At 41.2% G+C, this 72,089-nt stretch overlaps 1 protein-coding gene across 1 annotated transcript; it reads right to left on the reverse strand.

The window, feature by feature from the left end:
* Positions 1–3,340: 3,340 nt before the first annotated feature.
* LOC118795793 (BMP/retinoic acid-inducible neural-specific protein 3-like) lies at positions 3,341–23,146 on the reverse strand. The gene is made up of 8 exons (XM_036554525.1): positions 23,077–23,146; positions 22,495–22,767; positions 19,709–19,899; positions 15,841–16,025; positions 10,787–10,892; positions 8,497–8,733; positions 6,386–6,608; positions 3,341–4,630 (listed from the first exon to the last, which is right to left on the reverse strand). The coding sequence occupies exons 2-8, from the start codon at positions 22,722–22,724 to the stop codon at positions 3,514–3,516; spliced, it is 2,289 nt and encodes a 762-aa protein (XP_036410418.1). The 5' UTR covers positions 22,725–22,767; positions 23,077–23,146; the 3' UTR covers positions 3,341–3,513.
* Positions 23,147–72,089: the final 48,943 nt, after the last annotated feature.

The raw sequence follows: 72,089 nt of genomic DNA on the forward strand, positions 1-72,089 counted from the left end.
CACGGCACCAAAGTCCAGATACCACATTTGATGTTCAGGTATATAGGGGGAAAACTGGCATAGTTCGGGGAGACTTGTTAACACAACCTCCTGCGCACTTTTGCATATAGCCCATTCATTATTCTTTGCCTCTCCGTTGTACTGTTTTTCTATCACATTGCCTACTGTTCATTATTTCGGATGATCATACACTGTAACAAATAAATTCATTTATCATAACTCGATGCTCATCGTCTGTCTTACTCACTGCAGCTGCATCACTATACCGTAAGATAATTGCTATTTACACGCTCATAGAATCATTATGCTATTGGTATACTCTGTAGTCCCTCGCCTATACAAATAGTGCCATTTTAGGTTGAGCTCAGGCCACAGGCATGTATGCATCTCTATGAGAGACTGCAACCTGTATGGAACAACACTAGGCCAGACCAGAGGCTACAGTCCCTTGGCCCTTGGTTCACTAAGCATTCTGTCTTAGTGATTAGCAGAGAGGCATTTGAGTGATTTGGTTACTAAATTAGAATGCGTTAACAATTACAAAATTTGGAGTCAGATGCATTAAAAACAGTTATATTTAATCGATTTTGTTCCCGAACCGCCAAAGGTAAGACGGCACGCCATCCTTCGCCACTCGGATACTTCCATCATTGGTGTGTTCGAGTGAGAGCTCTACGGGCAGCTCTACATCGTTCTTTATTTTTAAATGTATTTTAAAATTGTAATCCTGCTAATAATTCCCATTTTTACTAAATATATCGGTTATCTGATTATGTCTTTTTTCTGTAACTGTAATGGAATACAGTTACCTTTTTTTGTATCCTAATCACGTAACGCCTTTTCATGTATTCCGTTACTCCCCAAGCCTGTTTGTGGGGCACACAATGAGACCTGGTGCTGACTAGAAACTGTCTGGTATCAGCTGTCTGGTATCAAATCTAAGGAAAAAAGAAACACAAATCAGTGGCACTGCCTCTTTGGAATGGCAATGAGACTCCATTAAAATGTTCATTATAAATAATTACCAAATAAATTGGAGCGCATTATACCGTGTTAGTTATGTCACTGGGAGGTAAATCTCTTAACGAACTGACCCTGTGGACTGTGTCTTTCTCTTTAATTGAAGGTATACCTGTGAGGCTGTCGGGCAGACTGTGCTTCTAACCATGGAGACTGTGATCTCCATCCACAGCAAAAAAGTGCCAGTATTGGAAAAGACAATCAACTTCTCCCCTCATGTTTGATCCACCTTTATGTAAAACAAATATTTTATCTACATAATCAGTTTATTAACTTACACACCATCATGATATGACACAATTGTCATTCCAGAATGTTTTGCTCCCTTTGGTTCCTGCTCGGACAGGCATGTTAGCTAATCTTATGATTGTGGACATTGCCTTCTTCAAGACTTCATGACATAATTTGGATATTTCAAAATTCTATAAATACCCCTAGCTTTTTGTTTTCATGAGAAATAATATCTGGTCTGCATGTACAAGTCTACACAATGTACAGTCTAGTACATTTTTTTTACTATCATTTTGCCACATACTCTATATAGTATATGGACCAGACACATCCAACATCCAGCACATCACATTGAAAATTCTCTGTCTGCTATTGAAGATTCTGCTGTTGTCACTTGCTTGCTCACAAGTTCTTGAAGGGGGCGTGGTTTGAAACAGCATCATAGACAGCACAGGCATGCAGACGGAAGTGGTACCTCCTGATACCAACCAGTTACTGTGATTTTCCAAATATGTATAGCCAGCACTGAAAATAACTTTTACTGAGTGTAGGAAATTGAAAATACAGATTCATTTTATGTGGTCATCCTTCATTTTCACTATACACATGTGCATGTATAAAAGAGGGCAACTTCAAATACAGAGCAGACATTATTTCCTGAAAACTACAGGTTGTTTCCTTTTCACACCACAATTACTCTTTAAATTATTTGTTTACAAATATTTGCCAATAGCAAACAACAATCAAAGAAAAAAAGGTTCTGGTAATATTGATATTTGTGAATATGAAATCACAGAAAGTCAAGGACAACAAAGCTGGCTGGGACCCTCTGAACAGGTGGGAGGGTCTTGCTTACTGAAGACTCAAAAACTGGAGTAGAATCTGCTGTAATTACACGGTGGTGAATGAGAAGCAGCTTGCTAGACATTGAGGCTGAAACAAAAGTGATCGTTTCAGAAGCTCTATGTCCCAAAACACTAATCATTTTGTGTCCCCACTGTCTGTGGAAGGTCTAGTGCAGTGTTTCTCAAACCTCTCCTAGCGGCCCACTCTCCTGTGTATCTTCTATCTATCCTTGCTGCTTGGTTAAATCAGGTGCGCTCAGCTAATCAAAAGTGCCACTAATGAGTTCAGTCAGGTAGGTAGAGCAAGGATAGACAGAAGATATGCAGGACAGTGGGACACCAGGAGTAGGATTGAGAAACACTGGTCTATCCTGACACTGAGGAGACTGTCCAGCTGGAATCTGATTTTATAGGATGCCTCGTGCTTGCAGGCTTGGAATTCCAGCAACTGCTTGTTCTTTTTTTTTAGAAGCAAAAGCAGTGGGCCCTCTTTGGTACTTCAATGCTCTCTAAATTGAGGTGATTTGTGCATTTGTGATTCATACAGTTCTTCCACATATAGCTCCAAAGTTAAATTTGGCCAGTTGTATGTGTGGTAACTTAATTAAAAAGCACCCCCGATGACAGCAAAGGCTGATTCATGCTTCTTGCAGTCAGCACAGCTGTAACTGTTGCATGAGCAAAATTATGTAATTGTGACCATAATGGCTGTTTTCAAAGAGGGTTGCACTGCCTGTCACGCATCCCCTGGATTTTGTTACAACGTGAAGGGCTATGCAGACAACCAGAAGATCACTGCATTCGATGATTGATTGAAGATGAATACTGGATCACAAATCTACCAAGACGAACAATGGGTTGGAACTAACCGTTCTGGCGGTTGGTGCATATACCGTCCTGTGAAAATGCATTGAGCTTGCAGGGTCTTCACCTGTTGGAGGGCACTACTATGTCTGTGTACGCATTCACATGTGCATGCAAATTTGAAGCATATATCAGCCTTAAGCCCCAGGGAATGGGTTTGAGTGCATGAACCAGGCCTTTTTGAATGAGCCTTGAAATGACATTGAATTGAATTTGGACATGGTAATGTAATTACTCCTAATAATACTGAATTGAGTTGGTTAATGGTAATGAATTACTTGTAATGGTATTCAACTGAATTTAGTAGTGATAATGCAATTACTTGTAATGTCAACTGAATTGGTGCAGAGGCATTACTCTACATATTACTCTTTCCCTGGGCTTTACCTTCAAATTATTCACTTTGTAGAAAACGTATTTCAAACTCCAATGAACAGTTTTAAGACTGCAGTCTGTTGAGAGTACCAATAAGTTTGTTAAAGGAATAGCTTTGAATGCTCCTTTAAAGATTAAATGGATTCTGTTCTAGCGCTACTAGCCTATGCCATGCTTGTTAGCTACACAGCTTGGTTGTCTCATATTCTATGGAGTTGGGCTGCCTAGCACTGAAGGCCTGCAGGGCAGAGAGTATGCGAACCACCTCAGTGGCAGACAGCTTTAGCCGGTGCCTGAGGAGGCAGGAGAACAGGTCCAGAGGCTGGGGCCCCGGGGGCGACAGTCTGTTGATGCGATCCCGGATCTCCACAAGCTGCAGCAGGGCTGAGTCCTGGGATCCCTGAGTGTAGGGGTAGTCCAGCTGCAGGATCAGGTCCTGTATGGCCTCAGGGTCAAAGTGCATGCTGTAGCCGAACAGCTGCATGCTGTTGATCTTCATGTAGCCCAGGTTCTGGGCGGGCTCAGCCAGCTCCAATGGCTCTAGGTAGACAGCACCTGTCCCATTGGCTGCTGAGGCCCTGACCCGGCTCCTCAAGTAGAAGTGGACCGTCTCAAAAAAGCTCTTCCACTTGTTGCCCAGAGTCAGCGTCCAGTTGTAGCAGTCCAGTGGAATGTCCAGCTTAGTCCTCTCCCAGTCAGGGTAACTGTTCTGGCTGATGGGCATGATCCAGCTCTCTGAGTGGCTGCCACCGAAGGGGTTGATGTAAACGGAGATCACAGGCTCCAGGGTGCTGTTTTTGGTAAGGCAGATCTGCAGGGTCATGCCCAGCAGCATGTGCACGTGGTTGGACTTGTACTTGTTGCTCTTGAGCGTGAGCAGCATGCGCTTCCTCCAGGAGGGGTCGAACCACGTGTTGAGCCTCATGTCATTGCTGATGAAGATGGCATGCACCACGATGCGGCTGTCACGATTCTGCAACAAGTAGCGCATCTCCAGGTCCTGCAAGTCCATCTCAAAGCCTATGTAGTGGTCGGTGGAGTCAGGCACTGCGTGACGGCAGGTGCCCTGACTGAGCATGTAGCCTGGGTTGCAGTCGGCGCAGCGTGAGCGATTTTCCACCGAGCAGGAGGCACAGAGGACGCCCTCTCCCACGGTGCATGGGATGGCCCCGTGGCAGCTGGGGTGTTCGTACGGGCAGGAGCAGCTCCGCGTCTCCTCTGCATAAATCCCAATGTGATTGTTCTCACTGCAGTACATGATTGACAGGATGTAATTCAGCCAGTAGTTGAAAGACCTAATAACACACACACACATAAAAAAACACACAGACACACATACACAAAAGGCAGATGTTTGCCCCAGGTTAATTATGAGCACAACATCGACACATTTTACTACATCAAATCTCATCATTTGTTTAATTTTTGTCTTTATTATATCAACAGTAATGTTACATATTCTACCTCTCTATTCTAATGCGCTCTATAGCTGTTACAAGCAGAATCTGAGTGAGGTGTCTCCACTGCAAATATCTCTATGATGTCAGATGCAACAGAACACCGTAAACTGTTGACAAATGCCATTAACCCCCAGCCAGCCCCCCCCCAGCCAGTCAAAACTGGGATGTTGCCTTCCTCCAGGTAAATGTTGTGTGTGTTCTTTTTAAACTTAAAATGGCTGCTGACTTTAGTTAAAGTCTGCGTTCTGTGTCTTCACTGGGGGGTGACACATTTTCATGTGCATGTTGCCTCATGAGACATAAAGAGTGACAAGGAGTGCAAATATGTATGCCTATCCAAAGGCAATGAATATAACTAACTGTCAAATAAAAACATTATGCTGAATAAAAAGATGCCAGTCCAAGTTATGTAATTCTTTGTTAAAATAAGAAAAAAAGGAGCAAATAAGCTGGCGAATTAATATTCAACAGCAAGAACTCGAACATATTCAATATGATTAAAAAAAGATAACTGATGACATCACATAACTGCAGGATCACCCCCACCTCCTCCCACAATGAACACCCAAACATATTTTTATCACCACAAGGATTGTCAATCATGCTAGTATGCAGAGATGGTGCTCCTCTGTGTTGAGCTCCTCACTCGGTGAGGGAGCCCCTCTCCCCCTGCCTTCCAACATAAGCTATGCCAGTGGAATGCCTAAATATTCATGTGGGGAGGCTCCCAGGAGGATGGGTGGAAAGGGATGAGGCCTCTACTATCTGTCAGCACTCCTCACACAGATGGGGAGAGGTGTTACTGTAGCAGAGGGACCCCAATATACTCATTTGTGGAGGGAGGGGAAACATAATTTCATAAATTACAGGTCTGGAGCAATCATAAGAAAGAGAAACCCCACATGGGATGTAACACAAAGAGCTAGAAACACTGAGTGAGCCCTGTACAAGTGAAATAAAACCTACAAAGAAAAACCGACTCGATTTTATTTTGCTCTTTTTCAACCTCTATTCAAATCTCTCAAGGAGCTGGGCAACAATGAAGGTTGTGTAATTGGATTCTAGAGGTTTGGGTACAGCGTATTGTATCTGACAGGGTGTTTATATGAATCTGATGCAAGGTGCCTTTAGATTCATTTCCAACATTAAAATGACAATGAAAAGCAGGGGCTGGTGAAAAGAAAGGATTGATCAGAAAATAAAATCAAACAAAATAACCAGAGCTTATCCAATTCTCCTGAACAAAGCAGAACTTTTACAGTGTGCAGTTTGCCCTCTGCTGCTGTGAAGTAAATATATAATAGAGCACAGCTTATTATTGTTATTATTGCAGTGTTGTGTGTTATGTTTTGTTTCTAATGGCCTTCCATAGGACTACTGTAGCTACATTAAATGATGTCAATACACCTTCAGTTATGTTATTGTGACTAATTTCTCCAAACAGAGCAAAATGCTAAATTTAGTTTATGCTTCTCTCACAATGGAAACACTGTTACAGTCTCTGGTTTGCATTGCATACATTACAAGCAGGTATACTGGCAAAGTGCTGGAAGCTCAGGTTAATATGGGGACCGTAAAAAAGGTTGGTACCTCTCCTTCTGGATGACGATTTTGGGCTGTGTGAGGCACCGCTTGCTGAGGGCAAAGAGCTTGTTGATGATCCCGTGAGCCTTGGTGAGGAGCAGGCTGGTGGTGGTCTCCAGCTGTTGGTACCGTTGCTGGACTCCCGGGTCCAGCTTCCAGAAGTACTGAACAGCAGACATGTTTAAAGCATAGAATGTTGGCAGCCTGCCCACAAAGATCTGGAACTCCTCTGATGGAAAAAAAAACAGATGACAGGTGCAGGTAGAGTTAACGGCTCCTGTAATTGTCCATAATTTATCCAGTAATGCTCCTCTGATAGAAATCACCTCCATTTTTTTATTCTTCACAAGTGCAGGATTCCAAACACATGGATAAATTGAACATTTTTTCTCTTTCTATTACTTAAGTGAAAATGTCACAAGCTAAAGTCATATAAAATGGAGTAAAATGTATTTCAAACACAGCATCCGTTAATAAATAAATATATGACCTACATTCACAATTTTGTATTCCATCACTGTAGATAATGTTGGAACATGATCTGACAGTTGATATCGTACAAACGGTCAATGTTTTTAGGTTATGTGTTAGTGGCTATCAGATCTGTTTCGCTGTATGAGAATTGGCATATTTGTTTTCACAGTCCTATATTTTTAGCATAGGACAAGGTAAACTTCCCCTCTGGGAGTAATAAAATATTCCATTTTATTCTATTACGTACTGTTCTATTCACTGCTTGTATGCTGTGGGCTTTCTTGTGCCAGCTTTGGTATATGACCAACCACACTGTATTGTCTTTGTTAGCCACTGAAATGAGATTGGGGTAATAGATGGACCCACAATTTTATAAAACAACATAACCCTCTTAGTCAGAACTGGACTTTGTTGGTATAATAAGCAGAGATGTCACAGATAATCCGTTACACAGGAATGCTTGACAATAGAGTCTGTGTAACTGAAGAGGGCATACATATGGTAAATGCACTCCACCCCACCCCACTTGCTGTGACGATCTTGACTCATAGATTCATGTTTAAAGCAGTCTACTTGTCCTGTTAGTCAGGAGTGATGTCATCAGTATAAAACATACAGAGAGGTTATAGAAATATCAGCAGCAAAAACCGGTCAGCAGTAGAGCAGGCAGTGAATACTTCCTTTTGCATCAGCCTCCCACCATAAAGCCTGCATCCTGAAACATGTAGTGACCCAGGTAGTGACACATGCTAACAGTTTATGTCCAAATAAATATCTGATGTAACACCAACACTACATATCTACCTAGGTCCACATGTCCACATGCATCTCATGTACCTCCACAATGCTTCATAACAGGGCCATCTGCAATGGTTTCATGAATAGTTATAAATCATTACAACAGATGTTGTCATGTTTATGACAGTGTTATGCATATTTTGTGGCTTAAGTGTTAAGGTTAGAGTTAAGTCAAGGTTAAGAGTAAGGTTAAGTGGTACACCATCTGTTAAATGTTCTTTAATGGGGGGGCACTCCTGCACAGTGCCTCTCTACATTAGACCTACTTCTTCAGACTGCATTCTGGCTCCCCTGTGTAGTTACAAGCTTAACCTAAATCCTGCTTTTTCTTGTACATTACCATAGGCCTGGGTATTTGCGAATTCTGAAGCACTTCTGTGCTCAGCTGGGCAATGATTACTAGAGTGCTGTGACAGATTGTCATAAATTCAGATGTAGTCTGTCATTTTCCACATGCTCTTTTCATCATGTGGCCTTACTATGTACTTTGCAAGTCACACAAATGACCAATTGTGGTGTAAATGCATTTATAATTGAGAAGATGCTCATGATTGGCTTTGTTCCATCGGGATCAGGTGTGACAAGTCGACAAAGTCGCCTCAAGCACTTGAAAGATGCTTGAATAATGTCAGCGGAGAAGCACCTACCCTCCAATCTGTGCCCACTGTGGTGCATTATGGGACCTGTAGTGTGGAAAATAGCCATTGGCTGTGTATGAGTGTTTTGGGGAATATTATTTCACTGCACCCTGTGCTCCTGTATGAAAATGGCAGTGAGACACGCCTGTGCATGAAGGTTGAACAGGGGGAGGGTTTTTAAATATAGCTTTCTACATGGTGCCTCACCAGATTCTTCGAACTCCTGGTTGGCAAGCGCCCAAGCCTCTCGGATGTGCTGCAGGTTGTTCTCCATGGCACGGAGGTCCACCTCGGGGCAGTTGCACTGGGGGAAGGCGGCATTGCAGCGGCACCAGCAGTCACTGTCCCTACACACAAGTTCACCCTTGGTGTTACAGCCGATGTAGCTGAGGGCAGCCTGCACAAAACGACTCCTCAAGTAGTCGGGAAGAATCACTTGCAGTCCTGGGGAAAGGAGGGACGAGGGTTACCACATCTGATTAGACTGTCACAATGGAACACATCAAACAAGTGTTTGTCATTTATGCCACAACTGCTGAAGTTCCTGTTTTAGCCTTTTTTAATGGTTAAGCAAGCAGGTAGACCCAACTTCATGATGCAACCTTTATATATGTGTCATATCTCACTTGAATTCCTATTCTTTATTATAGTGGTAAGGACTAAGCTTTCTAAATCAAAAGTTACTGGTTTGATACCCAAGCAGGCCACTGCTGTACCCTTGAGGAGAGGCCCTGAATTGCTCTTGTAAATATCCAGCTGTATAAATGGATGATTTGTAAACTATGTATGCTGTTGCTTTAAAAAGAACAACTACAAATGTATGGAATGGTTATTGTAGAACTGTGTGATGTATTGAAATAGGTTTAGTTGCTCTCCAGTGCTGTGTCTGATAAATGTATCACCCAGTATTCTCCCTTGGTAACACAGAGGCTTTTAGTTCAGAACAGGGGGTTAAGCCATTGTTAAACAGCTACAATGAATGACACAATCAATGTGAATGCCAAAGTCATTTGTACACATTGACACTGCAGCACACCTGCCTCCACTGCCATTATGTCATAATTGAACAAGAATATACCTTAAATAACAACAGGCACGTAGTCATTTGGTGTTGCCATTAATCACTTAGAATGTAACCATAAAACGTACAGCTCATTGCTCATTGTGGGGGCTGTGAACCTATGTATGCATGTTTTTTTTTAGGGTTGGAGGTGTGGTAACTGAGGGTCAGCACAGTGGGGTTGGTGTTAGATAGGCAGGGGGTGGGAGGATAGTTTTACTCACATTGGGGGCAAATAAGTCATAGCCTGAGGTGGGGGGGGTGGTTGGGGGTGAGGTGAGGAACATAGCTTATATTTGACCTTGCTGTGAGTGGAGGCAGGTCTGACTTTTAATTTAGAGGGCTTACTAGTGTGTCCTAGTGTGAAGGACTGCTCCTGGCAGAGAAGTTCAGTGATTTAACAAGGGTGTGTTGTGTGACACAAGATGCCCAGGCACAGTAAACTCCATCATTTTCTCCCCAGGAGTCCCCTTGCACGCTTAAAGTAAAGTCCATTAATATAGTGGCTATTGGGGCTTATTTGAAACTAAAAGTGCAACTGTAATCTCGTTCTGTGGTGCTCCCACATCAGTGTCAGTGCTCCCGCCCCCTAGCTGTTGTGTTTTCGTTGTCTCCGGTCCATGTGCTTTTGTTTTTCCTTGTGTTCTAGCCCTGCCCTGCTCCCTGCCCTGTCTCCACCCGCCTTTTGCCTTCACCTTCCTGCCCGCACACCTGTTTCCCATCCCCTCATCAGTCCAGCCCTATATCTGCCCTGCCCTGTTTTGTTTGCTAGTTCGTTACAGCGTGTTCTTGCCTGTTTCGTCCCCGCCGTTATCTTCTGCCTGTTGTCTTGCTTGCCTGTGCTTCGATCTTGCCTGTGCTCTGACCTCATTCCTGCCTGCCGCCTGGACTTGTCTGCCTGATCGCTTGCCTGCCCAGTTCCAGACCCTGCCTGCTCCGATCCCTGACCCTGGTTTCATCCCTGGACTGCCTTTCTGTTTTTGAACCCTGCCTGCTTCTGATTCGCGAGTTTGCCTGCCATTTCCAATAAACCACTTGGAACCTGAAAACCCTGTGGTCCAACAGTGGTTTGTGTCCCAGCCTTCACCGTGACAATCAGAGGCTTCGAGGAGTACTCAGTGAGAAAAGGCAGCCCAGGGAAAGTTTCAGTCTGGTCGATCAGTCTGGTAATGGCCACTTATTTCAACCTTGGTTCATTTTCAAACAAACATTTGACCTTTTCGAGAAAATCTAAAATTAAGTTTTAGTCTCCAGTCAGATACATGTGTAAGTTAAAAATTCATTTGATTTTCAGTTAAACTCCAGCATCCATTTACATTGGTATTTCATAAGAGTACCCTCCCTTTTTCATCTTGCTGTGCAAAAAAACAAAAAAAAAAACAAAACTGGATTAATTTCTTCAGAGATTGCATCTATGTTCATTTAAACATGATCTACCTTGTAATTGAATCTTGTTTTCAGGACTCTGAACTAGGACCGAGCTGACGGAATCGAGGTTGTCATAGTTACTGCATCCAAGAGGGCCTGTCCTTGTTTCAGTCACCTAAAGAGAAAAGAGAGAAAGACCATGGCACCGACTTAATCCACTGCTGAGAATGCATCCCAAGTCATTAAATATGAAGAGCTCGCTTGCTGCATGTCTTTTGAAAATAAAATTAATTTTTAGTAATTGTTTGGACATTCATGGAAAGTAAAAAAGATCCTGTGACCGAGGTATTGAACACTAAACTGAATTTCACTTAAGCACATATTTCTTCATATAGTGGTGCACAGGCCTCTTTACATGCAGGCTGCAGTAATTTCTTATTAAACCTAATGAGTTGGGACGGGGTCTATAGTGCCTTTCTCTTCTCCCTTGGCCATGCCGCAAGCTAGTCAAGAGGCCACATCTCTTCGTAAGTCAGTCCATTTCTGTGGATGGGCTTTATGAAGAGAGCAACCGCACTGATTGATAGGATCATTTTCTGCTGTCATGTTATTCTGCTTGGAGAATGCATATTACACACTGGGCTTCAGCAGTGAAAAGATACGTCCATGACCGTCCATGATACTGGGTGAGCAGAAAGCTCAGGTGTATGGTTTTCATGGAGGCAAAAATGACACTGAGAGAAACCTCGGGTCTTCCAATGCATATTGCTACACAGGTCCAATCATGACAGCTTTGGACTGGCAAACTGATCTGAACTGGAACATTTTGTCCTGTTTTAACATTCCAGTGCATGGTTCTGCCACTTTCTATAAAGCCCTGATTGAAAGTTACAGCAAATCAGGATCCCTCTAGCACATCGTAAGACAAACTGCAAGGTTCTATGCAAATGCATCTCTCCTTGTCACTTAGAAATGGTCTGTATTGCTCGAGTGGCTTCCCCTGATATATCCCTAATAGCATAATAAAAGCTACCATATTGCTATCATAGATTAATGGCGACCTTTGGTTTTAGCAATGAAAAGGGAGCGTTTGCCACTTTGTGTCTGCACTTTTTCCCCAGCTTACAGCTTTCCCTTCTTTAGCTTCACCTTTAGGGACACCATGAGAAAGCACTGCAAATTCAAAAATGTAAAACCAAGTGAAAAAGAACTCTTATGAGCCAAAGTGATTTCTTCTCCCATCAGAAATGCACCTGCAGGCCAAGGTAGGAAGCTGGCATCTTGGAAAATTTTATTTAAAGCCATGCAAGCCACCAGTTTGTTATCTGAAAATGCGATCCATTTCATTTTTCAGCATGGTAGTAGGGATGAAGCAACTTCCTGTTGAGATGTTTGGCTGAGAGTGGGGGAAAATCACTACTTCAGCACTCCCAGTACAGGCATTTACATTCCTTTTTATTGGCGCTTCCACACAATTAATTAAAATTCAAGAGGCCTCCACAGGGATTGGCAGATTAATTCCTAGCAGAAACAGATGTTAGACTTAAAGGGAAAATTCCCCGAATGCAAATATGAATATCGACCTGTTTCTTATTTTTCTTCTATGCACAGCAATGAGGCTATATCAGCAGCATGAGCAGTGGCGTCATTAGGTCTGATCATTCGCAGCTATAGCCCCGAATATTTTAAGCCTAGCCCCGAATATTTTTGCCCTGAAGGTGGGAAGTCAGAGGTTTTGTTTTCAGACATAAAAGAACATATATGGCTTTTCATGTCATAAAAGGCATATATAGCTTTCAACTGAATAAAGCATGAGGGTATAAATACAAAGCACTGACATTTGTTCAAGGTGCATTTTGGTTGCTTTGCTTAAGACTTTCATTCACTTTTAAACAGAAAGCATCAGCCCATGCAGCATAAACGGAAACAAGCCTCTCTTTCCACTTTGAAATATTAGCAGAAATGAACACAGCACAGCCCAAAGGATGGTGTCCAATCCAAGCAGTCGAGTCAACCAGACTTCCTCTGAACAGGTTCCCCTTGATAGATTTCGGCTTGACTTACAAGCCGAAATCCGTGTCCCGTTTTCGGGAGAGACAACAGGATTGAGCTCTTGCTCTTGCTGATTGCTCTGCTCTTGCTTGATTGCTCTTGCTCGATTGCTCTAGCTTGGACGAGTTCCTGCTGTGTTTGTGCTGTGTTTGTTGGTGTTGTGTTTGTGGAGTGGTTTCTGTGCTATTACATTCAATTGGATAAAAATAAAAATTGGTGCTATTTACCTAGCTATTACATAAGGTAGGTCTGATCTGCTCTTAAAGTTGAATCTTTTGTTGCCATTAGGGGACAGAGAGGGAATTTTCCACTTTTTTTCCTCCGTCGCAGCTAATTCGGGTAGCTATCCGGGTAGTTTAGCTAGCTAGCCAGTTCGCTTCTGCAAGAAAAATTTATTGAACACGTGGCTACAAACCTGGTGTAGGAAAGAGGGGTACAGGTTTATGGGGCACTGGGACTCCTTTTGGAACAGGGGTGACCTGTACAAGCGGGATGGGTTGCACCTGAACCGGAGGGGTCCTGGACCAGCGTATGCTTAGGGTAGCAGAGGGTTATTTAAACTAGGGTCTGGGGGGGAAGGGAGTTTATACAGTCAGATGGGTAGGGATAGACAGACTGCCGGAATAGAACACACCATGGCTAAATATCTTATTAGTAGAGAGGAAACGATGCTTGTAAATCAGTCAGAGCAGCACTGTAATAGAGGTGGTTCTGGGCAGTTGAGGGCGGGGGTGGAGGGCGGGAGAGGCACACGTGGTACCCTGAAATTCCTCTGTTTAAATGCTAGAAGCATAAAAAATAAAATTCTCGATCTGGAAACCGTTATGAGTAATAGTAACTTTGATGTTGTTGGGATTACAGAGACGTGGTTTGGTGAGGGGATGGGGATGAGTACAACGTAGAGGGATACAAGCTGCTAAGAAAAGATAGAATCAATAGAAGAGGAGGAGGCGTAGCTCTCTATGTAAAGGATAATCTTAATACTCAGGAAATACCAGGAATGGAGCCCCTTGGTGTTAGTGAAGACATATGGATTAAGATATTGGGGGAAAATGAAAAAGGCCTGAATGTTGGAGTATGCTACAGGCCACCAGCCTCAGACAGCAATGTCAGGAGTATGCTCTTTGATAACATTAAAAAAGCATGTCAGGAGGGTGAGGAATCAATAAGGTTAACTATAATAGATTCTTTAGGGCGAGTTCAGTCTCTAAAACAAGAAGACATAAATGTTAAGAGTAAGTTCCGCACTGATATAAGGAAATATTATTTTACACAAAGAGTTATCAGTACATGGAATAGGTTGCCAGGTCATGTAGTTGAGGCAGAGACCCTTGCTGTGTTCAAGTCTAGACTTGATGCAGTTTTGGATACTCTTTAATTAAGAAATGGCGAGCTTAGTTGGGCCGACTGGCCTGTTCTCGTCATCATATGTTCTAAAAAAAAAAAAAAAACAAGTGTATTAAACCTCAACATAAGAGAAAGGATGGCGTAATGGTGGAGTCGTAAATCATATTTAAACGGTCCTGATTTACGTCTCCTCTCCCTCCCACATTTCCTCCTCATACACTCGCTGTTACACGATGTGTTGACTAATCATTTATTATTTGCCGTGCAGGAGACCATCCTCATAATTCTCTCATTCATTACTCTGACTTCTTACTCATATTAGTAAAAGCTGACAAATGGGGTTAGCTATCTCAGAAATTATTGACACAGTACTGCAATGGCATAGTCCTGCATGAGAATTATTAGGAATATATACTTTTCAGGAGGTAGTTATGTTAGCATTCAAATACACTCTTCCGTTTTTTTGTGATGTCTCATTTTTAAACTGAGGAACCGCTGACCATTTATTGGGGTTTTCTTCTTCCATATTAGCCTTGATCAATACAACATAAAAAAGGATACCTTGAATTAAAGCTTTTTATGATACAGACATTGTACAGCACATCTGTCACATGACAAACACAAGCATTACACACATTACATATCTCAATTATCTGAGGTACTGCTGAGGTGGTAATGTATCCTACATCCAAAAGCTGAAATCTTTTTCTTAGTGGACACATGAATTTGTGAAGGAGGCTTCATTTGTGCTGCATAGTGTCTCCCCCTAAAATTGTACAGAGTTAAAATTCTGTTTAACTGTGATTGTTTAAAAGTATTTGTCCATTTAATGTAAATTTTATTTGTAAATATTAATGGAGGATCCTCGTCAAATCACCATTTTAGATCTTGCCAATAGCTACTCCAATTCTGCCAGCTTCATTTCAAACAAATTCATTGTAATTGTGTGCAATAACTGTGTCTAGTAGCCAGCCATCGGCTAATGAGCTCCACACGCTTAATCAGAGGCTCATTAAAAAGAGTTGTTTGGCTGTAGAGCAGGGTCACTTTCAGCTGTTGCTCTGACTGTGTGTCTGCTCAGGCTGGTCCTTGTGTTTTGTGTCAAAGGTTTCAAAAAATGATTTGATTTTTATACTTTTCTGCCTCTGCCTCTGTTTGTTTTATGTGTGGTGCATCAGTGGACTTTAGATAGTGGCTTCTGCTGTTGAAGTGAAATAAGCATTGCCAGGCCTCTGCCTGATCCTGCACAGCAGTGACTTATTCTCGGCAGATCCTAACTGCAGGTGGTAAAGCACTGACCCACAGAAGGCCATTTTTTCCTGGCAGTCCACCTGTATCAATCTGTGTCAGGTGAATCGGTGCCCATTGATACATGTGTTTGTTGTTTGGTTGTGTATAATATCATTTCCAGGTTTCAGACTGCAGCCTGGTACCCAGTCAGGAAACAAAGTAGTCATTGTCTTTTGCTTTGGTTTGGCCTTATTATTGCATGTATTAACTCCTCTTCAATACTGAAACCTGTTTATACTTAAAAGTAGCAAATAAAGACCTTATACAATCAAGACTGTGTATGAAAAGGACCATATGTAGCCAAATGTATATTATGGACTATATGTGGTTGATTCTGTAAATAAAGGACCATGTGCAGTTGTGTGCGTAATAATGACACTATACAATCAAGTCCGTAAATAAAGGACCATATGGGGTGAAGTGTGGGGACCTACCTTGATGGCAGTGGAGGTGATCTGGAGGTGGTGCAGCTTGCGCAGAGTGCTCTCCCTGTCAATGAAGTAGGAGGCAGCCAGCTGGTGGAGTGTCTCCAGGGTGATGCCAGTGCTGTTCCAGTCTCTTGCCTCTGCCCTACTACTCAGCTTCCTCTTATCGACAAAGATTGTCAGGGACTCCTCGCCTGAACAAACAAAAAAGACACTCAGTAGCTTTAGTCCTAGCCTGCACAACTGTACATAAACTCAGTGTTAGCCCTAGTCTTCACAGCTGTGCATAAACTCAGTATTAGCCCTAGCCTGCACAGCTGTAAATACACTCAGTATTAGCCCTAGCCTGAACAGCTGTAAATACACTCAGTATTAGCCCTAGCCTGCACAGCTGTAAATACACTCAGTATTAGCCAGAGCCTGAACAACTATAAATACACTCAGTATTAACCCTAGTCTTCACAGCTGTAAATACACCTAATATTAGCCAGAGCCTGCACAGCTGTAAATATACTCCGTATTCGCCCTAGTCTTCACAGCTGTGAATACACTCAGTATTAGACCTAGCCTGCACAGCTGTATAAACACTCAGTATTAGCCCTAGCCCAGTTATAAACACAGACTCACTATTAGGCTTGGCCTACTCAGTCGCACATACACTCACACATTAAGGGGCTGCAGCGTAGCTGAGTGGTCCAGCGGAGCAGGACTCGTAACTGAAAGCTTGCCAGTTTGATTCCCTGCTGGGGCACTGCTGTTGTACAATTGGGCAAGGTACTTAACCCTAAATGTCCTCAGTAAATATCCAGCTGTATAAAAATTGTAACCTGTGTAAGTTGCTAAAGATGCGAGTGTCTGCTAAATTCCAATAACGTAATGTAATGTAATCCTTGGCTGACTCTGTTTCACAATCACACACATGTGAGAAGCTGTTTAGGCCAAAACTGAATACTTCACTTGCACATACATATATATCGGTACTAAGCACTTGCACATACATGCATACTGTCATGTATATACATATATATACACACATATACACACACACACACACACACACACATAAACATACATACTGTACGTACACATGAATGCATAAAATGAGAATATGTGTGTATGAGTATGAGGGTATATGAGTGTGAGTATGTATGTATGTGTGCATTTCAGTATGTATGCATATGAATGTGAGAATGCATGTGTGTCAGTGTTGAGTATGTACATAGATACTTACATGAACACATACATACATTCTCACACTCATATACATACATACTTAAATGCACACATACATACATACATATATATACTGCTAGTAGTACTGCTGCATCTGTCTACAAAATCAATATATACTGGCTACTCATAGTAACAAGGACTGTTATCGGAAATCAAAGGGCTATTTACAGTATCCCAAATGTGTCAACAGCTGAAATAAAAGTCTACAAACTGTCCACTGTTGTTACACTGATGATCAGTGATGATGTTCAAGGTTAGTGTATGTATGTGTATGTTTATGTGTTGTATGAGGAGCCGTTTAGGCCAAAATTGAATATCTCACTTGCACATACATGCATACTGTCATGCATATACATACATATACATACATACAGGCATGCACGTACATACATACATACATACACACATATATATGTATATATATACGCTATATGGACAAAAGCATTATATATATATAATACTAATATATTTATTAGTATTGAGGGAACCATGATTGCAAATCAGTCAGTGCAGCACTGTAATAAAAGTGGTTTTGAGCAGCTGGGAGTGGAAAGGAAAGACAGGAAATACACACGCAGTACCCTGAAATTCCTCTGTTTAAATGCTAGAAGGATAAAAAAATAAAAATTTGGATCTAGAAACTGTTATGAGCAATAGTAATTATGATGTTGTTGGGATCACAGAGATACATGGGGAAGGATACAAGCTGCTAAGAAAAGATAGAACCAATAGAAGAGGAGGGGATGCAGCTCTCTATGTAAAGGATAATCTTAATATTCAGGAAATTCCAGGAATGGAGCCCCTTGGTATTAGTGAAGACATATGGATTAAAATATTGGGGGAAAATGTAAAGGGTCTGAATGTTGGAGTATGTTATAGGCCACCATCCTCAGACAGCAGTGTTAACAGTATGCTCTTTGATAATATTAAGCTAGCATGTCAGGAGGGTGAGACTATAGTAATGGGGGACTTCAATTACCCTTCAATTAATTGGGAAGCTGTGACAGGTCAAGGTAAATGTGAGGAAGAGTTTTTATATGTTGTAAATAATTGCTATTTGATATAGTCTGTTACTCAAACTACAAGAGAGAACACAATTCTAGATCTGGTTCTGTGTAATAATCCTGATAGAATTGGCAGTACTAAGGTAATGGAGCCACTCAGAACATGTGACCATAGTGCAGTTACATTTGCAGTTTTTTGGCAAGTTAAGTCTGCATTCTCCAATGTTAGAGTTTTCAACTTTAGACGAGCTGACTTTATTAAGATGCGTGATTATACAAGGAATATAAAGTGGGTACCTATTCTAGTTGGCAAAACTGTGACAGAAATGTGGTGCATATTTAAAATGATTATTCTGGATGTACAGCGTAAATTCATTCCGCAAGTGAGAAAAGGGAAGCTGAAAAACAAATCCACAGTGGATGAATAAGTCGCTACGGAACAGTTTAAAACAAAAAAGGAAATTATTTAGAAAATACAAGTTGGAGAGCTCAGTGAGTAATAAGATTGAATACAGTAATATGCAAGCTCAAGTTAAGAACAAAATAAGGGAAGCTAAAAGGCATTTTGAAAGACCGATTGCACTAGATGCAAAGAGCAACTCCAAATCCTTTTTTCAATACTACAGTTGTGAAAGGATAGTTAAGGATGAGACAAGAGGTATAAAAAATAAGGATGGAGTTATGGTTTATGATAACAAAGCTATTGCTGATACCCTAAATAGTAACTTTGTGGAGAGTTTCACAAGTGTTGTTACATATGCCTTCAGGTGCATTCAGTTCTCAGAGTCTTATGGAGAAAATTGATTTAAATGATGCAGAAGTACTAGATAAAAACTGTGTCAAAACTCTCAAAACTGGAGAAATACCAGATGACTGGAAACATGGCAGTGTAGTACAATTTAAATCAGTAACAGACTGTATCAAAAAGCAGTTACTTACAACATCTAAAAACTCTTCCTCACATTTACCTTGACCTGTCACAGCTTCCCAATTAATTGAAGGGTAATTGAAGTCCCCCATTACTACTGTCTCACCCTCCTGACATGCTCCTGACATGATATTATTCCTCAACAGCAACAACCAAAAGGTAAAATAAAACTCTGAGGCTATGATCTGCTTTGTTCAGATGGCAAGCACCCATGGTGTTTATATAGTATAAGCTAATACTCTGAGTCTACGCCACAACAAGCCATGCAATTCGTACATTGTATGTGTTAGTCACTTGGCAAATGCTTTTATTCAGAGCAGCTTACAAACCAAAGGTACAGAAGTGTTTATAATAAGGCTACATGAAGGACACCACATACAGAGCAGGACAGACCACATCTGAACATCTGTCAATTACAAACTGCTGTACTGTACAGAACACAGAAGTGCTACAAAGAAAAAGCAAAAAGTGTTTTTATGATGCACCGACAAATTGTAGAGTTGATACAATTTGTCAAGGAATACACTGAGTCTATGCTATTTTTTTCTGGAATTGTAAACAGCTGTGGTAAAAAATGGGACGAAACCAAAGCCTAAACCTGAAATTGCAACTTGGCTCTTATGAAATACTGGGCAACAAGGGGGTGGTTCTCACTTGGCCCTACCTTCTCCACAGAGAAAGGACCTTCTCCCAAAACAGTACAGGGCATTACCTCCTAGCGTTGCAGACAGCAGAAAGTGTGTGCCGTATTTCCGGATTATGCTCTCTGTGATCTTCTGGGCATTGGGCCTACGCCCCAGCAGTCGGACACTCTGCATGAACTCGGGGTCGAGGGGCACAGCGAGGCCACTGCCATCCTGCCTTTCCAGCGCCAGGCTGTTGATCTTCCACCGACCGAACTCTCTGGGAGGTTAAATGAGACAGACCTTCTGCTACCGGGCCAACAAAATAAGCAAATCATGCATGTTCCCCATGTACCTCCCTCCCACACACACACACACACACACACGTGCATGCACACATGCACGCACCCACACACACAAAATCTGGAACACAACACAATGAAATGATTACTTTGAAAACAGTGCACAAAATCTTTTGCTGGAGGTAGATCTGCATAAGCCCTTTTGTTGTCTACTTTTTAATTGTGTGCGCTCAAAATGTCAGCAGCAGTAAAATGGCAATTGTATCTGCTTTGCAACTTGAATTCACGTACTTAATAATACAATAATAAGTATACTGCAATAATACATCCTGCAAATACAAATCCTTCTTTTTCATGTCTTGTGGGAACACTGTATTACAGTGTTTGGGGAACTGGAATTACAACCAGTGGATGGTAGGTTTAGATGGTGGTGCACTGCTGTTATACCCTTTAGCAAGATGTTAAAACCTAAATTGCTTTGGTAAAAAGGTCACAGGTCAAATGTAAAAGCTGTATACATCACTCCAGAGAAACACACCTGCTAAAGTAATTGCATAAATAATCATAAACTGCATTCTGAACTGTTGTTAAGTTGCTTTATTAGTGATTAATGCATTCAAAGAGAAAATAATCACTGTGCTCCACTGCTCCATTTAAAATCACAGCTTCAGACACACAGAACCTGTTGTATTCAGTTTTATTCATGTCACTTTCACTCAACTATTTTTGGAGAAGCAGCTGTTCAACTCCATATGCATCTGTTTGGCATTGACTGTTTGGCTTTGCTGTTGACTGGCTGAGCAGAACCTAACATTAATATCTTACTATAAGCTCAAATAAATCAGTATCAATGCAGTATGACTTCCCATATAGTTCCAGTTATCAAGATATGCAAAAATGCTGCCTGATATCAAAGTAGGGTGTTGTTTACATAGGTTTATTATACAGTATTGGTGTAGCTATCTACCTACAGTTGAGTTTTTATGGAACTCCTGCACGCAAAGTTTATTTAACACAATTAACTTCATAGTGACGAGTGGACATAATTACCCAACAAAAACAATCACTGATAAAAACAGCTGAACACTCAAGTCAACACAGTAGTGTCTGCACAGGTGCTTCTGAGCACAGTTTAATCTCGCAGTGGTGAGCGCTCTTTCGGGAGGTTGTCAAGTAGACTCGGTCAAGAACTAGGCCTACTTGACAACATCCTAACGGGACCCGGAGCAACTCGGAATCAGAGTGGAAATTATGCTCCTGGGAAACAACCAGGTTGGAAAAAAAAACAGAAACCGCACCTTTCTTCACAAGTGGACGCTTTTACAGTGGCGTAAAAAAACCTTCTATAACGCATATGTGACGCTTCCTCTCCAATGTCTTCTTTAATATCCATCCATACGACTCGAATATTATTACGTATAATTTGATTAGTTAATTTACTTGTTTTACTCTGCAAGAAAGCAATACCTCGACGTTGTCGGTAATGTTTGAATTAGGATGTTGACAGGAAAAATCTGACAACACATTTGCTGTTTAGTGTAAATCACTGTCAAAATAAAATGGTGATTTGCATGCACTGACATAACGCTCTCTGGAAACAGAGTTTCTGGTGGAAAGAAAAACAAAATGTCTGGACATCTACTCTACAAAGCTTTGCGGAGGCTGTAAGAACTCATCCTGCATCATTGTATCTCGTCCGTTCCAATTCAGCCAACATGTATCCCTACCTGTGAAAACACCTCATTTCCTTTGCAAATTTGAGTGTACAGCTGTCCTCAGTGTCACTCCCTATTATAAATACACAAAATCAGCTTCAGTAAACCTCCAGACCTCTATCACTGCTAACATACCCAATTTACCTTCACCCAAAGGGCGTTTACTCCATGCTTGTGAATCTGGCATGGCATTTCATAACCTTCTTCCAATACTTGAAGAAGCTTTTGGGGATGAATTTTGTTTTGGGAGGGAAAATATCGAAAAGCACGTATGACTCAGTTTTTGCTTAGAGTTCAGGGGAAGTTTTAATTGATTCATTTAATGAAATAATTGTATGATATTAAGATGACATCATTCCTGACCAAGTATTTCTGCCTTTATTCCCTGTGTGTGTGTGTATGTGTGTGCATGTTTAACTCAAGTATTTGTTAATTTTCCTTCGAAATGACGTGATCCGTTTGCGGTGTCACCACTAGGCGGCGTTCAAGCATTACATCATTAATATCCCAACTCCATTGTTAGTAGCAGAAAGGAAGATGAACATTGTTACGCACTTGATGGGGAAGAGTCAAGAATAATATATATTTACTAAATATATTTCACATCTGGGAACAACAAGACTGGATTCTGGCTGAGAAATACTTGGTTCAAGAAAAACGGGAGCCCCCCCCCCCCCCCCCCAATTCTATCGTGTGTAATGAACAATTCTGATAGCTCAAATAAACCTCTTACCAACTGGGAAAAAAGGAAAGTAAGAAAAAACAGGCCCCAGCCTCAAGTTTAAGTACACGTACTGGCAATCAACGTACTCGCTGCGTCTAGACAGTCCATAATTTCGTTGGGGCCAGTTATCTCACCTGTAAATCTTGTACCTGGTGGTGAAACCCTGTTGGTAGCGCTCCGCAAACTCGGTGAATTCCTGGGAGTGGTGAAAGGGCCCTTTATCCGACAAGAGCCAGCCAAGGGGACCGGCGACATCACTAGAACTCGCCGCGGTGGCCAAAAACCAGCAGTGAAGGCTTACTGTCATACACTCCCATAGAAGCATTAGACACGTAAGTCTAAAAGCGGTGCGCCGGTGCCTCATGCTTCACCCTGGGAGTCATCATTCTCTCAATACTCCTTTTGTCCTGGAATGAGAAAATTACTGTCAGTTTGTGGTTGCCATTCAGCGCCTGCCCATAACGCCCAACGACAAACGTATTGTGTGTGTTTTGTTGTGTTGTGTTGTGTGTGTGTGCTTGTCTGCATCCTAACGCTACATATTTGACACATCTGAGAATTATGTTTTTCTTATTAGTGAAACATTAGGCTATTTAAGTGTAAATCATCATCCTTGGTAGCATTCATTTTATAATAATATTGCGTAGCTATACTTCATTTTGCAGGATACACCTACTGTCAATAACCATTCTAATAACAGTTTAATATGTTCTTACCTGAATTCGAAAACTTGGGAATTAAAGTTCTGAATATCACAGAGATGACGTTTTGTCGCATGAAAGTAAATGTAAGCTGCAAGGAAATTTTATATGACGCACACCAGACCAAGAAAAATAATTTATAAAACATTAAATGACTTGGAATGGCAAATTTCCTCCTCAAAGGCGTGTTTTCAATCGCTGTAACTCCCAAATGGTACCTCACATTAAATTGCAACCATTAGAAAATCAACATTCCAAAACAAAGGTGCACCTATAATAATGTCGCAAGGCACGATCACGGCGGCGTTAACGGACAGGTATTTCCGGATGGAATGAAAGTTGTGGACTGGGCTCCACAGAAGCAGACCTGAGATGAAATAATCAGTTTCAGTTGCGGTTCCAGTCATCAAAAAGGCAACGACTGTTATCCTCAGCTGAAATCTTGACTCGACATTTAAATAACTATAATAATTTTCCTTCGGAAAATAACGAACTGCTTGAGTCCTGCGCTACACCCGTGGCACTCCGTGCCGCGACACGGGCTTTTGCACAGTGTAATGTCCAATTTATTGCTGAGCAGTGCCCTCTCTTCTATCCATTGGTCGCTTGTACGAGAGAGAAGGAGGGCTCAGGAATCTAAAGCTGGCTGCACGCGAAGGTGGGGGAGAGCCGAGAGACAGTTTAACCTGAACGGTTCACAGTTGCACATGAGGTGCATTCAGATGTATCTTATGTAGGTTTTGTGCCCTGCCAGAAACGCAGCCGTGTACTGGCATCATGTCAAACTGTAGCATTAATAATGGTAACAGTACCGGTACAGTTACAGTACCGCCGCTACAAGAACACAAAAGCCTGTCAGTCGCAGTAGGATCGCATTAGGCCTGATATTCATAGCCTACTTAAAAAAAAAAACAAAAAAAAAAACAGCTATAGTAAAAGAGAACTGAATGTGTAAACTATAGGTGTGTTTGGTAGCAGTTTAGAACACGTTATCAGTTGTAATTAAACATTGCCCTACACTATGCCATGTTGTCATGGTACACTGTTAACCCCAGGATGTTGTGTTCTTAGTGTAAGCTATCGGTTTAGATTTCGTATCAGACAGTGTGCCCAGAGCCCATCGCGTATTTTATTTTACAGTATTGTTACTGATCATCAATGGAGGCACATGAAAATTTGGCATACATTCCAATTAACTATATTTATTATAAAGGATTAGTGATGCATACGTTTAAGATAAGTACCAAACTGATAAAAATCAACAAAATCCTGGTGTGCCACCTGGTAGGCCTATATCTGATCCTAAATGAAATGAGAAGTCAGCAGAAAATGACATTACTATACTGCCCCCGAAATGTGTGATTTACCTCACAAACGCATTGGAATGCATGGTGTGTTGTGTTATTGGAGTTTTAAGAAAGAACTTATCTCAAGACATACTCTCAACTCACACTTGAATTTTGTAACATGACATTGTTGTTATAAGTCTTAAACTGTACTACATTTCATATACTGGTATGTGGACCTAAATGCTACATGGTTTGTTGGTGAGAATTGGCATAAGTCTTTACAAGCTTAGTTTGAGCTTAGTTGGGCCGAATGGCCTGTTCTCGTCATCATATGTTCTTAACCATTGGAAATTCAAGAAGAGAACAGCCTGCCAACTGCTTTTTGCATTATAATGAATAAAAATGAACTGGTTGCAGTGTATGTGTCAGTTAAGTAGTGCAGGATTTTGAGTGTTTGAGAGTCTCATATGGGATGGAGTGGCACTGAAGACTGAGACAATCTTGCATTTGGAAATCCCACAGCAAAAAAAGACTGCATGTGTTTCAGTGAATCAGAACAGCTGCTTGGACTTTAAAGGCAAAGCAGGTTATCCTTGACTTGAAGGATCTAATTAAGAAGTGCACTGACTCATTAACATACAGTTATAATTATAAAAGACTGCATGATATTTATCATGTACTTCTGACAGCATTAGGAGGCACTAGATGTTTGGGAGGAGCTGGATCCTTCAGCTCCACCCACTTTTGTTGTCACTGGTTACTGCATATGAACTACTGACAAGGTATTTTTTGGGGTGGGGTTTGGAGTTGTAGCAGAATAGACCATTTGTGATGCACTTTTAAAGGGTAACGCGTTTAAAGAATCAGATTGTATATTATCAGCACATCTGAATCAAATTAACATGTGCATTAGGCTAAAGCATGTTAGTGGATTATCCCACGCTAAATTAGTAGATTTAGGGAACGTTAGATAACAGGCTATACAAAGTTAGCAACACATAATATTAACCACGAACAGTCTATTAATATGATTACTGTTGTTGTAATCTTTAGTGATAGTAAGATTGCTCCTGCTGACCTGACCCAACCATTTTTTCTCCTCTCTCTCAGTGGGGAAACTGTACATTCGTACTCCTTTCTCCGAGCGATTGGAGCATCCCCATGCAGCACAGCAAATCATGGAGACTATATGCAAGGAACCATGAATTAAAGAAAATTAATTCAAAAAAATTAATTAAAAGAAAAAGAAAGAAAATTAATCTGATCTGAATTTTGAAACATTCCTTCCCTTCCCTCTAAATATATCAATAAACATGAGGATATGATTGCTCTTGACTACCATACAAGTTTAAGAACATAAAAAAATCAAAGCAATAAACAACAGCAACATGCTCTTTAACCGAGGTAACGTCAGCTTAAAATATGTCAACAAGCCAGGTAACGCTAGCTGTTCACACTAATCCTCAAATCGTACCGAATTCTTCTAAAAAAAAAAACAAAAACAAAAAACATATAGATGTAGGCTAACTACATACACATGTCGGTGTGCTATATAAATATTGTAAATCAATGTATTTCTTGACTACTAATGACCAAATATCGCAGTTCTGTCTCTCTGTATTTACGGATTCAAATTGCCCGCCAAGAACTTCCTGGAACTGAAGTCTGAAGTTTACGTGAATCACGTGACAATCAAACATTTTGGCCTTCCGTTGACGTGACTCTCTCTCCATATGGCTCTGGGTTTCAGGTCCTTGTGTGTCCTTGTTCTGCCTGCATCTCCGCCCCCTTTTACTCGGTCACCCCCATCACCTGCAGCCTGTTCTGCACACCTGTATCTCATCCCTTCATCATCTCCCTACCTACTTACACCCTGCTGTTTTCTTTGTTCTTTGCCTATCACCTCAGTGTTGTTCCTGGTTCGTTCTTGGCGCTTGTTAGTTACATGTTCTGATCCTGTTTGTTTTCGACTCTGCCTATCCTAGATTACTCTTTTGCCTGCCGGTTTTTGATGTTATCCGTTTTTCCTCTGGATTTTTCAGCTACCGATTTGGACTGTTCTTTTCACTTTGATTTTTGTCTGTGTGTTTTGGACCCGCCATTAAAGGACGACTTCTTGAACTGCCCGTATTGTCTGTGCCTGGGTCATTTCCCTGCAAACCCTGACAGAAGATCCACTGCACCCATAAGAGGACATGCTAAACTTTTATGTTTAGAATCATCAGATAGTTGTATTTTCATCCTTAATTTACAATATCCAGAAATGTTTTCACTGAAATGTAGCCTTCCTCAAAAAGTGAAAATGTAAAGTTTGTGAACAAAAATATAATTACCTAATTGATGACAATCACCATCCTTGTAAAATGGCACTATAATGTGAAATATACACATTTACTACATGTACCCAAAAGAGTAACACACAGAAATGGAAACTGACAACATATATTTGAGTAACTTAAGAAATATTTCAGGTCTGTGAAGTAAAGACAGTAACTGTAATAGTAACTGTCTCAGCTTGTGTGCATGTTTTTGGGAGCTGCCACCCAAATTAAAGAACCAGAGTAAGGGTTGGGGGGTTGGGAGGTTGGGGGGTGGGTGGGGGGATGTTGTTAAAAAACAACCTTGAATTCATGACTTTACAAAGTTATACAGCTGTTTTTGTAGCATGCACATAAAGGTGTTCAAACATGGAATATATGCAGAAGAAACAGACCAAATACTCTGCATATATATATATATATATATATATATATAGACACACACACACACACATATATATATATATAAACACAAACCTGAATTTACAAGAATTTTATCTTGGGCTGTGCAAAATAAGTTTAACATATATTATTTTCTCATTCTTCAGAATAAAACAGAACTGTATTTTAAGAAAACACACACACACACACACATATATATATATATATATATATATATAATACATTTGATGGACTCTGGTAAGCTTCTTGAATCCCTCATTTTCGACAGTGCTAATGGGAAGCATATCTTTTGCAATGAGATATGCAGTTGCATTTGTGATGTCTTTGTGTCTTTTCATTTTTTTGTGCTGGAAAATGCTGATACGATCGTTTGCTGCTGGGTAGTTGCAGTGGGTACTGGTCTGGTGCTTGTTAAGGGTCCAACACTTATTTGGGACTGTAATTTCTTACTTTCTGCGTGTTCTAACGGGTGATATTATTTCAAATGATGAAACAGGTTTGTGGTGTTGCCTGTCTTTGATGGCATGTGTCTTCGGCACAGTTTGCAGTTCACGCTGCTCTGTTTTTTGTCGGATTGTAAATAGGCAAAATATCTCCAAACTACTGAAATTGAGTGACCTTTCTTGTTGATGATCTCTACGTCCTTCGAGCTGGTCATGGGTACTGCTTTTTCTTCGGTGTCGCTTATTAGGGGCCAAGCACCAAAGGTGCTAGGCACCTACTGTAATTGTTAGAATATTTCACTATTATTATTAGAGGTTCAAACACGTACTGCTGGAACCCTATTGTGCTTGTTTCGATTTTTATTAGGGGTCCAAGCACACAGTGCTGGAACCCTATTGTGTTTGTTTCGATTTTTAGGGGTCCAAGCACATAGTTCTGGAACCATATTGTGTTTGTTCTGATTTTTATTATTAGGGGTGCAAGCACGTAGTGCTGGAACCCTATTGTGTTTGTTCCGATTCGAACAGTAAGCAAGAACTACGTAATAACCTCAAATCCTGCTATGTGTGTCATTAAAAATGGTCAAATGAGAAATCACAAACAGAGGTCAAGACTAATTACCGTTAATTATCCCAATCGGTTAGAAACTCCAAGATTACAGCAGGCAGTAGTGATGTTCAAAACGATTCTTTTTAGTCATTCGGTTCCTTTCGTTCAGTACAATAAAATGATTTGAATCTGTTTCGTTCATTTCCATATCCGGTCGAGCGGCATACACAAATCTGTAAATAGTTTTATTGCATTTTAAAAATTACTCTACATTGTTCCAAACATCATGTCCATTGTCCATGTTCAGCCTGCTCTGCGGCAAAACAGCACATGTGAAACCAACTGTCAATGAAATTAATAATAATTAAATTGTAACATTCATTACATAAACTGCACCATGCTATTCAAACAATCATGTAAAGTATACTTTGTCTTTAGGAGGGTAACAGAACCCCACATTTTAACGTCTATAATAGCCTAAGTACATGTCATTTGCTAAAACTAAAAAAAAAGCACTGAGGAAAAAAGAGCCACGTTTACATCCGAAGTTTTGAACTAACCGAGCCCAAACATTTTAATATACTTGTAGGCCCAGTCAGTGATGTCATATTTTTATTTGTTGTTAATGTAGACATACTACACTACAAATGTGGTGCACAGGCTTATGCATCACATTTCTGTTTTGTAGCCTACTATGTTGATTTGTCAGTATTTATTAATAAGGACTTTATTCACGTTAAAAGGAAATGTGATGTCAACATTAAATAAATCGTAGCCTACGTAAAATTGCAGTTGCGATAAACAAGAACCGCAATACATTGTGCGCACCTAAAATATGCTACTGTTAAAAATATAAATATAAAATAATATTATTTTGCCCATCTACCTGGAATATTTAATAATATTTTTAATTCATATAATCATGTCACAGAAGCGCTCTGATTCCTTTTGCATCGTCACAGTCGATGGCGGATGTAGCCCAAGCCTGCTATACTGAGAACAAGTGATTCTGGCAACACGTAGTCACCAGATCTTCATAGTCAGTGACTCTTTTGAGAGGAACGGAATTGTCAACAGTTCATCAGGTCAGTAGGCTAGGGGGAGTTTAGAGTCTTCGTAGTTACCGGATCTTTTGCATTGTCCCACATCGTCAGCTGTGCCGAGATGGCCAGTGGGAGGTGCTTCCAGTGTTTTAGCATTTCAGCCATTGGCTAGTTGTCGTCATGATTCTACTGCTGATACAGTTTTGTGATAGGCTGCTTCATGGACAAACTGCAAAGCTAATATCCACTGGAGGGAGAGTTATAACTGCTCTGCCAGCTAATCAGCGCGCATGTTTGGAAAGAGGAAGGAATGAATCTCTTAGGCTGGCAATTCAGTACACTCAGTTCACCTCAAAGATTTGTTCGTTCACGAACTGCACATCACTAGCAGGCAGTATGATATAGTGCAGAGGTTTTCAACCTTTTTGGGGCTACGGCACATCAAAGGTCAAACCACAACTTCAAGGCACACTAACTTAAACTTGGTTATCAATTATGAGGAATGTCACACACATAACGGATTGGGTTCTTCACTCTGCTTCATGGCACACCGGTTGAGAAACACGTGGCTATACGCTTGGGGGGGGGGGGAGGGCGGTATTCTCCCATGCACATAAGTCAAAAAAGCGTGCCACTACGCACTTTTCAGCCTATGCGTATTCTCCCCATGACTTAAATCTATGATTTGCGCGCCATGAAGGCAGTTACGCACTTTGGGTGGAGCAATCCCAAAATCTGGGCTTTCTTATGTAGCCAAACACCATTTACGCGTATTCTGCCCTTGACTTACGCACTTTTCAGATACGCGCTTCAGAGGGCTGTAGTTAATCAAGCGCCACTACATGGCGAAACACCATATTGCCTTTGAAGTTGGCGGTAAGCCTATACATGTACAAAAAAAGTTCAAAATATACAACATTTGTTATGTAACTGCAATAACATTTCTTGTAACCCTATATTACGTTGTTAAACAGAAAAAAAGGTTTTACATCACATGGTGTTGTGAACAAACCTGGTAAATAATTAGTTCAATTAGAATAAAACAAATTATGGAGGACAAAAAAATGACATAAGCATAAATAAATAAAAAAAATGAAAAATAAATACATTTTGGGAATGAAAAAGGCTATTTCTCTATTTTTACATTTATTTATTTATTTGTGCATTTCTACATTTATTAATTTATTTATTTATGCATTTCTACATTTTTTTTCTACATTTCTACATTTATTTATTTCTGTATTTCCATGTCCGTATGTTAATTGAGTGGGTGGTCCTATACCTCAGTCTAAAGCCGGATTGGTCAGCTGGGCGAGCCAGACAGAAGCAAACGATTCCTATAATATACACAAGCTGGTTAGCTAACCTTGGTACTAACTCCATGCAATGGCTCGTACAAAACGTTCCATCAATCAACACAGGGCTACATTAAAACTAACTGTCGACAACTCGGTTTAGCTAAACGGCTAGGAGCGAGCTAAAGGCAAACCTCCCGTATAGAGGGTGTGCACTCACGTCACTTTCTCACCGGAATACACCCCCTCAGTCGGACTCAGTGGCAAGACATGCTGGAACATGGCTGCCTGTAGTAGGGGAAGTTGTGAAGCAGGGAGTAAAACAAACGATTATGTGGCTAAATTAAAGGCAGTTGGACTTGACAGTGATCTTTACGACTTACCAAATAACATTTATATGTACCTGATTTCTACGCCAGGGAAATAGACATAGCAAAGTCTGAAGGCATACAAAAGCCGGGACATTCTAAAATGCTTAATGTGGCTTAATGTTCCAAAACTGCGATCAATGATCACCAAATTTCAGGAATACTGTCAGAAATATTTTCTCCTGTCAAAAATAAAAAATTTAAAAAATAAAACCGAAATCCTAGGAGTTATGTCACATTAAGCGTTTTCCTCTCCATTGACGCCCATTATAAGGAAAAAGCTTAACGTGGCTTAATGTCTCAAAACAGTGATCAATGATCACCAAATTTGTCTGACATCTCACATGTCATAAACACTATCTCCTATCAAAAAAGCAAAACTCTCCATTGACGCCCATTATAAGGAAAACGCTTCATAGCTGAATTTTGCTTTTTTGACAGGAGATGGTATTTATGACATGTGAGATGTCAGACAAATTTGGTGATCATTGGACTCTATTTTGGTACATTAAGCCTTTTCCTTATGTAGCCGGATAGCGTCATCCTCCCTTTTCGCACTTGTTTTTGTTTAGTTTCCCGGTGATCAATTAGCAATCTAACAAGCTCCCAGACCCAGGTAAGCCCTACCTGAATGTCTGCTTCCGGGATATTTGCTCATTTTGCTACCTGCTCCTCCATTGTTGGAAAGATTGATTTTGCAGCTGCTGCCAACGTAACCTGGGCACACTTTACAAGTAGTCTGCCTCCCTAAGGCAAGCCTTAGTTCTGCTGCTGAACCCATTTTTTCCTGTGTTACTATGGTGGGCAATTGTTTGTCTGTGTGATAGTGGAAATATTTTAACTGTTGTACAGATACAAAAATAATTTGTTTAAAAATGTATTAATGAATTTTAACTATTGCTGACTTTGTAATACTCCAGATTGATTTTTGTCTATACTAAATATTCTTCTGCTAACAAATTTGGATTCTGTTGCTGGAGTATTTTGTACGCTTTTAGCGTTGGAATTCCACTACCTCTGCAGTCAGTAAAATTCCATGTTATACCTGAAATCGCGTCTCTTGCTTCCTGGTATCAACGGTTCCTGTGTCCCGTGTGCAAGTACTAGGTTAATTCTCTGGGTGAAATTCCCAAGGTGGCATAGTTGGGTACGATTTAAAATATTCTTTAGTTGATTTTGTGTACTTCAAGCTCTCCCTAGTGCCACACTTGTAATGTAAGATAACGTCCATACTCATAGGATTTCGGTTTGATTTTTTTGACAGGTGGAAGTTTTTAAGCCTATGACAAGAGATGTCCGAGAAAAATCAGAACATGTTTTGGAACATTAAGCCACGTTAAGTGGTTTCATGTAGGCCTAAGCATTTTAGAATGTCTGCAAAAGCCTTGACGCTTGGTTGTAGGCTAGCCTAATTCAAAGCGGGATTTGTTGGCGAAATTAAAGTGAGAACACCAATGGATATTCTGGTTGTATGCAGTTTGTACAAATATTTTTGATTACAACTTTTATTTGGAAAACTGTAAGCTACACGTTTCGGTGCCTGAATTCCAGTTCTGCGAATTGCAGCGATCCATTTGCTTCTCTTTTCTTTAGCTTTCGGTAGTCTGTAATAAGACATCTTCTGTGCTTGGCCCCTAAATATAGCTGCAAGCAGCGATACAGGGGCCAAGCACAATGAGGGCCTGTTTTGCTACAATTCTACTTTCAGTAATCACAAATCTATGGATAACTGTTGTGAGGCATAGTATCACTATGCTCTGACTCAATTTTGGTGAAGATTGGGGAACATTTGTGGGAGGAGTAGCAGAAAGATTGTTTTCATTAAAATTTCATAGACAATCCAATATGGCAGACATTGAAACCATTATGTGTGCATAATTTGGCATGACTGAAGGAATTAGAAGAAGAAAAAATTATGATTTTAGACCATGCAATTCAAAAGATATTTTAAAATATAAGAATAATATAAATTATATGCAATATGTGTTATAGCGCCACCTAGTGGTCACATGACACGAAAACGCTTTGGCACCCTCAGGGCATAGTTGCAAACACAGGCACCAAATTTGGTGTCAGTACACAAAAGCATTGCGTAGATATGGCCTCTCTACCTGTTTGGCGTCTTTGCTGTTGACTTTGTTAGCGCATTACCAGCAAATGCTTTCCATAAACAAAAAAATCATGGATAACTTCTGTGGCATGCTCTCAATATGCTTTGACTCAATTTTCGTGACGATTGGAGAAAATTTGTGGGAGGATTAGCAAAAAGACTGTTTTCATTAAAATTCAAAATGGCAGACAAGCAAATACGGTTGAAATGAAAATTTTACATCTGTTCAACTTGACATGACCCAAGGAATCAAAAGAAAAAAGAATCATAATTCTAAACTAAAGACAGAAATTCAGTTGTTTTAGTTATAGCGCCACCTAGGGGTGAAATGACACAAATCTTCTTGGACACTCTCAGGACTGTGTAGGAAGTCCATATACCAAGTTTGGTGTGAAGACAAAAGCATTGCCAAGATATGACCTCACTTCCTGTTTGGTGTCTTTGCTGTCAAACTCATTTGCATGTTACAGGCAAACACTTTGGAGTATCTAAAATGTTTGGATAACTTTTTCGATTTTTTTGACAGGTGGAAGTGTTTATGACGAGAGATGTCCGAGAGAAATTTGGTGAGCACTGATCGCAGTTTTGGAACATAACCCACGTTAAGCGTTTTAAAATGTCTGGACTTGAGATGCCTGCGCAATGTTGACATTCTAATATTAATGCCATCCACATTAAGTAACATTAATATTTCCCAGTGTCTCGTACCGGGGAGGAAATAAAAGCAGATTAAATGCGATAGCACCATCATTGCCCACTGTCTTATCCTGTAGCCTAGGTTAGCGACGATTGATAACTACACTACCTTAACTTTTCTCATAATTACGAGATAAGGTGTCTAATTTTTTTTCTTTTGTGAATGCAATGCACTTCCGTAATGTAGAAATACAGAAATAAATGTAGAAATGCATAAATGAATAAATGTAGAAATAAATAAATAAATTTAGAGATGCATAAATACAGGAAGAAATAAATAAATAAATGTAGAAATACATAAATAAATAAATGTAAAAATAAAGAAATAGCCTTTTTCATTCCCAAAATATTTATTTTTCATTTATTTATTTCTGCATTTATTTATTGATTTATTTATGCATGCTTATGTCATTTTTTGTCCTCCATAAGAAATATCAATTAAGAGGAGTAAATAGGAGAGCGTTATGTGGTGGAGAATGTGAGGCCTAAAGTTTAGTATGCACTAAAGCACTATTATTAATGAAAGGCATTATATTAAGTACTACAATAATAAGCATTACATGATATTGTTGATTTACTACATAAGCACTCCAATTACGGGGTGGCAGTGTAGCATAGTGGTTAAGGAGCAGGACTTGTAACCGCAAGGTTGCCGGTTCAATCCCCACTGGGACACTGCTGCTGTACCCTTGGGCAAGGTACTTAACCCACAATTGCCTTAGTAAATATCCAGCTGTATAAATGGATAACATTGTAAAGAACAGTAACCTATGTAAGTCGCTTTGGATAAAAGCGTCTGCAAAGTGAATAAATGTAAATTGATTAAAGTATTGATTAAAGTGCCGCTATTGGAAAAGCATTAAGTACTGTTATTACTATGCTGTGATTCTGTATGATTATGGGTTTGGGCAAGGCCAGGGGTTATTCTAGGTTATAAGTATTTGAAAGCTATTGCAGGATAGCTGATGTCAGGATATGCAACCTTGAAGAAGGAACACTGCCTTCAGCATTGCCCCTCCTTGGACGTCACCCCAGAACCTTTGTGCGCTATGTTGTTGTTTCATAGTCATGCCATCCTCTCCTATTGGTTCATAGTCTACGCTTATTGTATCTTCTCTCCCTTCACTTCTATTGGTTCCTAGTCTACGGTTATTGTATCTTCTCTCCCTTCTCTTCTCCTATTGGTTCATGGTCTACGCTTATTGTATCTTCTCTCCCTTCTCTTCTCCTATTGGTTCATGGTCTACACTTATTGTATCTTCTCTCCCTTCACGTCAATTGGTCCATAGTCTACGCTTATTGTATCTTCTCTCCCTTCTCTTCTCCTATTGGTTCATGGTCTACGCTTATTGTATCTTCTCTCCCTTCTCTTCTCCTATTGGTTCATGGTCTACGCTTATTGTATCTTCTCTCCCTTCACCTCTATTGGTTCATAGTCTACGCTTATTGTATCTTCTCTCCCTTCTCTTCTCCTATTGGTTTACGGTCTACGCTTATTGTATCTTTTTCCTCTGACTCATAGTCATGCCACCTTCGCTTATTGTATCTCCTCCCCTTGACATGCCCCTACAGCATGTCAGCCTGTTTTTGCCCCTTTTAACATATGCATCCCATTTTAGTTTTATATTTTCTTTTATGAGTTATGCAGCTAGAAAATAAGAGCTGATTGCCTGCATTGGCCTAGCTGACATCTACTGACAAATGCTTGCAAACTGTATGTGGATTTACTGCAATTTGTCATATGTGGTGGATATCCCCCTGGTCTGGGCCAAATGGACCGAGGGTCTTCCTCCACATTTTGATGCCTTCCGGAAAATAATAAGTCCTCACAGAGTCTGATGTAATCATGGTTGTTTGGTTTATTGCATATGGTGATCAATCACATACAGTAAACCGGGTTGGTCCGCAGAGCAACAGGTGTATATGCGGTGTATTTACATTCACAAACACTCCCCAATCACTCTGCCTTCCCCTCAGCCTACATCCATCCTTTATGCCTTTTCTCACTCCTCCTATCCCAGACCACAACTTCCAACTCCTCCCAGGCTCCTCCTTCAAGATCATCCCATTTTCCATTTTAATACACCATTATTTAATTTTTAAGCTGTTACATTTACCCCGCCTGGAAAGTCCCATAAACTCCATAGTCATTAATTGTATATTATTTTTAAACATAACACTTCTGAAATTTCCCATTATTTCCACTCCACACCTATATGATTTTTAAACATAATTAAATAATACACAGCATATATGCCTGGAATATTACCATTATTTCCAGGCCCACATTTAAATAATAAAAAAGGTTAAGTAACTCAGTTAGCCAGACCGCGTTGCTGCAGACTGTAAGAAGGCACACAGATATCTATGTGCCATAAGCTACAAGGTTAGGCCTTAAAGCAAAGGGTTAATGTAAGAACTAGGCCCCGTCTGGACACGGCCCAGAAGATGGGCCACAGGAACAAGACAAATAAGAATTAAACCCCGCAAAGGGGGGGCGTTGGCTCAGCACTACGATGATGGGCAACTATGACAAACTGCAGTAAATCCACATGCAGTTCGCAAGCATATGCCAGTAGATGTCAGCTAGGCCAAAGCAGGCAATCAGCTCTTATTTTCTAGCTGTATGACTCCTAAAAGAATATAAAAAACTAAAATGGGATGCATATGTTAAAAGGAGGCAAAAAATGCTGACACGCTGTAGGGGCATGTCAGGGGGAGAAGATACAATAAGCAAAAGTGGCATGACTATGAGTCAGAGAAAAAGGATACAATAAGCGTAGACCGTAAACCAATAGGAGAAGTGAAGGGAGAGAAGATACAATAAGCGTAGATTATGAACCAATAGGAGAAGTGAAGGCATAAAAGATACAATAAGCGTAGACCATGAACCAATAGGAGAAGTTGGCATGACTATAGAACAGCAACATAGTGCACGAAGGTTCTGGGGTGACTTCCAGGGAGGGCCAATGCTGAAGGCAGTGTTCCTTCTCCAAGGTCACCCACTGTCCTGTAATAGCCCCCAAGATTACCCCCCTAGCGGTGTCTTACAATGGCCTACATGCAATGTTTATGACCTAGGGTAACCCCCAGCATTATTTAGGCATAGAATCACATATTACTTTTCAGTAGTAGTGTTTAATGCAAACAATATTTTCCACTATACAAAGTATAATAGAATACATATTATTTAAGGCTAACAGATTGTCTGGTTTCCTTATACACTTCCAGACCTCCACATGTACAGTAAAGATAAAATAAATAGCTAATGTAATATATCAATAACTTCAGTTAATATGTCAATAACTGTGGTTAAAATCAAAAGCTAACATCTGTTGGCAATGCTTATGATGTTTGCTGGCAATAACTTATTTCCACCATGTAACAAGCTTAATCGAACCACGTCAAGCTCCGCTTTTCTCTGGGGGGGGTGAAAGTGGCAATACTCATAATTTACATATGGGGTATACACTTTATCAAAAATTTTCCACCACAGTAGATTAGATGGTAAGCAAACAATCAGTTCTCGCAGTCATTGTGTTGGATGTAGGAGAAATGGGCAAGAGTAAAGACCTGAGTGACTTTGACAAGGGCCAAATTGTTATAGCCAGACAACTGGGTCAGAGCATCTCTGAAACAGCAAGGCTTGTGGGGTGCTCCTGGTCAGCAGTGGTGAGTACCTACAGACAGTGGTCTGAGGAGGGACAAACTGGCGACAGGGTGTTGGGCGCCCAAGGCTCATCATGCGCGAGGGCAACGAAGGCTATCCCGTCTGGTCCGAACCAACAGAAGGTGTACTGTGGCACAAGTCACAGAAAATTTTAATAATGGTTATGGGAGGAATGTGTCATAACACACAGTGCATCGCACCCTGGGGCTGCGTAGCTGCAGACCGCTCAGAGTGCCCATGATGACGCAAGCACAGAACTGGACCTTGGAGCAGTGGAAGAAGGTCGCCTGGTCCGATGAGTCCCGTTTTCTTTTAGATCACGTGGATGGCTGTGTACGTGTGCGCCATTTACCTGAGGAACTGATGGCACCAGGATGCACTGTGGGAAGACGACAAGCCGGTGGAGGGAGTGTGATGCTCTGGGTAATATTCTGCTGGGAAACCCTGGGTCCGGCCATTCATGTGGACGTCAATTTGACACGTGCCACCTACCTAAACATCGCTGAAGACCAGGTACACCCCTTCATGGCAATGGTATTCCCTGATGGCAGTGGCCTCTTTCAGCAGGATAATGCGCCCTGCCACACTGCACACATTGTGTGGGAATGGTTTGAGGAACATGATGAAGTGTTCACAGTGTTGCTCTGGCCTCCAAATTCTCCAGATCTCAATCCGATTGAGCATCTGTGGGATGTGCCGGACCAACAAGTCCGATATACGGTGGCTCCACCTCGCAACTTACAGGACTTGAAGGATCTGCTGCTAATGTTTTGGTGCCAGATACCACAGGACACCTTCAGGGGTCTTGTAGAGTCCATGCTTCGGTGGGTTGGCGCTGTTTTGGCGGCACACGGAGGACCAACAGCATATTAAAGGGCAGCTTCAGGATCCTACATAAACTTTAGAAATTAAACAGTTTTCCTTCTAAGGGGTATTTTATATAAAATACATAAACCTCATGAATACAACAAAACATAGTGGTCATCCGGTGCAAGCAGTTATTGGGACGTTTCAAACTTTGCTTTCTTGCATTACATCTGATATCCATTGGGGCAAACTGCCCTCCTATACATGAGATATTCGTACTTTCAGCGAGTGATTATTTAAAGTAAATTCACTGCAATCGAAGATGCAGCTGGTCATGGTTGTGTAGAAATCCTTTCTGCCAGCTTCCCTAACACAGATGGTCTTGAAGTCCTTTCAGTGCTTCCTTGCTCAGAAGACTTGATTATAAATACCCTGCACAGATCCTTGGTAGATATCGCAGCTTGCAGATTAGTCTTAAGAAGGACTTAAATTTTGCAGGAACGTGACGTTATCTAGAAGTGCAGGGCATTCCAATGGGTATTGCTTATTTCATATTTCATTATATTTTACACATAATAATAATGATAATAATAATTTTTGCAGTAGTGTCCTGATACATGCTGATGCTTGCATATCAAAGAGCTGTTGAGATATATGGGGACAAGGTGACCTGTCACATGGCCAGCGAAAGTTATGATGGGACTCATACTTCCTGCAGCCCTGTCCATGAAAAGACAATAAAGCACAAAGGATTTCACAGGCCCATGCCAGCAGTAGCCATTTGATTGATCTGATTGCACATCTTTATGAACTTCAGTTTTGTGGAATGACTGGAGTGCAAATGCTCAAACATGTAATTGGAGGTGGGATGCATGTCTCTCTGTCTGTTTTTGTGGACTGGGGTTTCCCCGACTGGGATGGGGGGTCCACTTGCTTTTTGTAGGCCTACAGGATCAGACAGTGGCAAACAGGGTGAAATGAACAGGATGGACAGTCTGAAGTACCAGCTTTGCCTGAGGGAGTAAAGATGGCAAGGATGTGAGAGTAAGCTGAAAGAGGTGGTCAGGTTTGGAAATCTCTGATGCTCTGGTTTCATGAGACATGTGATTGGGAAGCAGCGAAAGAGTGGGGGGAGACACCACTGGGGTGGACAAGCATGTGGGCGAGGGGGTCGAAAGAGTGTGACGACAAGTCACCAGTTTAAAGAAGTGTAAATTGTAAAGACCCAATGCACTAAACTGGAGAGGAAGCGATATTTGATGAAAAGTGTAGAAGGACAATGGACCAGGTGAATCCTTAATTGATACTCCATGTGTGCACCAGATACACAAAATTTTGTGTTTTGCAAATCAGTGTGACTAGGCCAGTGGAGCAAAGGCTATGATGGGAAGGCTGGTGATGGCGTAGGCACAGGTGTCGTCAGAACAGACATGCAACACTGGCATACTTCACATCAGTCTCAAAACGAATCCTAGAGGTTCACACCCCGCACCTACTTGATGCAGAGCCAACGCTGTCTGTCCAATGGGATTGTACACCATACAGCCACAGGCAATCCTCATTTTACAATGACCCAGTTTTTACAAAATCTGTAAAAATTTTGCCATTCATTTATACTCACTAAGCCCACGCCATAGAGCATCTTTACAGTAATTTTTAAACTCCCGATTGTTGGACATGGTGAAATGTGCATCAGCGCACCTACGTGTAAATAAATTGGCAAAAAATATGGACAGAACCTAAAGCAAGTCAGATGCTTTTGTGCATTCCACACAGTAAACCTCATGAAGGGGAGAACAGCACATGCATGCATATATATGCTAATAAAGTCATAACTGATGTGTACAAAAATGCACATTTTAATTTTTTTTTTTCATGAGCTGCTTCTGGGAGAATAAGTGCACTGATGCAGTGAGGAGTTTGTACTCATATGCTAATTTGATATCAAAATGTGTTTTACAGTCAAACACTCCATTATGTAATATGTATGCTCTTATAAACACTACAGTGCCCTCCAAATCTATATTAACGGTAGACTGGAATTTGATATTTTTGCTATTTTAGTCATTTGTATTTTTTGATCAAAAAATGACAATGAGACCAAAGTAGAGACTGGCTTTTAGCTTTCATTTCATGCTATTTACATGCACATATGTTTTTATCATTTTATAGAAAGATCCATTTTAATGTTGAATCCCCTTTTTTCAGATGTGCAAAAGTGAGTTAACAAATGAATTTCAAAGTGATAAGGTCTAATATTTGGTTGCATAGCACTTTGATGTAATGACTGCATCAAGTCTATAACCCATTAACATTACTAAATGTGTAATATCTTCTCTGGAAAGGCTTTTCCAGGCAGCTGCTTTCAGTTCATGTTTGTTACAGGGACTCTCTGTCTTCCATCTCCTCTTCAGCAAGTAAAATGCATGCTCAATTGGATTTAGATCTGGTGACTGACTTGGCCAGTCTAAAACTTTCCACTTTTTGTCGTTGAAATGAACTCACGGGAAGTGTGTTCAGGGGTGGATTACCTAACGGGTCTACCGGGCCCAGGCACAGGGGCCCAAGGGCTCAGGGGGCCCCGAAACCAGAGCCTTTGCGTGGAGTCGCTGTGTAACTTTGCATTTCTTGTTGCATAGTCAGAGGGCTTAATCATTCATGTCAATAACAGAGCCCCAAAAGTCCTAAACATTCACTTTGAAGATGTCACAAGAAGAAAAACATCATGATACCTTTTAAGTGAGTGTTTATCCCTTCAGTTTATCTATAGGACTTTAGAGGAGCTGAGTACTCCATGCAAAACAACAGCATTAGAAGCTCTGGCTTCTGGCTAAGGGACCTTTCAGAGGTGGTCATAGACAAGGACAAGGTGGCACTTCTGTAATGTCATGGTTCATGAAGACCCCCTTATGTTGTTATCCACCCCTGATCTGTCTGTCTCAATCATATAACATGGGCCTGCAGACCAATCTGCAACTGCATGGCCACACAACAGTTGATTTTTTACAGGGCAGAGCAGGAAATTTGAGGTGCTGCCTGGTGAAGAATGCTCTTTGAAATATTATGCATGCCAGATAACCTACATTAATTGATTTTTTATTATTATTATTTATTTTTTGTGGTGTATCACTTTTATTTATTTATTTTTTTTATTTTGTTTTACCTTTATTTTACCAGGAAGTCCCACTGAGATCAAAAATCTCTTACAAGAGAGACCTGGCCAAGATAGCCGGACAAACTCACAACATATTAAAAATGCAACATATACAACATAAAATACGACATATACAACATAATATACAAAAATCCACAACAAAAAAACAGCTATTTAAACTCAGTGGCCTCTCAAGAAAAACAACCACATGTCTCATTCACCACATTCTTTATAATGCCCTTAAATTTATCAATGGATATAAATGTATCTAATTTTAAACCTTTCTGTAGATTATTCCATGTCCAAAGTGCATAATAAGACAATGCAGTTTTAATTTAGGCTTATAAAGTCTTCCTGTGTTTGCTATATGTGACACCACAGCTTGCTGTCAATAGTTTTTTAGGGGTTTTTGTTAATATTAGAGGTGGCTTAAACTTATCTCTTACTTGTGGTTGAGAGCAGTGTATTTTGTTAATGTTCCGTTGGCTTTAATTGAGTGTACCTGCACTGTAAATCCTGTGTTGTTGAGATCCAGGTGAATTTATTTCTAGTTATTGGGCTGTTGGCTTTGAGAATTCCTGTGCTGTAAATCCTGTTGCGATGCAGCATGCACGTGAATGTATGTATTAGCTAATATGTGTCGGGAGAGTACCATGCATTTTATGGTTCTTTGTCTGGTCTGGGTTTTGATTCCTTTTCCCACTCAGGACCAGACCAAGGGCAGATAACATAAGTCAGCAAATACACACACATAGCATGCAAGCGGGCGAATGGCCTACCACCATAAATACCCCTAAATCAGTGACCTCAGGTCACATACCTACTTCTTGAAAACAGTAACATCCAGATGGACCACAAAAGCAGAGGGTTCCCCCCCCCCCCTCCCCTTCCTGAGCACAATCAGCGTGTGTGTGTGTTTGTTTGTGATCATGTTCGGATGTTTGGATCACTTACCCTTTTATACCCCACAGTTAATTGTACCCTCTTGTCATGGGTAAAATGTTGGAAAACCCAATGTCGTGTGATAACATGTATTTCTCAATATAACAGCAAAACCACCATTTTACCAGTTCCTCTGAGCCAACTCTCTCCTCTCAACCCATGCCTATTAATGTTTGGTGCCATTGCGATGCTCATGAAGAGATCAATGCAAAAATGATAATCTCAAAAATATATTTGGTATTTCCAGATGTTTGGACCTACGGCACAAGATTAAGTCCTGAAGAAACTTCCAGGTGCTCCCCCACCATAAAATTAATTATGCGTAGGTCAGGGAGGTGGAGAGAGCTTCTTCTTAAATCAGGCCTAGAACAGGCCTCTATGCTCAGTTTTGCTCAGGCTCAGTTTTTGCCTACGCTCAGCCTTGATGTTCAGCCAGCTCAGATAGACGCTCAGTCATCCAGTCCGTGGCTCAGTTTCTCCTGCAACCTTCAGATTTTTCCTTTTGGAGTTTTGCTGCCATTGTCAGTGGTTCCTGTGTTCTTCCTTGGGAGAGATAAACAATTGGCTTGGGTAATTTTCTCTTCATGCATTCATTTATCCATTCTGTGATCCATCCATGTTCTTGTTTTATGTACAAGTAATTATGTAATTTAATGTCTGTTAAGGTAGTGGACCAGGTCTGTAGCCCAGACTCTGAATTTTGTCTTTGTTTTAATGTAACTGCTTAATAAACCTTTTTAATTTATTCCAGTTTACATTTACATTTACATTTACATTTACATTTAGTCATTTAGCAGACGCTTTTATCCAAAGCGACTTACAATACGAGGAATACATTCAAGCTACAGTATGAAAGGAGGCCTTGTAGTAGGCACGAAGTGCTAAGGGAGCTGTAAGGGATAAAGCAAGACAGTGCAGACAGAAAGGTGAACCGATAAGTGTTATAAGATAAAGTGCAACAGAATAAGGTGAGGGTTAGAAATGTTAGTATGTTAGGCGAGAAGTTGAGTTCGGAAGAGGTGAGTCTTCAACAGATTCTTGAAGATAGAGAGGGACGCCCCTGCTCTTATAGCCTTTGGTAGCTCGTTCCACCAATGGGGAACTGCCTGCGACTGGACTGGGCTTGCCTTGTGCATAGAGAAGGCAATGCCAGGCAATGTTCATGCGAGGAACGCAGTGATCGATTGGGAGTATAAACCATTAAGATGGAGTTCAAGTAGATGCGAGCGGAGCCGGCAAACACTCTATAAGAGAGCATTAGTGACTTGAACTTTATACGGGTGGCTACTGGTAGCCAATGGAGCTCGATGAGTAGTGGTGTGACATGAGCCTTTTTGGGTTCGTTAAAAACTAGATGCCGCTGCGTTCTGGATCATCTGTAAGGGTTTCACAACACATGCTGGTAGGCCAGCGAGGAGAGTGTTGCAGTAGTCAAGGCGAGAAATAACCATGGCCTGCACCAAGAGTTGTGTGGCATACTGAGTTAGGTAAGGCCTGATTTTTCGTATGTTGTAGAGCGCAAAGCGGCATGAGCGAGAGATTGCAGCAATATAGTTGCTGAAGGATAGCTGGTCATCAATCATGACACCCAAGTTCCTCACCACCCTAGTTGGGGTGAGAGATGAAGCGTCAATATTGATTTTAAGATTATGATGGACAGACTGGTTGGCTGGGATGACTAAGAGTTCAGTCTTAGAGAGCTTTAGCTGGCGTTCCTTCATCCAAGAGGAGATATCAGCAAGGCAAGCAGTGATCCGAGTCAAGACCGTGGAGTCATCTGGCGGGAACGATAAGTATAGTTGGGGATCGTCAGCATAGCAATGGTATGAGAAACCATGTGGAGCCCAGAGTGGTGGTGTATATTGAAAAGAGAAGGGGTCCCAGCACCGAGCCCTGGGGTACCCCTGTGGAGAGGCGATGGGGTGAGGATGTTTGCCCTTGCCAAGACACACTGAATGAATGGCCAGTGAGGTAGGATTCAAACCAGGAGAGTGCTTTTCCCGAGATGCCCATGTCTGCGAGCACGGATAACAAGATACAGTGGTTTACCATGTCAAAGTCAAGCAAGATGAGAACCGAGGACTGACCCATGTCTCTAGCTGTTCTTAGAGCCTCTGTCACAGACAACAAAGCAGTTTCAGTGGAGTGGCCACTTTTGAAACCAGACTGATTGGGATCAAGGACATTGTTCTGAGAGAGGAACTCGTTTGAAAATCACCCTTTCGATAACCTTAGAGAGGAATGGAAGCAGCGAGACCGGCCGATAATTCTCAACTTGAGCAGGGTTGAGAGAGGGTTTCCTGAGCAGAGGCCTAACCTGGGCCTGTTTGAAGCCTCAGGAAATGTTCCTGAGGCCAGTGAGCCATTAATCACATTTGTGATTGGTAGGAGCAATGGCTTGGAGAAGGTTAGTAGGAATATGATCCAGTGGACATGTAGTAGGACGGCTACAAGTCAGGAGCTCTGATACCTCATTCTCATTGAGAGGAGTAAAAGAGGAGAGTGAAGCGTACTTGCCCGAGGGAGACTGCGGGGGGCAGGTGGTATGGTTGCAACCTGCTGCAGGTGGCTCAGATAACTGGCAACTGAGTGCCGCAACCTGCCGCAATCTGTAAAGAATGAGGCAAACATATTGGCAGAAAGGTTTGTGGCTGGTGGAGGAGGAGGAGGGTTGAGAATCGAGTTGAAGGTGGAGAACAGCTTCTGAGTGTAGGTAGTGCTGCTGATTTTGTTGTTGTAGAAAATGGTTTTAGCATCGGTAATACTGGATGAGAAAGAGGCCAAGAGTAGCTGATAACCCTGTAGATCAGCAGTGTCGGAGGTTTTCCGCCATTTTCTCTCAGCAGCCCTTACCTTGGTGCGCAGCTTTCGGATGGTATCTGACAGCCATGGGCGGGGCTGGTTAGACCGGGCATGTTTGGTGGATAGTGGACACAAGCTATTCAGACATGAGCTCAAAGTGGAGCAGAGAGTCTCTGTAGCATCATTGACCTCTAATGAGGAGAAAGTACTACGCGGAGGTAGAGTGGAGGTAACCGCTGAGGAAAAGTGGAGACAGATTTCGGAGGTTGCAAAGAGACCAAGGGTGGTGGAACAGAGGGCAGTTCCGGGAGGCAGACAGTGAAGCAAATGAAGTAATGGTCAGAGAGGTGCAGCAGCGTGACTGTGAGACAGTCAGCAGTACAGTTTCGTGTGAGTATGAGGTGCAGTTGTTTGCCAGCTTTGTGAGTCAGAGGGGAGGAGACCCTGTGTAACTCAAATGAGTTTATCAGAGACATGAAGTCTGCTGAGTTAGGATTGTCTAAGTGGATGTTCATGTCACCAAGGACGAGCAGAGGGCAGTCATGCTCAGGAATGGAAGACAGTAATGTGTCTAGCTCATCCACAAAGTCACCCAGATGTCCTGGCGGACGGTAAATGACAACCACAGAGACTTTTACCGGAGCAGTCACCCTTACTGCATGGTATTCGAAGGAGGTGTATTTATGAGGAGGCAACAGCTGAGAGAGTTTCCATTTTTTGGAAATAAGGAAGCCAGTTCCACCTCCTCGTCTTGATAGTTAACTGTTAACATCCTTTTGGAGGGCACTATATATCTACATATTTTTGATGGCTTTTCTTATTCCCTTTTTAAATATACTCCATCAATACACTGTCACTGCCTTCCCAGGAGCCTAAAGGTTCTGGGTCTCTCCTGATCTAACATAAAAAAGAATAAAAATTCTACTTTTATGATTTTTCCATATTTCAAATCTCATATCATTCTCAGAGTGCAAATGAACTTAATGTACCATGAAAGTGTATATTTGTTGTTTGTTTATTTGATTGATTCATTTTGCATCCCACATTGATGGCACCTTCGAAAAGCAAATGCCCTGCAGCCCTGAAAAGAAATGCCAGTCTATTTCCATGGTGTGCCTGGGCAGTGGGAGAGAGGTTATGTTCAGTAGCTGTGTCCAGCAAATCTGGCTGGAGGCAAATGGGAACACAAACTTGAAGCTGAATAAAAGACTATTTTTAACAATTGTGTAAAGGAACATGGCCAAAACAAAATATATTGAAACTGAATCATAATGGAAGACATGTTCGTAAATCCATTAGGAACATAAACACACTTTGTCAAAATGTGTTTTTGTCTCTTGACAGTCACCCTTGTTACCACTTTGTCACCATACAGGCACTTTGTGGATCATTGCACAATAGTTCATTTTTCTCCTATCTGACATTATCAGCCTATCCAGAACAACATGCATAGCTTACTTTTTTGCATGCTATCCATTGGTACAGGTGATTATTATATTACAGCTATGAAATGGGTATATTGATGAAAGGCGCAACAGCAGTGCCCATCCTTGGAACTGAACCAGCTGCCTTCCCTTTCTCAACAGATTTGATGTCTTCCTGAACATATACAATGGATTTAAGTCATGTAGTATACATACCAGTCATGGTGGGGGGTGGAGTGTCATTTCATTATTTAAGAAAGTAGATTTATAATTACATCGCTAAAGACTGTCCTATTACTGTGCATCAATAGGAGACAGACAGACTTAAAACAGCACACACATTTATGCCACAGAGTCCTAAAGCTGCTGTACAGTGATTAATGAAAATGGCAGCCATATCAGTTTTTGCTCTTCGAATGTGAGTGCAAGAAGAAGGATATAAGAGAGGGCAAGAGAACGAAATAGAAAGAAAGAGGGAGGGAAGAGTACAAGTCATAAATCATGTCATAAAAATGCCCTGGTTTGCCAACTTCTCCTAATAATGCAAAATGCCTACATCTAGGCATACAGCAGTGATTGAAAATTCCACTGAGGTCCTCCATTAAAATTTCAGGACCGCTGTAAACACGCCCAGTTCAATTGGTCAAAAAGGACCAGTAACTTTCCCTAAACATCTGCTTGTGCTGACTCTGGATTGGGATGAGAGATGTCTTGTCTCATAGCCTTTGTCAGACATGCTCATTAAATGGCAGAGCGGCTCTCCAACACAGTGACCCGCGCTAGCTGTATGGCTCTTGTTATACTATTTCATGTCCCTGAGAGTGGGGCAGAGGCGCGTCATTAACAACTGGCTTTGGACAGTCTGCAGGACTGTGCCATGGGTGATCTCTGTGTCCCTCCCTCAGACACTCATGGTGACTTCCATCCCCCCAGCAATGCTTGGATGGCACTGTCTTTTGCATAATCACTCCTTCGACTGTATCAAGATGAGTCAGAAGAGCTATGTCAGATACAGCTGTTTTGTTTTTCTATTGATTAAACTGTGACGGAGCCGCCCTGAGCGGTACTGTCCCCCAATGAAGGTGGTCATGGCCACAAGAAACAAGGACAGAGTGAGGGTACAAAACGGCAGGGTTTTATTAAAGCTTGTGCAAGTGATAACAAAAATTGGAAACCCAAATCAACCCAAGTGGACCAAATAATGAAAAATGACAAAAAAGAAAAAGTTAAAAGAAGCAAAGATAACAAAAAGAAGTCAAAGTCCTTGCCAATCAGAGCCTCCACAAAAAAGTATTATTATAGAGGCCTGAAATCATCAGTAAAGAACTCAATCAAAAGGGGGAAAAAGTCCCTTTTAACCATATCTGCTCCTGCCTCTAAAAAGACTGCACAGACTGCACAGAGGTCATTATCAGCAGGACACAACCCAGGACAGTACACATCATGCCTGACTCTGAACAACACTGATCTCCATTACACACACTATATCAAGGTGTCCAGCACCGTAAAACACACAAAGGGGAGGGGGGGGGGGGTCCAAATATAACAAATAACACAAACACCCACATGACATGTCCTGGAATGAGCCATATACTTTGACTAATATTATCAACATGCAGAACCCATTAGTCACTACTAAACCTATTCATAAAAGAAGAGAGTACATTTTAAAGAACACAGCTCGGCCGTAGCTGCTTCCATGGTCCCCGTGGCCAAGAACAGTTGGGTTGCTCGGCCCTCCCCCGAGGGACCAAATAAATTTGTCTTGTTTCCTGCTGGCATTCCTTTTGACGCTGGACTCGCCTGCAACAACATCACCCAACACAGGTAACAAACATTTCCTTTTACCAGTGAAATTGGAACAATTCCTATTTAACCATTCACATTCACTAGGCCTATAACTATAACTTATATGTAGAAAGGATTATATATACTTACGTGGGGTGAAACAACGAGAGCGATGCAGCCTCCATGTGCGGCTCGCACCATGACGGTCACATAAACAAATAACCATGAATTTTATTCCACTTATTTCGTGTTTTAAGCTTGCCACTACTGTGAGAGTAAATGACACCCCTGTCGAGAGCAACTTACCTATCATCCATTTATACATCTTTACTGAAGTAATTTGGGTTAAGTACCTTGTGCAGGGGAGCAACAGCAGTGTCCCATCTGTGACTTGAACTGGCAGCCTCTGGGTTACAAGATTTTTTCCTTACCATAGCACCACTGTCCATTCAGACTCAAACATAGTGTTTTTCACTATGTTTCTTCCAAATTTCAACCCTCTCACTGCAATTAGCCATTCGGTATTTCATAAAACACCTACCACGCTGATATACGCATTTGTTAAAAGCACTGTTGACATTTGAAAACCATTAACTACTTTCATTAACGTGCAAATTCAATTAACTCCAGACATAAATTACACTGTAAATGTTTTATAAGGTTCACAGTTTTGTACCGGTACACAGCACTCGGCCTAATTGCGGAGAGAGTAGTGAAGGCTAGGCTTGAAAGGAAGAGACATCAGACACTCTGAGTAGGAGAATATCCTTTAATGTGAAAGCCTGACACATTGCCTCCAGTGAGCCTTCTCAAGCCCTGACCATGACGGCCACCATCGTCAGGTCAAAGTAACAGGGGCACGCATTAAGCGACAGGTTGGCATTAGTTGCATCTTTCATGGTTGCACTGCTCCTTGACGTGCCACCTGCACACGCCTCCTTGACTTCAGGTCACCATGTAGTTACTTGGTGAAATAAAGACAGACTCTGTTTTAGGTAGTTGCTTAATTATTTTTTTGACAGGCACTGTTATCCAGAGTGAATATGCGGTGGTGCATGAAATTCTTTCTCCACAGGAAGAAGAATAACGTACATACAGCACAGTCAGAGCTACAGTTAATAGATATCGAGATGAAAAACAGTACTACTACTGTACATATACTGTATAATACTATACAGATACTATACATGACATTAGGATTACATATTATACTCCCTCTGCATAGCCCTCTTATATTGAAAGTATATTTGAATGTTAAATGTCATTTTGTGCATGCTGATGTCCAGATCCTACATTCTTACAATGCAAAGTATTTTGGTGTATCCTACAAAAAAGCTATTTTAATGGCACAAGCACAACACCAGCCTATCACTGCAGACAGCCATTACTTTTCTCCACTGTTACTTCCTCCTTATACAGTAGCAGATCCAGGATCCAGGCAGGTTCAATTTACAACAGGATCATGGATGTTTCCTCTCCAAAGGCATCACAGCTGCTATTATTTTATTTTTTAAATTATGATCCTTAAAGTTTAATACTAGCCATCCCAGAAGGCGCATGGTGAGTATTGGCTGCACCGTGGATTATCATTATCAACTAATGTATTTTTAATAATGACTGGTTTAATGTCATGCACCAAGGCTGCTTGTCTGTAGAACTGGGGATGGTCCGCCTCAAGGCACACAGCAGTAATAGAGATTCATCATCTCTCAGCAACAGCTGTTTGGGTGCTCTCATTAAATCATTTCCTGGAATTCCTCTGTCAAAGGGTCTGTAACCCTCTGCGTGCAGGGTTTGGTGCTGGCCATGTACCTTTCAGTGGCACCTTCTGTCAGCCGTCTTTTGACAAGCTTGACATCGCTCATATTCCATGCTTCATATTATTCAAGAAGTGAACTAACAGAAGAAGAAGTCAGTTCAAAAACATTTTGCACCCTTGTTTCTTGTCATAAACATAAACATTATAAGATGTTGTTTATAGCTAAAGATAATTTAGGACATTTGAAGAAAAAGAAATGTTAAAATGTGATAAATATGATAAAATGCAATTCTCTGCAATCTCTCTAGATCTGCTGTGTGTGTGACCCTCACTGTCAGTGCTCCCACCCCCTAGCTGTGGTGTTTTTGTTTTTCCCTGTCCATGTGCTTTTGTTTTCCTTGTGTTCTAGCCCTGCCTTGCTCCCCGTCCGGTTCTCCATCCGTCTGATTTCTCATCCCCTTCACCTGCCTGCCTGCACACCTGCCTCCTATCCCCTTGTCAGCCCTGCCCTATGTCTTCCCTGCGTGTCCCTGTCCTGTTGCTAGTTCGTAGCAGTGTATTTCTAACGGTTTCATCCCCGCCATTTTGTCGTCTGTGTGCTGTTTGCCCATTTTCGACCTGCCTGTTTTTCGACCTGATTGCTGCCTGCCGCTCTGCCTTGTTTGCCCGATTTCTCTGTCTGCCCGTTGTTCGACCCTGCCTGTTCCAGTTTACCTGTACCTGGATTTTCCCTCGGACTGCCTCTCTGGTTTTGACCCTGCTTATGAACTGTTTACGATCTTGCTTACGATATCATTAAATCTGCCCGGAAACCGATGCACCTGTGGTCTGCGACTGCGTCCTTGCCTGAGCCCTGACACTCACTATCAACAGAAATAGTCAGTTCAAGTTTTGCAGGTCCTATAGTCTATCTCCCGGAGCTGATCATTTTCATATTAGAAGCTTGTTTTCATCGAGTATGCAATTCAATTAAATGGACAGGGTACCAGGGATTCAATGCCATTAACAGCATTCTCTTAATAAGCAAAGTTTGTTTTTAACAAGCAGCATGAGTTGGATGAAGACATCCAAGACATTGTAGGCTGTCAGCACATCTTCTGCATTTGTTTTTGTTATCCTGCTAGCAAGAGGCAGGAGAAGCCATTGAACTCTGGGAAAAGCAGTGAGTTGGTTCAGAGCTTCATCGATCCAGGTTTGGCAGATGGCCTTTTCTTCCAGGTGGACCTCTTGAAGGTGAGGAGCAGGCCACGGTTCAATGTAATGCCAATAAACTCCCGTGGCCGGCCTCCGGATCTGGGGAACTTGTCCAACTCCCAACTGCCACAACCAGAGAGAGTACTGAGGAACTCACTGTCCCCTAAAAAGGAAATTTGGTGCATGTTAAAGACCCCCATGTCAAACCAAAGTACGCAGCCTGTAGGAAGCATTAATCATGCTGACTCCATCATACCTTCCAGCTCTGCCATTACTCAGGGCAAGCGGATGCTGCAGGAGTCCAAGCTCATTGGTGTAGTGTGAATAAATGCAATGCCATTTATCATTCTGAATGAGTTTTTCAGAGAGCGATTTACTACACTGATAGTCCTTCAGTGCTGCCCTTAGTAACAGGTAGAGTAAGAAGCATATATTTCAAAGAAATGTCACAAAATTAGAAAATTGTTGTATGATCTGTTAATATAATGTTGATCTAAAATGGGCTGATGTTCTATGACAAATAGTTTGAACATTTAATGATGTTGCTGATGCTTGAGATGAGTCACCCTCCCACTTCATGGAAAAGAGCTTTGAGATCCTTGAAAAGTCCTGTGTGAATGCAATCCATTATTACATATGAATTAAAGCATGCTTTGTAGTTTACTAAAACAAGAATTTAAGCTTGATTTTGAAACTGCCTTTGTACATAAATGCAAAACTGTATAGAAATGACTGCTTTAAGAAACACAAGATATAATTTTGGTCTGCACACTCATATAATTTCCATACCAGTCTAAAGATGAGATCTGTCAATGTTTGAAAATAAGCTTGAGATCTGAGTGCACCATCTGTGACCATGTGTTGCTTGATATAACTGCAGTCTGAGTCTTGACATCAGCAGTCTCTTGATATATGTGCATCCTAATGAGACTGGCATAAAGGTAATGTGCATTTAAGTTTGAAATAGTGTCATTTTAGTAGTTCAATAACAATGGAAGCCATTCGTGATATCAGTAGTCTTTTTGCTAGTTAAACATCCATGTCACAACTAACTGCTCTATTTAATTTTACTTTTGTGTCATTTCATATCACATATATAATATATTTCATGTATTTCATATCAAAATGTCTGCTCTATATTGAACAGTCCTTAACATCAACATTTTTATACCCTAGCCTGAAAAATTTCATTTGTGTGTGTTTTCTTGATATCAAGTAAGCTCAATTAACCTACCTCTCATACAAGTGTTGATGCTTTTGACACCATGCTGCATGTTACTGTTTAAATGTTTGAAATCAAAGACAGTAGCAGTTGTGTTTGATATCTGATTTAGCTGTTTGCTGTCAACTGTATTAGTTCTGTGTTGTGCAGCAGTGACTTCATCAGCTGATGAAGCACATACTGTATACTGGAGTGACAGCCTGATACAGTGCTCTGCACTGCACTCTGAGAAAATGAATCATTTAAAGTCATTAGAAGAGCTACATCTGAAACACATCATTTCAACAAAGTGATAACTTCCAATGAAATATCTCTGATCCCCAGTATCCAAAAACATCAACGCTATGTGGAGCTAAGGTGTAAATACCTTTAGTTTTTAAAATGTCCCAGTTTTTTGCTTTTATTTCTCAGGTCCGATTAAAACACATCTTTGTGTGGTATGCACTCAAGGACGTGCACAGGGGGTTGCTCAGGTTGCCCGGGCAACTGCCCATATGCCCTCCTCGACTGACGTTGCCCTTCCAAGGGAAAAAAAAAAAAAATAATAATAAATCGTTCAATTGATACAGAATTTCATGTAGGCCTAGGCCTAGATTTGAAAATGAAAACAAAAAAATCACCACTCAAAACATTTTTCATAAAATAAAAGTAGCCTCATTCACTTCCATTCGGGCACCGAGAGTGAAAGTCAGAAGGGGGAGGGGGCTCTGTTTACATAGCTGCAGCGCTGCACGCGACCGGCACCTGAGCCTGCATGTCCAAAGAGATTGTCGTGGTTGTCTTGTTAGACGACTGCCTTGACGTTGTCGGAAAAGGTGAGATTGAGATGTATAACAAATGATCACCATCAAGTTTTATGAATTGAATAAAAATGTTCATAAATCCAGGTTCAGTTTGCCACGTTTAGCCTAAGTAATCAGACAGCTAGCTAGCTTGCAGACAAGCAGCCCGTTATTTACATAGGCTGCTAATTTTGTGGTAAGCAAACTAAGCTACATGTCTGCTGATAGTTAGTTTCTAACATTTCGTTTTAGCAAGCAGAATGAATGATGGAAGTAATGCATCACATGAATTCTTTCATTCGAAATGGTTAAATGACTAAATCTTATCACTATTTTGGGTAATGTGTGTTATGTTAAGTGAAGCCGAAATGCCCACTGAAAAGAGGCGGATTCAGGAGAGAGAGAGACAACTCAAGGAGGCAGCAAAGGGGAGCACATCACTGCAGGGTTGGCTATGAAAAAGCCAACCAGCAGGTGAGACAGAGAGTTTGCATTGTGATAAAGATGACACTGTGACGAGGAGCAGCCACAAGCCTCCAGACATGAGGAAAATGTGGACCGGAAGGAGGCACTTAGGGCAGGTAGGCCTAAGTGCTGATCACCAAATATGAGATGAAAGTACAGGGTTAAAGAGCAGCAAGCTTAATAATTGTAATATATATATATATATATATATATATATATATATAAATAAATAAATAAAAATATAAAAAAAGAAAAAAAAACATAGGCTATTTTAGAGATCCTTTCAAAGACCTTGGCTGAGCAGAATATAAATACCACTGCTTCTAGAGGGCATTAAAATAATAATGACAATGGTAATAACAATAATATGTAATTGGACAGATGATGAGCCCAGTGCATCAGCTGCATTCAGAGAGCCAGAGCAAGAGCCAATCCCAGATGAGATCAGGACAGACTGGCGAAACAGAGAAAGGAGAGATGAGCAAGAGGATTGGATGAGGGAGAGGAAAGCATCAGCAAGGGAGGATGTTGAGATGACGAGTTTGCCAGAATCCACAGATTTTGATTTTTTGCTGAGGTTGGCTAATCCCACAGATCCAGCTCACGTACAGAGCAGCAATCTTAAATATGATCAGACCTTCATCACATTTTGCAATTCAGTCGGGCCTTGCCGTCCTATGGTAAAGTTCCCTAAAAATTCAGATGGGCGCTCTTTTCAAGCTCAGTGGTATAACGATGACCCCTGGCTGGAATATTCTCCGCTGAATGATGCCATGCATTGCTTTAGCTGCAGGAATTTTATGAATGAGGAAAAGTTTCAGAGCAGGACAGGATGGAAGTCTGTAGGGATAAACTTGTGGAGGCAGGCCGAAGTGAAGAGCAAGGAGCACCGCAGCAGTGAATCACATATGCTAAGCATGATTAGGTGGAATGCCTTTAAAAAAGATACACTGCAGAGGGCTTTTGCAGTAGCTGATTCTCAGATGGAAGCAGCCAAAGAAAGAGAGAGGCAGAAAAACAGAGAGATTATCTTCCGTTTAATGGACATCACATTATATCTGGCAAAACAAGCTTTGGCCTTTAGGGGTAATGAAGAAGGTTTGTCAAGTCCAAACAAAGGAAATTTCCTGAACCTGGTGGATTTGCTCGGCCAATACGACAGCGTACTCGGGCTTCATTTTGACGCAGTCAAGGAAAAGCATCAAACAAAAGGTGCCAGGTGTCTCTCCTATCCAATAGGACTCAGAATGACCTCATAAAAGCACTTTGTGTTTATGTCAAATGAGTCATACAGAAGGAAGTGATAGAACCATCACAATTTTCTATTTTGCTGGATGAGACCACTGATGTGTCACATATTGAGCAGGTGTCCTTTGTTGTGCGATATGTCCACAGCATGACTATGAAGGAACACTTTGTCCAATTATGTGATGTGGCATCAACAACTGCAGAGGCACTGGAGAAAGTAGTGATGAAGTTACTTGAGGAAAACAACTTCAACATTCAAGATGTCTGTGGACAGGGATATGATGGAGCAGCCAATATGAGTGCATGCTACAATGGGCTGCAGTCCCGGATTCAGAGACTAAATGAGAGAGCATTGTATGTGCACTGCCATGCACATTGTTTAAATCTGGTTTTAGTTGAGAGTGCAAAATCCAACAAGCACTTTGTGGATTTCTTTACAGTTGTTGAGAGGCTGTACACATTCATTGGCAACTCTACAAAGCGCCATGCTGCATTTGTGGATACTCAAAAAGCCATGAATCCAGACCAACGTGTCCTTGAACTACAGAGGCTTTCAGACACCCGATGGAGCTGCAGGGAAGATGCTTTAAAGACAATTAGGAAGGTCCTCCCAGCTATTCTACAGTACTTGAGAGGTCTGAGAGAGTGTAACCCCCCCGATCTGGCTGCAGGAGAGGCTAAAATGCTGTTGAGCAGCATAGATTTTGAATTTTTGCTCTGTCTTGAAATAGCAACGCCAGTGTTCATGGAGACATCAGTTGCTTCAAAAGTACTCCAGCAGGATGACCTGGACTTGGCTGCTGCTTACTCTGTGTTGGATGGTGTCCTGAAGCGAGTAGTGGAACTGAGGAGAGACAGCCAATTCTCACAAATATACAACACTGCCACAACAATTGCAGAGGAAAATGACATAAACATTCCGACAAACATTCCAGGTAGACGAAGAAAAGTCCCTGCAAAGCTAAAATACACTTCCAAATCAGCAAGAGAAGATGATGAAGACCAGACCTTGGAGGAATATTACAGGGGAAGGACATACTATACCTTTCTGGACAGACTGAGACAGGAACTTGAGAGAAGATTTTACGGAGAAGGGAAGACTCGGGACATTGTGATGTCACTGCAGAGACTCACTGACCCAGAGCAGTGGAAGGATAGCACTAGCAGCCAAGGTCTTGATACAGCACATACACTATGTGAATTTTATGGACTTCAGGGGGAAGACACCAACCTTCAAACAGAGTTGAGAGTCTTCCATGCGTTGTACAAGTGTCCCAAGAAGACAGTCTCAAATATTCAAGGAAAACAATGCTCACATCATATTCCCCACACTGTTCAAACTCATTAACATATATGCCACTCTACCCGTCTCCACTGCAACAGTAGAACGTTCTTTCTCAAAGCTGAAGCTGGTAAAAACAAGGCTCCGAAATCAGTGTGGTCAAGAGCGGCTGTCTGACCTCCTCCTGCTGGCCATAGAGAAGGACATAGCAATCGACAAAAACGAGGTTCTGAAGATTTTTGTTGAAATGGCCCCTAATAGGCGGCTTCTCCTTTGAAGCTTTGCATTCTCAATATGTAAATTTGGAGAAACTTATCAGTGACTTGATAGGATATTGTTTTCAATTATGTTTCAATTAGTAGTAGTTAGGGTGATTGAGTGCTGTATTTCAGTGGTTTACTTATTTGTATCAATATATTAATAAAGACCCTGTGCTTCATATAGCCTGTGAGGTTGTTTTTTTGTTTTTCCCGAGGGGGGGGGGGGTGAGTGCCCTTTCTTCAGGTCAGAGCAACTGCGTCTCAAAATTCCTGTGCACGTCCCTGTATGCACTGCATAACCAGCTAGCTTTTAAGCTCTTTAAGTTTGTATTCAGTCCTCTTCTCTCTCTCCCAGAAAAGTTAATTTTGGGTGAAAAGCTATAACCTCACAAAATCTCACAAATTGAATATCCACTAGAGGAGAACCAGCCCACTGAACTAACTGGTATAACACTAAAACTACAAAGGGTACAGACTCTTCCTTTTCCTGTGCTAAAAATGTTTTGCTTCCTTCCTGCAAATTGGGTGATAATTTAAAGACGGAAATGCAAAATGGCAATAGTGTCAATTATTAACTCATATAATTTCTGTTGGTGCTTGCTTGTATGTGTTTGTGTTCAATGTAATTTTTTAAAACATTGCTCTGGCAAACTTCAAGATAGGTATTACCTACTTACCATGTACATTATGTAACATTTCACTGAAAATAATATGGAACATACATTGTCAAACAACTGCATACCATGTAAATTTACATGCATATGAGAACCTTCTGGGTAAGCTAGTCTGCAGTATTATGGATGAAAGTCAAATTTATCAGGAATCCACCCTGTGCTGCCCTTCACAATGAATCTTTCTTTGGTCTTTTTAGAAGGAGTCCCTGGCTCTGGGAATAGCTATCAATCTCAGTACATATTGCATGTCAGGATTTAATAATGTAACAGTTGTGCAGGAGGATTCCGGATGCAGAGATCACGCAAAAACACAGATAGGTCTAAAAGACAAAGAATCTTTACTAGTAACTAGAAACAAACAAACTTGGGGCACAGGAAAGCCCACAAAGCAGTTGGGGAGTGTTTGGTAATAGGGGGCCCTGATAGCATACATTTGCCCGACGTAGGCTGTAGATCTTGTCTTGCTTTCAGAGGAGGAATATTAGTCAACATGCGCTAGAGTTTCACCGTCATATGAGGTTAGCCCACTCCTCTCCTCTCCAGCTGAGTAGTATCTCCTTTTCTCCACAGGTGATCAAACGCCGGTGTATTTCAGTTTGAGCAATTCCAAGTAAGTAGGATAAGGAAATACCAGCACACATGACAAACAGCCTACATGCAAGTCTTTTCCCATTGATCTTTGAATATGTAGCCTATAGCCTATACATTGATCTAACTTTTTTTTGTATTTTTCCAGGAACTAGGATCCAGTCCCTGAAGACATTACTGTTAGTACAAGTATTTCTCTCTCTCTATTTCTCTCTCTCTATTTATTTATTCATCCATCCATTTATTTATACACTCCAATAAATATTGATAATATCTATAACAACTTGTAGCCTATCGGTCTCAATTGGTTAAGACATGTTTATCCATGAATGAATTGGTTATCAGCAATAATTTCCTCTTGTTATGGCATAGCCCGATTATGTTGGTACAGACCTTACAGCTCACGAATAAGCATGTCTAGAAAAATTAGCCATTGCACATGATAACATGACATGATGACCTGCGCATTATTGATTTGCGTAGTCTACAATATTGTCTACTCATCAAATGGAAAACAAAAAAATAAAAGATGTCGGCAATTGGTTATAAGCCAACGTCTTGCCAACCAGAAATAGGCTGGATGGTTGGATTGTGACGTAATGCAGATTAGTCAATGTCCAACGTAGAAACAATGTTACCCCAATGGACATTGACCCAAAGTTAGTAATCAACGTTATGCCAACAAGTTTCGAACGTGAGTTCCCACTGCCAGCCCCTTACAGCCAGCGTCACTGCCAGGCAACAACGCTAGTTAACCAGGTCTCAGGCAGTGATGTAACCGCTGCAACCGCTCAGCTACCTGCTACCCACTATCCCACAGGCTTTACGCAGGGATCACAGGAGCTACTCACTTCAGCTCTGCCACACTTGCAATCTGGGAAGCGTCTAGCTGATGCCGCCATTACAGCCCTCTACCCGCTCCTTTTCAAACACTTCGGGCCCTATCTTACACCCGGCGCATGGCGGCTGGCGTGGTGGCGCAGTTGTCTTTGCTAGCTTACAGGCAGCGCATTGTCAGTTTTCGCGTCATGTGCTCACGCCGTGAAAATAGCAAGTGAACATGTGCGGCCTTGCTAAGACTGAACATGAAAGCAATGCCTCCTCATTTGCATAATGATTAAGAAATGCATAAAGAAATGTAAAAAGATGAATGTCAGGGCTCCGCCCCCTTAAGCCGCTGTGTTTTTGTTTTCCCTGTACCTGTGTTTTTGTTTCCCTTGTGTTCCAGCCCCGCCCCGCTCCCTGCCTGGTCCACGCCCACCTGATCCCCTCATTACCGGCACCTGCCTGCCTGCTCACCTGCATCCCATTGCCTCGTTACCTCTGCCCTATATCATCCCTGCGTGTCTCTGTCTTGTTGCTAGTTCGTTTCAGTGAGTTCCTCCTGTCTCGTCCCCGCATTTAGTTCCCTTGAGTCTTTTGCTGTTGCCGTCTCCTGCCTGATTCCCGACTTCGTTTCTGCCTGCCGACTTGGACCCGTTCTACGCCATTCGCCTACCTGGTTCCCGACTCTGCCCGTCCTGACTTCCGATCCTGGATCTGCCCCCGGACTGCTTCCCCGTGTTTTTGAACCCTGCCTGTCCCTGTACTACGAACTGCCTGCTGATTGAAATGATTGAAAAACGTTTGGTTCCGTTTACCCGGTGGTCCGCGTTTGTGTCCCGATCTCCGATCCTGACAATGAAGACATGTAAAAAGAAATGCATAAAGAAATGTAAGAAGAAATGTAAATTTATTTTTCGAGTCATTTATTTATTTATATTAGATTTTGGCAGCTTTCATCCTCCATATAGGCTAACTACACACAGGTAAAAACATTTAACTAAATTAGACAAGATACAGACAGGAAGAAGGGCCCTCTGAAAGAACATTGGGGAAGCAGCAGGCAACAGGACCTGAAAGGCAGTTACGAGGATGCCTGCTGGTTGTTGTGGGTAGAAGTCTCTGAAACCCCAACAAATAAAAAAACAACAGGTCTGTGGTTTGGTTTCTTTTGTTCATCTTTCTTCTTTGCTTGTATCCTCCCAATATGCATACATTTTCTAGTTATTTAATCAGTTTTTAATTACATTGTCATTCATGCACATCTTTTGATTTAGAGGCTTTCAGGTTTCAAACTGTCCATATGTCTGTCTCTGCTCTGAAGTGCTTAAATGTTTCTATCCATGTAAGCAAGCTTGTCCATTAACCAAAGCATACCGTAAGTATCAGGAAATGCTGGGATCCAGAGCTGTGGGTACATCATCTCTGAGCATGTGCAGAAGGAAATCCATTTCATCACTCAGACTTTTTTAAAACCAATCTCATCTGTCTCATTCAGAGCTCATTAATACTGTTTGATGGTGACCAACACCATTCATTGTGACTTCTCTTTAAAAGCTCACAACAGGAGGCACTTTCTGCCCTTGCTCTGTGCAGTTCTTTGCTTTTTGGAGGCGTGTGTCTTAATTAGGACCATTTCAAAAACAACATAAGTGCAAGAAATAATGTTTTATTACTTTTTTGACAGAAAGTAATAAAGTCAGCAAAATAAATAATAGCACAGAGTAAAAGGTAGGTTTAATTAAGAGATTAATTAACTTGATCATACATAATTGATTAGATCTTCAAATATTTAGAGGGTAGTTAATCTGCAAATATTAATTAAGACAAATGCTAGATCATTTTAATGGATTAGATACATGCCCTAATGTTTTTATTTATTTGACATATATACTGTATATATAAATATATATATATTTATTTATTTATTGGCTGAAGATAACTGTTCTTGCAAACAGGTCTCTGTGTCAGCTGATCTAATTATTGGTTAGTATGTGAAGTGGGTAGTGTGCAAACTGTTCCATCTGGCTTGCATTAGCTATGCAGAACTGAGATTATTCTTCAAGATTATCTCACTAAAATTAAAATTATTCATGGCACAACAGTGCATTCAAAAACATTACAATAGAAAAGGCAATTAAATCTATTCATTAGAGCATGGTGTCTCCTGTGTGTTTCTGAAGAGCCTGTGACTGCCTAGATTTTACCATGAATCTTACTTAATCTCAGTCCTAGAGAACTACTCCAGTCTTCCTTTAGGAAAGATACTGCCTCATCAGTTCAGTGCCCTAGGTTGTTGCCCTGGGTTGGCTTCAACCAGCCCCACTCATAGTTCTTATTTCTTGTGTCTGGGGTCCATTTGGAGAAGGGTTTGCCCCCATGGGAGACATTATAATGCATTCAGGGAGACTACATGCTCTCCAAATCCTCTTGGGTGCAGCACTGCAAAGAGTAAAGATGATTTACATGACGACACATTCTGTAGGCCCTAGAGGTGTTTCATCTCAGTTATTTTGTTCTGTAAGTCCCCGCGGCTCTTTACTCCCCCAGGTCCCAGCCAAAAGATAAAGGACTGTTTGTTGTCTGTTTGACCCCATGAAGGAGGCAATGGTGTAATATGAACTCCTTTCCTGTAAGGGACACATTTTTGCATCACTGGCCATTGACATTATTAGTGTGATTGCAAAGCAAACTTCTTCCTATTCCACCAAATTTTGTCTCGCTTCTCCTCCCACAGTTTTTGAGATGTCGACCCCAAACCAACTGTAACCCGTCTGGGTTTGTATACAGCTTGTATACAACAAAGCTGTACCTGCACTCGTTCTCCGGTTTTTGTCATTTTTCATCCCTTTTTCCCATTCATTTTCAAAATCACCCCCCTCACACTTCATGGCCTTCCCACTCAGTCACTTTTTACCCTATAGCCACCATACCTCACATGTTGCCTCGGGACAAATCACCCAACACTCATCCAAGACCATCTTGACCCACACTCATCTTTTTGTCATTTTTTTCATCAGTGTTTTTACTCATTCATCCCTCCATCCTGCCATTGACTTTAATTCATTTTTCAAAGTCTTTCCGCTCGGTCACCTTTCAGCTTGTGGTGACAGTACCTCATATGCAGGCTCAGGTCATGCCACCCAACACTCATTGAAACCCATACTGACCTGCACTCGTCTTTTTGTTGTTCACTCATCCCTCCATCCTCCCATTCACTTCAGTTCATTTTTCAAAGTCTTACCACTCTGTCACCATTTGACCAATAGCCACAGGACCTGATATGCTGCTTTGGGTCACATGACCCAACACTCACCAAAGGTGGGTGTGTCCATAGCAACCATATTGTTTACCCTAGCAACTTCCTAGCAACCACCTAGCAACACCCCCAGCAACCACCTAGCAACACCCCCAGCAACCACCTAGCAACTACTTAGCAACACCCTGGCAACCACCAACAATGCCCTAGTAACCACCTTATATACCTTAGCAACCACCAAGCAACAGCCTAGCAACCACTTAGTAACACCTTACAAACCACTTAGCCACATCCTAGCGATCGTCTCATATATGTTAGCACATTTTCGCTGCCAGGTCTCAATCACACTGCATTTTCTTCAGGAAATGCATTTTCCCAGTATTGTTATTTTGCAGGCACACTTATCCAGAGCAACACAGCTGAATATTTACTGAGGCAATTGTGGGTTAAGTATCTTACCCAAGGATATAACAGCAGTGCCCCAGCAGGGAATCAAACCAGCAACCTTTCAGTTATAAGCCCTACATTATTCAGCCCTATTCACAATCATTACCAATCATGCAACTAGTTTTTTTGTGTTATGGCTTTAAGAATGACATCATGAGAAAGGCCAATCATACTCCTTTCAGTGCGGTTGGGGACTGGATTTGAAACTTGAACTACTAGCACTGTGTACGATTCAGGGATCCCAGGTTTTGCTTTTTGAGCCAAATTGGCTCAAAAAATTGCCACCAGTTTTACACTGACTTGTGGAATTAAAAAGCCATCTGTCCTTTCCAAAAGAAAAAACAAAACTAAAACCTCTCCCCTCCTGTTGTTCAGTTTTATTGTAATTTATTTTAATACATTTCTAGATTTTAAGTTTAGGTATAGACAAATTTTATATACATTTTTTATTTACATATTCATTCCTTCATTTAAATGACATGGAGTCATGGTTTCAGATCCTGTGGTTCACAGGTGACATCACTTTGTCTTGAGATTTGGAAATCAGGCTGGCAACACTGGTACTGGCCATCTTGCTGATGCACAGAAGCTATTTTGGGACAAAATGCTCACCAGACAACAGCTGATTCACTTTAGCCTGTTAGACTGTGATTTTTTGACGGGCTGAGAAAGCTAGGTTGGGATTATTGCCAGGATGCCAGGGAAATCCACCCCCCCACCACCCCCAATATCCAGTCTGGCTGCAGTCTCCACTGGTCAGTGGAGGTGGAAGTGAAATAATGTGACGTGTTTTTTCCGTGTTTTTCATTGGTCAGTCGTGTTCTGAGGCTTGAGACTCTCGGTTTGCTGATATTTTCAATATTTTTAATTGGAGATGAAGAGTAATTGTGCTTAATTTCTATTGATAGCCTGACTAGCAATGTCATGTCTCATGTAGTTATGGCTAGACATGAAAGATGCTGCCTCCAATGTTTTTATTGGTTAATTTGGGGAAAAGGAGCATAGTCGCTAGCCTAGCAATGGCTATCGGTAGCCTAGCAATGTTGCTTGCCTTATGCATTTGTAAGATCGTGAGTAAGCAGACACTGTGAGATAGGAAACATGAGTAACTGTGACAGAGAGTAGGTGGAGAGAGAGAACCTGACAGAACCTAGAACTAAGCCTGATACTTCTCCTGAGATTATGTTTGTCTGTCTGCCTGTCTGTCAGGCCTGCTCCGACAGCTGTTCTCAAAATCGATTTCCCCTTGAAGGATGGGGCAGACTCCATTGACACACCTCTCAGGGTTTGATTGTCTCTGCTCTGCAGAAGGGGGGGGGGGGGTTTCCAACTCTGCTGTGGAGACTGTGGCTTATGTTAACAAACAATCTATGTGGCACTCAACCAGCTCCACCTTACCAATAAAAAGGTTTGTGTTTTTAAGGGCCCTTTACCCTGAGGGTGCTTCGACAAACTAAACAAACCCCGTGCCTCCTGTCACATGGTGTCTAAGGAGGAATGTGGGCCCTCCTTCAATCAAGCAACAGGCGTGACTCAGTGCACTGTTTCAATATCTTGGAGCTCCAGGCAGCAGAGGGAATCAGATATGGCCCCCTCTCAACAAGATATGGTGGAATTTCCACCTTTAGTTGGCTTGGCCGAGGTCTTGATTTACTGCACTGCCCTGTTGCTTCTGACAGTGTCTTACAACACAGACTGAAATCAATTCGACCATATTTGTGTGCAGATTCACTATTATTTCAACCCTCTGTTTTGCTGTGGATGTCCTGCAGTGTGTGTATACATTAATCAGACCAACACTTGCCATACAGTATAACAATGATAACTCCTTTGCATTCAGTGTAGCATGTGTAACTGCGCATGTTACTCTAAATTGGCACAAATGGAGGTTCTGTTTTTCCCATATATTTGTAAATAACTGAGGGTTAGGGTGTCCCTGTGAAAGGTAGTGGTCCATATGTTTAGAATCCATTCAAATAACCCCTTAATGAAAGAAATGTTGTGATTTCAATGATCCTCCTGTAGAAGAAAACTGAAAGTAAGACCCAGACTGTGAACAGAGCTGAGAACCAGAAATGAGAGGAAACTCTCGATTGACTGGTTTCTTTTACACACAAAATCTTTTACAAACCTTTGTCTTGTAGCACTGTAATCAGTAGGTGGCCAGTACTGTAAGCTTTATTGTACAGCCATATAAGACCATGGCACAAAACAACTACAGATCACCAGGACCACGGTTTTAATAGTTTTCATTAACTTACTGTAAAAATGCAGCCTGGCTAATATTCACAAATGAAAAGTGTAGTGGTGAATGTGAAAAACACAACTGTAAACTGTGCATGGAATCATAGAAAAATCAGACTCTGCTTCTCAGAACAGTCCCTGTTATTCTGACTTTGTGTTCACACTGAGTAGATTAACATCATTGTTCCTGGATGTGTCATATTTGGCAGCATGCATTCCAGTGTTCCAGGCCTCTCTGAAAAACAGATTCTTTCACAATAGAGGATAAATCATAAAAAACCAAAATGTTAAAGAATTTATTGCTGATCTGTCTCATTTCCCCCAAAGGCCTTTCTGTTTAAATGGTGCTAGTCAGGGCAGTAAAGTACAGTCAGTGTTAGATGTGAAGCTAATGAAGTTAATAAATAATTGTAGTCGATGTGACGTGTGGAGCTTTAAGTTAATGAGTGACTGTATTTGGTAGTGTGAGGTGTGGTTGTGTAATGCCGGCCTGTGGTGGTTTGTCCTGCTACCTGACCTGCATCTGCTCCTGTTTGATTGCTGCAGTAAATGCACGTGTGTGGGGTGTGAGCTCTAATTCAGCTGCATATTTGTGAGCACAGAGGAAGAAAGTGCTGCAAGGTCTTTTCATTGATCCCTACACTTTCTTTTACGTCACTGAAGATGTGTTTGAATTGCCTTGATGTACTTTATTGGTAGCAGTCAAAGCTTGTTTACTTCATACAATCCCTTCCTAACTTTTTAAACCATCTTCTTGTGTGAAAAAGCTATGGCCATTAGCTTAGCCACACTTCCAAAGCTACATACCGTCAATCTCACAGTATAGCCTATATATTCATGCGATCACATAGAGTTCCCCTAAGATATCTGATGCTTCGTAAGAGTTGTGCAGGTTGTGCAAGTCAGCACTGAGTGAAAACATAATGGTGTTTGAAACTGTAGAGGGACTGAATGCAATACTGCTGCAATTACAGCATGAAAGAAACAGAGGGAACTAATGGTGGTCTGAAGGTACCCCAACTGTCTTTCCCACTCAGGGCTGCAGAATGCCCCTTTGATCTTGAAATTGATAAAACCAAGCAGTGAAGATTACTCCAGCTGAATAGCGAGAGCGTTAAGGTTGGCAAAATAAAATATTTATGGGCTGCGCATATGTGGGAAAAAAGCCTTTCACTGACGTATATAGCTTTGGTCACCCAAGACCATGTGGCAACAAACTGCCATCTTTATCAAAGTTAATTTTACCTTCAAAAGGTAGCCCCACTCTCAGTGCAGTTTGGAAACATGTTGGAATTCAGTCTGAAGCTCTTCTTCCAATTAGCATGCATTAAAAGTCTACTGCAATACAATAATGCGAAATTTACACCTGGCACAGACAGGATGAATGAGTGTGGTGTGTTTCTGAGTGTATCAGAATGTGAGAGTTTGAAGTGATCGAAGCGGTGGTTTCAGATCTGTCAGCATTGCTTGCTTCGTAACAGTCATTGAAAAGGAATGGCAATAGAGCTGCCTTTTTGCATGTAAAAGTTATGATAAATTAAAATCAAAATGATTTCAGGTCATGTGCATTTTGAAATAATCAGATCTTCTATATGATCTCTTATATTAAGTCTTATTTCTTATGTAATGTTGTGTGTCTGTGTAGTTTAGAGTCAAATGTGCAGAAGCAGGTCACAGATATTAAAAATGCAGTGCTCAACTGCAAAATGAGTGGCCAAAAACCAAATGAGACTTTTAAGTACCTTCATTTAAGTCAAGTCCCTTCAGTTTCATGGGTTTTGATAGTAATATTTTTGAAAGGGACCTACTGGATGAGGAAAATGTGTTGATGGTATTCACTTTTAAATGACATTCAGCAGATTTAGAGCTTACCATGGATTGGGGGGAGCACCCCTTCCTCCCATGGTCAGGAATACCCCTTCCTCCCATGGTCAGGAATACCTGAAGGAGGAGCAGGAGGTACTGGAGAGTGGGGGGGATGCTGGGAAAGCTACCAATGCAAGTGTGGCGAGTACAAAAGGGGGGGAATTAAAAGTATGACCAGGGGAGTACCAACTACACCACCCTGGGGCTGCTCCCCAGGGAAATATACACAGGGATCAACACCAGTCCAATCAACCCTAGAAGGACATGCCAGACACACAGGTTCGCTCACTGAGAGTGGACAGAGACGCCGTCTCCAAAATTACAAAACAATTTTATTTGTTCTTGCTACAGTACAAGTTAAAATTTTACTTTATTAAAAGAGTACATTAAAATGCCAATGCAGAGAGGGCCTCGGTCAGCCACGGGGAGGCAGACTACAGTAGTATGTGTCCAGAAGTGAAATACTCACACAAGTGCTTCAAAGAAAAAACAAAGGTGTACCTTCTGTGAACTCCAGTGCAACCTATAAGCAAACCATGCAGTGACGTGACCACCACCACTGAGTGCCTAGCCTCCCCCCCAGGAGAACTTCAGCACCTACTCAAGGGAAAGAAACAAAAACCAAATCAAAAACAGATCCAACATAATACAACTCAAGCAGAAACTCCAAAAAAAAAAAAAAAAAAAAACACAAACAAATCAGCTCACAGCTCCGTGTTTGCGGGAGTTGCCATTTCATAAAGTCAAGAATGTCGTTCGGGGAGTACACACAAAGTAAGACCCAGCTAGCCAAGGTAATTATCGTTACCCCTTCTTAGGTACCGACAGTTGCGATCACCAGTACCGAAGTACTAGCTGCGCAGACGAAAGATCAGGTATACTATGGCACACGGAAACAAAAAGTATGCAGAGGAGCAGTTCAGCTCCGTGCATCTTACCTGGCCTATATATATATACCTGCCTTGTGTGGCAAGTTAATTGTTCGCACGGCTAACTTCCGCAGCAGCATAGAAGGGGGCGTGACCGCAAACAAGCACAACGGTGGCTGCAATGGTCATTCCATTCTGCCGGTTACACAAGCAATAGAGTCTGATTACATTTACATTTGGCAGATGTTTTTATTGGAAGTGAGTTACAAGTGAGGCAGAGTACAACACTTCAATAGCTGGCCAGACAAGGTTTGAGCTAGCTGGTAGAGAATGAAGTAAAAGTGCACGAGATGTATTTTTTAATGGAAAACAAAGCTCACAATATAAAAAAATGCTTTAGGTGGTAGTATTTCAGGTGAGCTGTGTCTGAGGGACTCAGCAGAACGAATGAAGCAATGAAGTTCATTCCACCATTGGGGTCAACAGCTGAGAAGGATATGAATGTTGATTTTGTGCCGCGGTGTGACAGGACCACAAGACACTAAGTAACAGAGCGTAGTGGTTGGGAGGGAACATAGGCTTGTAGTAGTGAGTTCATGGAGGTAGGTGTAGTTTTATTGGATGTTCTGTATATGATGGGGGGGAGGCGGGAGGCTTGGTTGCAGAGGTAGAGGGAAACAATTCAGCATATTTCGTTGCTTGGCTGAGGGAGCGGCCAAAAATTAAAAGTAAACTATCTTCTGTTCACATCTCCGTTGAGGGAAAAGCACTCAAAACATCAAGGAACAATGCTGACAAAACACAATGACTGCCAAGAGGAGAAGAAGGGGCTTAGAATCACTTCCTGAAATGTGGGTACGCCATATGGGGAAAGTGGCAGAGGCGGGCTGGTAATCAGGTCAAACCAGCACCAGCTCCACTGCACCTGATGGGGAGGGAATGGGGATCAATCAGGCCTTCTTCTAAACCAGCACCAGATGCAATGAAAATCCATTTATACTGTCAAATCCCAATTAACTTTATGTAGAACCAGCCCCAGCCTCAGCCTCACCTACCACATACACTTTGAAATGAATGAAAATTAATGAAGGTGCGCTAGCAATGCTCCGCCCCTGTTGAGTGTTGGGATACTGAATATAGAATTCTGTCAGGCCTTCAGGTGGAAGGACCCAGGTGCAGACCAGAATGCCAAACTTGAATATTTTATTAGACGGCACATGCCGCAAAACAGTAGTCAAAAACTGTTTGAGTCAAAACCAGAAGATCCACAAAAACAGGCAGATTATCCAAAAACAGGTGGCAAAAGACAATTCCAAATATACAGGCGGAGGTAATTCACAGGAGATCAAATGGGTAAACAGGAACAGGGGGGCACAGGCAGAAATCAGGGTCCAAACAGACAGAGTAGTCTAATTAACCAGGCAGAGAATAGTTCCAAAACAGCAGGCAGGAAGAGTAATCCAAGGGGCAAAGCAGAAGTCAAACACAAGCACAAACAGATAAGCTAACAACAGGCAGGACCAAAACAGGCTAACATACTGAGACAAGCTGGCAAAGAACAACAAAAACAGAGGGGTATATAAACACAGACTAATAATGAATTAACAGGGAGCAGGTGAGCAGGACAGGCTTCAGGTGGTGGATGTGACAGAAGGGCAGATAGGCAGAACAGGAGGTGGAACAACGGAGCACTTGGCCTGTAAACAAATACAAAAGCACATGCACGCAAAAACAAAAGCAAAAAACACACCCATACTGACAGACAGGAAGACAGAGAAACACAACACAACATCAAGCTTTCAAGAATCAAGAATTTAGGATTGAGTGTGAGCTGGCATAGTCATATTTTGTGAGCATATGAACTTGTAAATCTTGCATACTACAATTCGGATACCTCCTCTGAAAAGGTGGGGTCAACTGTGTCATGATTTTACAAGGATGGTTTGTTCACCAGGGTGGGCAGGTTGCAGTTACAGGTTTCTGTGGCTCCAAAAATGGTCTCCTGCTTGTCTAGGGCTTGTCAGCCAGATATAGTGCCCCCCAGCTTGGGGTATAGCTAAGGTATCTGACCTCTATAATGGCAATGATTCTATGTTATTTGAAGAACTTAAGGCCACATGTGGAATTTTATCAAAGCACTTTTTTAAATATCTTCAGCTACGAAGTTTTATATTGGCCAGGCAGTGTAATAGTTTGAAACTTCCCCCTCTGTCCACCCTAGAAGATTTCGCTCTGAAATTTTTAGATTCTAGGGGACAGGTGTCCTTATTATACAACTGTTTGTAAGTAAGTGCAAAGAGTCTTCACACAATATATTACAAGCATAGAGAACAGATTTGCAGAATGGTCAGAAACATGCTTTTTAGTTCAAACCCAAACTGTAAACACACATTATAAATTACTGCAGTACAAATGGATAAGCAGACAGTACATTACTCCAACTAGGGTGCATCACTTTAACCCTAATATTCCCAACACTTGTATTAAATGTAATTGCCAGAAAGGATCTTTGTTCCATTGCATGTGGAAATGCCCCCAGAAAATCTGTTTTTGGAAGAAGGTGCTGTCCATCTGTCCATTCAGATTATTGGTAAAGAGGTGCCTCTTAATCCTAAATTATGAATATTGAATATTTACCCAGATGGTTTTGTGACCTCTAAAAATGTAAGATCCCTACTTAACATCTGCTTTTTGGAAGCCAAAAGTATATAGCCTGCTCATGGATGAAACAAACAACCCATGTAATTTCACAATGGCTGAAGGGAATGACTTCTTACTTTGCTTTAGAAAAGATAAATTACATCACAAAGAATAAACTTGACAAGTTTTGGGGTATTTGGAACATCTTCTGTGACTTCCTGGAGAATCTTAATATTGAAGCAGATGGATGGAATGTTGAACTGATTGTGATTTAGGGCTGTATCTCTCTTTATTTTAAACAATAATAATTATTTAAATTTATTCATTATTGTTTATTCATCATTATGTAACTATGCTATATTTCTGTACCCATATGCGCCTTCTTGTTCTGTGTTGTCATTTTTTTAAACAATATAATTCAATAAAAAAAAACAGATATAGTGACACCCCCCCCCCCCCCCCACCCTGCAAAGTGGGAACTAAATCTGACACACCACCTGACCGCTTACCTCAAATTACAGCACGACACTTTGAGAACCAACGTTGAAGGAGGAAAAAACTAAAGTCCCAGGGTTTCATTGCTGTCATTTCAACTATGATGGTGAGAACAAATGGAAAAAAGCAATTCTGGGATTGTAAGGCCTGTGGTTTTTGGAGGTTTTAATGAATGTTGATCTATTGCATTAGTAGCTTTGCGGGTGAAGAACGCTGATGTCAAGACATCAGAATCATTCTTTAATAACCAGCTGTGATAGGCAGCCCTGGGCCTGTGCTGTGTTGCATGTTTCTGGTTTTTATTCCATCCGAGTTCTTAATTGCATAATTGATCAACTAACAAATGAAGTGGCAATCTCTTTCCAACAGAGAGGCCCATGTGATTGACAACCTCTACTATTGGCAGTGCTAAGAGTTAATGGGAAATACTGGGTTAGGGAAACCATGGCCTCTGTTAACACTCATAAAAGCCTACCTTAATACCTACCTAACTACCTTCACTAAATGCATCATCATTAAACTGAAACCAATATATGTTTAAATAATGATAAGGATTCAGAGAACATACATTTAAAAACAAGAAAATAAATGTTCTATACTTTGAATATAATTAGGACAAAGGCCAAGAAATACCACTCCAATGTGCAAACTGCACAAATGGCCACTTTTAGGAATTTTCTTGAAAAGCCGGCTTCATTTCAACAGTCAAAGTTGACTGCCTGCCATTCAGTACAGACCGCCTTTAACTTCAAAGCCATTTCCTGAATTATGGCCAGCTTGTCACCGACAGCTAATTTTCTAATGGTAATGGCTGCAAAAAAACCTCAGAATGTGCTGAATGGATCTATTACAACTTTATTTGCGGTGTTTAACTTTGGAAATAAATTTGACTTTCAACAAAAGGTCAAAGGGAGGATTTCATTGATGAAAAGCAATGTAGCACAGTGTTTTCAAAGACTGGTTTAGCTTAGTAATACAATATGAAGCTGAATTATGGATTTTAATCAAAACTGGTTCCGTAGGAGTCATGCAGGCAAGCAAATGTGCTTCAAGTATCAAAACTTACATTTTTTCAAAACTCTGTTATTATTATTAGCAGCATCACTTATGGTAGTGTTATTATTGGTATTGTCATAATTAATATTACAATTATATTGTGAGTGAGCACAAAATCAGAATAGGAATGATTCTGTCCCAGTGTTTTAAAATCATTCATTTGTACTTTATTCTTTCATCAGAAATTCTTACAAAATGAGTGTGCTGTATTTAAAAACACCACACAAATTGATCCCATCTGAAATTCTAAAGTTAATGAGACTATTATTACACTAAACAATCTGTCAGCCATTAACACCAACCTTTCAACAGCCATAGTACACATCTCCTTTGGCAGTAAATTAAATCTGATCTAATTATATGTAAAGGCTCAATTGGTTTCATGTATACCTTTATTTCGATTCCTTTCTACACAATTTGGTGAGATGGAATTTATTCATTCTCTCAATTAAGCAAACTAGAATCCTCTAATTTATAAATCAGAAGAGGCAATTTTAGCAAGTGGACACACACTTTATTAAATGGATACCATTCTTAAAAAGATACTGTAAAATGTGTTTTTTCTGAGTTTAGTGGACATTCAGGAGTGAAGTCCTCTGAGACAAAGCACCTAGGAGGTATGCCCTGTTAATGCAGGTGGTTCATGTTGGGGAATAATCATCTGCAAGAAAGTTTAATGAAGTGGCACACGGTCAAGAGTCAGGAATCTTCAACCAGAGAAAAGATGCTGTTCCTCCACCAGTTTATCTTCAGAT

Source organism: Megalops cyprinoides, chromosome 20, assembly GCF_013368585.1.
Source record: "Megalops cyprinoides isolate fMegCyp1 chromosome 20, fMegCyp1.pri, whole genome shotgun sequence".
NCBI lineage: Eukaryota > Metazoa > Chordata > Actinopteri > Elopiformes > Megalopidae > Megalops > Megalops cyprinoides.

Excerpts from the sequence above, each read along its gene's own strand:
- LOC118795793 (XM_036554525.1), bottom strand. The coding sequence starts at position 22,724 with ATGAGGCACCGGCGCACCGCTTTTAGACTTACGTGTCTAATGCTTCTA. Across the intron at positions 16,026-19,708 it reads GCTGTCTGCAACGCTAGGAG|GCGAGGAGTCCCTGACAATC; the intron begins GTAATGCCCTGT and ends TTGTTTGTTCAG. Across the intron at positions 4,631-6,385 it reads ATCGTCATCCAGAAGGAGAG|GTCTTTCAACTACTGGCTGA; the intron begins GTACCAACCTTT and ends GTGTGTTATTAG.